This window comes from Camelus dromedarius, chromosome X (genome assembly GCF_036321535.1).
Source record: "Camelus dromedarius isolate mCamDro1 chromosome X, mCamDro1.pat, whole genome shotgun sequence".
NCBI classification, from domain to species: domain Eukaryota; kingdom Metazoa; phylum Chordata; class Mammalia; order Artiodactyla; family Camelidae; genus Camelus; species Camelus dromedarius.
In genome coordinates, this window is record NC_087472.1 from 46,812,474 (window position 1) to 46,884,562 (window position 72,089).

Consider the following 72,089-nt stretch of genomic DNA (forward strand, 5'->3'; position numbering starts at 1 on the left):
TATTCAGGAATAAATTTAGTCAACACAGTTAAAAACTTATACTCTGAGAACTACAAAACAATATAAAAATAAGTTAAAGCCTAAATAAACCAAAATAAACCCAAAGGTTATGGATAGGAGAAAATATTTTTAAAATGGCAATCTCCCTAAATTGATCTACAGATTCAATGTAATCCCTATTAAAACCCCAGCTGACTTCATTGCAAAAATTTGACAAGCTGATCTTAAAATTCATATGAAAATGCATGAAACCTAGAATACACAAAATAATCCCTTTTGTATCCCTTATCAAGTTGACACATAAAGTTAACCATCACATTAAGTAAATATAAATAAAAATTTGGAGATGACAACAGGGCTGGAATAATTGAAAGGGAGGTAGTAGAAATTCCAAGTCAATAATTTTCTCATTTTTAACAAGAAAAAATATTTTCTACTTTTATTTTTCAAATTTAAAATTCAAGGATTTTTAATTAAGCATTGTATTTAAAGTTATCAAAGTAATCACAAATAAAAAGTTGAACATATTTCAAATTGTGAGAAAGTTAAAACCAAAAAGATGATGGAAAACTCACAATTTTTAGCAAACAATTGAAATAAAAGGAGTACAGGCCAAGCTTGTAGTTTATCAGCATTCAGGTAATTTTAAAACACTTACCTATTAAAATATGTATATTATTGTGTGAAGCAGGAAGATCCAGCTACCAATTCCAAGTGAGGATTCCTACTGCATGGAGAACAGCAAAAATCAAAACAATACCACCTACCAGAAGCAGGGCCCTACAGACCTTGGCCCACTGCATCTCATACAGGTTCGGAATCACCAAGGAGAACTCAACACACAAGGCACTGGTTGGAACAATGTTTTCCTCACAGAAAAGGGAAGAGATGCAATGAGATCAGCATCTATAGTGTGTACTGGTTTCCCATGGACAGAGGGTCCTTCCTGATAGTCATCACTAGATGATGGACTGTATATATCCTCCTCCTACTGCAGACCCTGTTTCCGTCCCTCTGTGTGCAGATATACTGATGGGGCTGGCCAAGTGTCATGTGATGAACAAACATAATCAATACCAGGAAGTCAACTTCATACCCAGAACAGGAAAAAAATTTTCTCCTAAGAAGGAAGAATCTGGAACCAAGTGATAGCTTGGTACTTGGCTTCCATATAGCAGAATGTTCCAGGCTGAGGACACTGTTGAGCAATGCCAGAGAGGGGTAGCAGGTCACACACATACCCAATGGCTACTTTCCCACCAGTCCAACACTTGATGTTCAGCTGGATGCCAGGGGAAAGAATAACAGAGCATGTCACATCCAGTGGGACTAACATGAAGATGTGTGTCCCATATCGCCCATGAATTATTTGAATGGGAGTAACTGACTCATAGGGCCTCCCTGACCAACTGAGATGGCACTTGAACAGGTCCACTGATATGACCTGTTCAAGGAGGATGATCAGGCTTCCGTGACGTATGGTTCTCAGCCAGGAGCTCCAGTTACCAGGGTTTAGCAACCTAAAAATGTTAAAGAACGAATCTAAAGGGGACAGTGGGTTCACAGACAACAACTATCCCATTTGAGCATGGATTTTCTTCAATAAATCAATCTGGATCTTCCCTGAATTGTTGACATACACACAGTAAGAAATATTGGCTATAACACAGATGTCACTGTGTTCTGCAAACAGATGATCAAAGGCAGTTTGGTTATCCATTAACACCTTGGCTAGCGAGTTCAGTGACTCCTGTTGCTCCTGAATGGCCTGGGCAGTAGCATTAGCTATTTCTGTCATAATCAACGAGAGGTTGTGTATCATCTTTTGTAAGGCCTGTAAACTATGACAGTATTAAAGTGTGCATAGCTAAGTGGCATAAACTGTCAGTTTGCCCCCTGAAGTGTGTCATGTGCCACCCTGCAATGAGGCAGCAGAGTGGGGCCCCTCTAATCCTTTGTGTGGTTGGCCACACAGACAATGGGTCCCAGAATCTTGAGGCATCAAGAAACTTCTCCCCAGGGGAAGGCATTCCAGTTTCCAGTAATAGTCCAATCATTTAGTAGGCAACCTCCTGACCAAATGGCTAGACCATTTGACATGGCCTGAGAATCAATAAAGATGCAGCAAAGCATGCTGGGTGGGTTGGCCTATTGAGCATTATTATCAAGTTTTAGTTAAGAGAATGTCATCTGTGGGGTGGATGGCCATGGTGGCCCAGGGAACTCCAACAGCTTTCAGTGTCTCAGAATCATAGGTAAACCAGGCCATGTCTTCAGCTAGAGCCTATTCAAATCATGGCCTAAATTTGGCTAGGTGTAGGACCAGGGAATTCTCTACTGGGCATTCTCTCCTGGATGCTCTGTTCTCTCTGTTGGGGTAGCCACCTGCTCACATAGTTTACTGACACCTTGGGGTCCAAGTCTGACTCAAACTTGGACATACCATTTCCATTTGATTATCAAGCTCTGCTGGGCTTGTACAATTGTACTAGTGGTATTGAGAACTCAAGTAAGGATGGATATCTCAGGCTTCATAGTCACATAAGATACTTGGGCAGTGAGACATTCTGTGTACACTAGAGCTTAATAGTAAGTGAAAAGCTGCCCTTCGAAGAGTATATATTGTGCAGTAGCTCCAGGAAACTCGATTCTCCAGCATCCAAGAAGCCTGTGCACGTCAGTGGTGATATCCTGCTGGCACAGACTCAAATCAGTCTGTGTGGTGGTTGCAAACACATGCAATTCCTCAATGGGACCCAAAATTAAGATATCATTTATATAGTGTATGACCAAGACTTGTAGCAAGATTTGGGATGGTTGTAAATCAAGTCCCAAACTTTGATGACAGATGGCTGAGGAGTTGAAGTAGCCCTGGGGAGGGGAGTGGACAATGAAAGTGTATAGCAAGCAATTCCACGTGAAAGCAAACTGATTTTGACCTTCCTCCCACAGGAAAATTGATTTTTAAAAAAAAACACAGACCAAGTCTATAACATTATACTGATTTCAGGTATACACTGCTACCTTCCCCTTAATGGTGATGCTATCTGGCAGAACAGGGGCCAGGGGTAAAACCTTTGCATTCAGCTTGTGATAGTCTTCAGTCAGCCATGATGCCCTAGAGGCCTTTTTAATAAGCTAAACTGGGCAGTTTAATTGTGATAAAGTGGTACAAAGCACACTTGCTTGCATCACGTCATGGATTAAAAGGATAACGTCTTTTTCTCTCCAGCCAGGGATATAGTAGACTGTTTGTTGGGTCACACCTCAGGGGTAGAATAATTCTGGTAGGGAGGACGGGCATGGAGGTAGGAGAGTACCAAGCTCCCAATGATGTCTCAGATATTGCCCTTGGGAAGTGCATATCTCAAATGATAAAGCTGTTGCTCAATGCCACAAGAGGCTAGCATGTCAATACCTATAATGCAGTCAGTGGTAAGAACCATAATCACTGGTGCCCAAAATGGTCTAAAAGGCCCCATTCATAAACACATGCTATTTGTCTTCCATGGAATATTCCACCTTCCCCAAAACCACTCAAGGCCACCATTTGACCCCTACCCTTGCAGGGACCTGGAATAATAGTCACTTGAGCATCTGTGTCTAATAACCCTATGAATGCTGTGTCCCCTGATGTTCCCCTCCACTCTCACAGGTGCAGAGGACCTCCAGTTCCCAGTGGGGGCCAGAGACCTTGGACTCACCGCTAATCATTCTTCTTAAAAGGGGTAAGGTTGGGATACAGTTGGAATGGTTTAACTTCTTTATTTGAATCTCGCTTCTGATGGTAATCAAAACCACCATGTTCCTCACTATTCCAGCTGGGCTGTCACAACTCTAGCCACAGCATACTTTTCTTCCTGTTCCTTAATAGCTTCTACAAAGATTTTCAATTTTAATTTAAGGGGTCCCTCTTCCTCTTTATACCAAAGTCTTTGGTGGAAATTCCTTCTATATCAGTCTTTGTTTTACAAGTCACAACCATAATTGAACATAGTGTGATGGGCCAACACCCTTTGGTTTCTCTCCTTTTGGCCCTTTGGAGTAGGAATGGCTACCTGTTTTCAGGTTTTTGCCCATCAGTTCTCTTATCTACAGCTATGGAGATTACCATCTTGCCAAGCACCCACCCCGCCACTACAAACAAATAGGATGTTGTGGTGCAGTTTCTCTACCACCTTACCTACATCACCCCAGAACACAGTAGAAAAGACAGAGAACTCTTCCATTGTGGGAGACCCTGCCTCATGAAGACCTCTAGGGCTGTACAAGGCAGGGTAGCTTTGTCTATGTTTTGGTGAAGTCAGAGTTGTAGAGCCAAGTGTCAATAGCCTTGGTCTCTCAAGAGTCATAATGGACTTCTGGAAAATTTTCAGGGGTCCTGCCACTGGGAAAATCTCCTGACATGGGGTACACTGCTCTCACACTCCAAGCCACCCAAAACAATATCGGCATCAGTTTATCTCAGTCCTGTTCCTCTTAGGTGTCCAATTCAATGTGAGTGAAAATACACTGCAGTAGGGGATCAGTAGGCAACTTCCCCAAATTATACCATTCTACTCGTGTCTGCAAGACCCTCTTACCAAACAGGCACATCAACCAGGCAGTATGGGACTCTCTTGGATTCAGCCCATATCTATCCTTGAGTCCTTACCTCTCAAAGAAGGAGCACTCATCCAGTAGCAACACCATTTGAGGTTCAGCATTGTGTGAAAACAGATCTCACCTGCAGGCAGCCTCACTGGTTAGAGCTCTTTCCTAGGGGCTTTTGAACCCTCGCCAGCTTTGGTCTGCATATCTTGAGATGCTAACAGTTTGGGTGATTGGTCTATAAGCAGCAAAATGGCCCATAGCCAGGGGATGGTTTTTCTGCTCTTTTGGGGTCCTGCTTCCTATATCTCCACCTTGATCTGTTGACCCAATTCATCCTGTTTACAAAGATTTATTAGATTTTATTTGTTTACATGTGGCCAGAAGGAGGCCAAAATTTCCATCACCCAGTCATGCCCAAAGAGCTGACACCATTCTGGCACAACAGAATGAATTAGCCCTTGAATTTCCATCAGGTCATAGTTAGACTTATTGGTGACCTTGCTCACTATGCCCAACTATGAAGTAGGAAAATCTAGCTACCAATCCCTAGTGAGGAGTCTGACTATGCATGGAGGACAGAGAGATCATAATGATGTCAACCACCAGAACCACTGGAGTCCATAGTCCTTGACCCTCTGCATCTTCTGTGGGTTCCAAGTCACTAAGGAGGATTCACAAAGTGCACAGGTTGGAACAATGTTTTACTCACAGAAAAAAGATGCAGCAGGATCAGCATGTGTAGTATATACTGCTCTTTCATGGTCAGCAGGTAATCCCATGGCCTCATGGTCATCACAGAACAATGGACTGCACACACTTCGCTCAGTGCTGCAGGTGAAGAGCCATTCCTGGGGTGGGGCAGAGGTGGAGAAATAGCTCTATCAAATTGTATGAATTGCTGCCAAATCTGTATTCAAATAAAAACCCATACTCATGAGTTCAAAGTTCATTTGTTAATAAAGAAATAATGCAAATAATGAAATGTCAATAACATATTAAACCATGGAGACAGAAGGAAGGAATTAGGAAAGGAGCAGAATTGTAAAAAGAATAGAGCATGGAAAATAGCTGAAGTAATAAATCTAACAGCAATTTATTTAAGCCAATTAGTTAATTAAGTGAATAGCTATATATCTGTTTTGGCTCAAGCACAACAGAAGTTCAATGATGTGATTAACATCTCAACAGATACTAAAAAAGCAATCAATAAAATTAAAGAAATCAAATTTTATCCCTGGAAAGCCCAAAACAATCAACTGAAGCACAATTATAATTGTAAGTTCAATAAATTAGCAAGTTACAAAATAAATACACAGAAATAAAATTGTCAATTAATTCAAACAAAAATCATTAAAAATGGAATGCAAAAATATTCCATTTTAATAGAAAAAACAAACTTTACTAACTGAAACTAAATTTAAAAAGATATATGAGAACTAAATAAAGAATATTACAAAACTCTACTAAGGGTGATAAAATTAAATTTGCCTAAATGGCGATACATATCATTTTGAAGAATAAGAAGGCTCAATATTATAAAGTTCACCATCATTCTTAAATTAAAAATTCAATTAATCAAAAGCCCCTTTTTTTTAATTTGAAAAAAGATTCCAAAATATATACTCTGTCAGAAAGACTACATACACAAACAGAGACACAAATAGCCTGGTAAATCTGAAGAAAGGTCAAACTATATTAATTTAAAACATGCTTTTACTATAAGAGTAAATGGATTGAGTAATGGAACAGAATATTGAGAAAACTGACATGAGAAAATTCAATGGTTTGGTAGCGACTGGATAGTCCCATGGAAAAATAAAATAAAATTATACTCTTACTCCATTCCTAACACCAAAAAAGCCAGAAATATACAATATTGAACTATCAAAAATAAAGTAGAGAAATACTAGCTTTTACAATACTATCAGGGCCTATTTCTAAGTATGACATGAAAGTCAGAACACATTAAGAACAATATTGGATTTGAATAAAATAAAGTTCTACTCCTGGGTAGGTGAGAAGATTTTACATTATAAATCTATTCTTACATTCCAAGCTCTTTAAGTTTCTGGATATCTTCCTCCAGAGGATTACCAGGGTAGTTCTGGAATTTCAATTTATTTATCATAGGCCATCTTTTCCTTTATGTTTAAGTCAACCAAGAGAATAGATAGTTTAAGCAATTTCTAACTCTTCAAACTATAACACTGAATCCAGAATCTCTGCTTTTTGGGCCCATATCAGTAAATTGAGCCTAATACTCAAAGGACTCATAATTAAAATCTCTAATGGATCCTTACAAATTAATAAGAAAAAATATGGAAAATCCTATAGAAAAAATGTGCAAGAGACTTGAACATGCAATTTAAAACAAACAAAAAAAAGACACTTAAATGTACAATAAAACAAATTAAAATCTGTTCAAGACCATTAATGGCCAGAAAAATGAAAATTAAACCCCAATGTTATCTAACTGTAAAACTACCTGAATTGTTAAAAGTAACAGGACCAATGCATATGATTAGTAATAGCGAGGATGTGGGATACTTAGAAATTTCTTATGGTGGTAGAGGTGCACATGTTTACAGCCAAATTGGAAATTTTTTAGTATTATTTCCTGAAGTTATTTTAAGCATATTCTATGACCTAGTAGCTTTAGTCATAACTATATTCCATGGAAATACGTGCATATATGCACCAAAAGCCATGTATAAGAATGTTCATGTCAATAAACTAAAACCATTCAAAGTGTTTATACAATAGCCCAACTATATTTATAAGTCTACCACTGCTGTATGCAACATGGATTAATTTCACAAATATAATGCTAAGTGAAATAGGTCAGACAGAAAAGCTATATGGTTTTATATAATTATAAAAACAGGCAAAACTAATTTATGACTTTAGAAATCATTTTATGATTATATTTGGGGAGGAAGAATAGGAGATTATTCAAAAGGTATAATAAGAGAGTTTCTGGGATATTGGTAATAAGGTATATTTTTATTTTGCAGGTAGCTACACTGGTGTGTTAATTTATGAACATTCATTTAGCTGTACTCTGGTGATTCATAAATTCTTCAATATCATTGTTATTTTTCAATAAGAATGTTACAAAAAGGTAATGGCATGTCATTTTTTTTTATTCTGGAATTTCTGGCACAAAATTAGAAAAGATGAAGGTAGTCATGCTGTTGGAATTTTTCCTCTTCTATGCAATTGAAAGTCAAGTTTAAATTCCTCAATTATTTCTTAGGTTCAATTACAATTATTTAAAGAGCTCTGCAAATTACTACACACATTTGCTATGCCATTTAAGACCTGTAAATCCAGCATAATCTACAATTGTTCACAGAGCAGTCTGACATAGGAAGCAATAGGTAAAGGTACAGATGTGGTTTTTACTTCCAAATTTGAAGGTTCAAAATTTGCTTCTATGCTTAATAATTTACTCACCTTTATGTGCTTAATATGATACGCTCTTCCTTTCCCCTTCAGATCAGTATCATTCTAGTGCACAAAGATCTGGGGACATCACTACTGTGCATATCTCCTCAAAAAATCCTCTCTCTGTCTCTGCAGAAATAGCACTGAACTACAACACATCAATCAGATTTAGTTCTGAGTCAACAAATCCAACTATAGAGATGCAATTTGTTATAGTCTACTTGCAAAGCCAAGCTGGGATTCACCAGTTTTCACTGCTTTTCCCTGCACCCCTCCATCTATTACTTAAAGAACTAAACCTCTTAAGATTAGCACTTTAAATCTTAACCCTAATTTTACAGAAGAATTTTTATGTGCTAGTAGAAAACCAAACCTCTAGACTTCTGGACCACTGTTCCTAGAATTCAGGACCAATATTTTGAGAAATAATGTATGATAAATATTGATTGTCTTCCAGTTCTTACCATTCCTCTGTTGTATTGTAGCCATCAGAATGCCTAGATTTAGCTGCTTTTATGGGCCCTGAAAGTTTAAGCCAATCAAGATCATCTGTATATTTAGATCAAATTTCACAGTGATGAATTTAGAGATGATCCTAATTGATCAAATCAAAGATCAGGTCTCTGTGGGTGAGGGCTATCTCTGGGTGTCAAGGAGAAAATATACAATCCCTGTTATTGGAATGAGGAAAGTTGGTCTGATGACAAGGGTGACAAATGAAAGAAGGCAGAATGAAAATAAATACAGAGAAATGGAACCAAAGACCTGATCAAATTTTTATAACCTCCATACCCCTGGACTTTACTGTTATTTGAGCTAATAGATAACCTTTATTTTTAATATTTCCTTGAGTTTCCTGTTACCTAAAATGACATGCATACTGATACAGACTGCAAAATAACAAAACATAATCAGAATAAAACAAAATTAAGTAATTATTTTTAATTTTTATCATAGCAGTCAATAACTACTGATTTGTTTATGTTTCCTTACAATGTATGGGTCTACAGACTTCTTTTTGTAATGGCAGAGAAAATAAATAATTTAGGTTTTGTAGCCATAAATGGTTTTTGTCACATATTCTTTGTTTCCTTTTCCTTTAAAAAAAGTTTCAACCATTTAAAAATATAAAAAAACATTCTTAGCCCAAAGGTTGACATCAAATTGGACACTATGTTCCTGAGTGCATTAGGTAAATATTCTGAGACTTGGTTTCTTGATTTATTCAATAGAGATAACAGTTATCCCTCAGCCTTATTAAGAGAGTTGAATATGTAAAGCACCAAGAACTGTGTGGCACTGATTATATTCTTATAAGTATTAGCTGTTAGTATCATTATATTTTTTACATAGTAGAGCTTAAAATTGTATTCATTCATTCTCTCGTTCAACAAGTAGTGACATGAGCCATCAAAGTGTTACTATTTTTTTTTTTTAGTACAGTAAACTCTCTGTTAATCCATTTTTTTTTTCCTTAAGGAAAGTGAAAGATTATGCTTCCTAGTATCAAATTGAAAGATTTTACTGTTTAGGGCAGAGACTGAAACTAAAGAGATATTCAAAGTAGCAAAAACAGACATATACACTATTGCCAAGAACCTTATAAAACCAACCATAATAATAACAATAATGATAATGAAATTTGATATATCTGTTGGTAATGTTAACTTACCAAATGACATATTAAATCTCAAAATAATATAAATGGCATACAATGTGAAAAAAACAATAACACCTTTGCAAATGTTTAGTATATACATGAGGGATAGTTCTAAGTTTTTACTAACAACCCATGCCATTAAGCAATAGACTTTTTAGTTATTTAATGATTCCTTTTTGAGAGTGTAAAAGGTGCTTTTGTAACAGAGCAGGACCCTATGGGGCCTTCCGGGGACAAACACCTTCCCCCATGTCCTCTGCTTGCCTCTTGTTTGTAGAAAAGCTGTAGTCTTCCACACCCCTTAAGTCACAAAGGCCTGGCTCAAGATTTAGTGATTGAAAGGGTGTGAATTTGTAGTGACAAAAATAGCAATTGGGCCAGGAGAACTGGTAACAATTTATACAGCAAATCAGCCATATGGCAGTCATAGAAATCTCTAGTTCTTTCCTGAAATACAGAGATGACAGTATCTGATGTATATTTCCTAAGTCATTTTTCAGATGCTAAAACTTCCACCAAATGGAAGAAGTTAACTACACAATGACCATAAGCATGTAGCCCTTAGACCAGCTGGAGCCTGAGGATTGATGATATTAACCCCTGTGACACCACCCTGTAACCTCACCATCAACCAACCAGAGATTGTGCATAAGTTGATCATGCACCCTGTGACTCCCCTCCCTCATCTTGCCTTTAAAAATACTTCCCTGAAGCTTATCAGGGAGTTTTTTTTTTCATTTGTGTGTGTCTGTGTGTGTGTGTGTGTGTGTGTGTGTATGTGTGTGTGTGTTAGCTACCCACATTCCTTCTTTGGCACCTGCAATAAACACTGCACTTTCCTTCACCACAACCCAATGTTACGAGTTTGACTTTACTGTGCACAGGTGAGAGGAATCAGGTTTGGTTTGGTGACACTTTGGATTCAGTGCTATGTTTGTAGTGCTATGGCAAGGAAGAATGCTACTACATGATTAAGAGAGATTGTACCTGAATGCCAATGTACAGACTGCTTTATTCTTAGAACTGAATTTGGCCAACAAAAAGATGAGCAAGGAAATGAAATTATTCCTAGAGCCTCCAAAATGGAAAGCAGTCTTGCCGACACTATGATTTTAACTCAGTGAGAGTCATGTAGGACTTCCAATCTATAGAACAATCTGATAGAATACCAAACATTTAATAAGAAAACCCAAATGCTGCACCAAAACATAAACAAATACTTTTCAGTGCCAAATCCAACCAAGATTGACAAAGAATCTACTCACCTCTCTCCAAAGCAGGATATTCAACTCTTCAGTTTTCATAAAATTTTAGAGTAGAGACTATAGATATTTAAAATATCTTCAATAAGAAATCTCACCATAAATTGTGGGTCCATGTTTTAATTTTGAGTCCAGGACAAATTGATATAGTTACAAAACACTTGATGCTATCATTCTTGGTGACCTCTCATGGGATTATTTTTATGATTAAAAGCATGGAGTTAAAAAAAGGAAGGACTGGCTGTAGAACAGACTTACATTTCAAACTATCTAACACTATAACAGATATGATTAACTTGAAAAAAAGAGTATAAACAACAAAATTCCTTACCTTGAAAGACCTTAGAAGCCAAATGTTGACGTTACTAAGGCTATCACCTGCAATTTCCAAAAGACCGGGTAGAACAGTGACTCCTTTCTTTGTACCCCTGCCCCTTTGGAATATCCACTCTGAACTTTTGAGTGAAAATAAACTTTTCTTATGCTTGTCTTGTGTACTTGACATGTTGGATTTATATGCTAATTTTTAGCTTATCCTAACTATATAAAGTGTCATTGACTCCTTTATGAACCAATTGAATGCTTTAAACTATCTCTCAAGGAAAATACACATACAGGGAAAACTCTTTATGACACTTTGCTCAGATTTTGTGTTTTTTACGAATGGAAGTTTTGCGGCAACTCTGTGTTGAGCAAGTCTATCAATACCATTTTCCAACAGCATTAGCTCACTCCATGTCTCTGGTCACATTTTGGTAATTCTTAGATTAATTCAAATTTTTTTATTACTGTTGCTATGGTGATCTGTAATCAGTAATCTTTGATGTTATTATTGTAATTGTTTGGGGGCATCATGAACTGTGCCTATACAAGGCTGCAAATTTAATGAATAAATGTGTGTGTTCTGTTCCACAAACCGGTTATTTCCCCTATCATTCTTCCTCTCTTTGAACATGTCTCATTCCCTGAGACATAGGAATATTGAAGTTAGGTCAATTACTTGAAATCAATCCATTAATGTTCAACAATGGCCTCTAAGTGTTCAAGTGGAAAAAAAAAAGAGTTGCACATTTCTCACTTTAAATCAAAAGCTGGAAATGATTAAGCTTAGTGAAGAAGACATATTAAAAGCCCAGGTAGTCCAAAAGCTAGGCCTCCTGTTCCAAATAGTCAGCAAAGTTGTGAATGCAAAGAAAAGTTCTTGAAGAGAATTAAAAGTGTTCCTCCAGTGAACACACAAATGATGAGAGGTAAACAGCTTTACTGCTGAAATGGAGAAAGTTTGAGTGGTCTGGGTTAAAAAATCAAACCAGTCCCAAGATTTCCTCAAGACAAAGCCTGATCCAGAGCAAAGCCTTTACTCTCTTCAATTCTATGAAGCCTGAGAGAAGTGAGAAAGCTACAGAAGAAAAGTTTAAAGTGAGCAGAGGTGGGTTCATGAAGTTTAAGGAAGGAAGCTGTCTCTATAACATAAAAGTGCAAGGTGAAGCAGCAAGTGCTGACGTAGAAGCTGCAGCAAGTTCTCCAGAAGATCAAGATGAGATCATTAAAGGAGGTGGCTACACTAAACAACAGATTTTTCAGTGTAGACAAAAAAGGCTTATATTAGAAGATACCACCTAGGACTTTCATAGCTAGAGAGGATAAGTCAGTATTTGGTTTCAAAGGACAGGCTGACTCTCTTGTTAGGGGCTAATGCAACTGGTGACTAAGTTGAAGCCAGTGCTCATTTACCATTCTGAAAATCCTAGGGCCCTTAAGAATTGTGCTAAGTCTGCTGCTCTGTGCTCTATAAATGGAACAACAAAGCCTAGATGACAGCACATCTGTGTACAACATGGTATACTGAATATTTTAGGTTCACTGTTGAGAGCTTTGCTCAGAAAAAAAGTTTCCTTTCAAAATATTACTCCTCATTGACAATGCACCTGTTCACCCAAGAGCTCTGATGGAGATGGACAGCTAGATTAATGTTGCTTTCATACCTGCTAACACAACATCCATTCTGCAAACTATGGATCAAGGAGTAATTTCAACTTTCACATCTTATTATTTAGTACTATTATTTAAGAAATAAATTTTATAAGGATATAGCTATCATAGATTGTAATTTTTCTGTAAATTGAAAACCTCTAGAACGATTCGCCATTCAGATGTCATCGAGAACATTATGATTCATGGGAAGTCAAACTATGAACATTAATAGGAGTTTGGAAGAAGTTGATTCCAACCCTACTGGTTGACTTTGAGGACTTCAAGACTTCAATGAAGGAAAGTACTCGCACATATGGTGGAAGTAGGAAGAGTAAGAGAATTAGAAGTGGAGCCTGAAAATGTGACTGAATTGCTACAATCTCCTGGTTTTTTTTTTTGAGATGGTATCTACTCCTGGTGAAGATGCTGTGAAGATTGTTGAAATGACAACAAATGATTTAGAATATGACATAAACTTAGTTGATAAAGCAGTGGCAGGGTTTGAGAGGGTGGATTCCAATTTTGAAAGATCTACTGTGAATGAAATGCTGTCAAACAGCATTGCATACCACAGAGAGATCATTTGTGAAAGAGTCAATCAGTACAGCAAACTCTACTGTAGTCTTTTACTAAGAAATTTCCACAGCCACCCCAACCTTCAGCAGCCACCACCCTGATCACTCAGCAGCCATCAATACTGAGACAAAACCCTCCACCAGCAAAAAGATTATGACTTTCTGAAAGCTCAGATGATGGTTAGTATTTTTTAGCAGTAAAGTATTATTTAATTAATGTACATACTTTGGTTTTTTTAGACATAATGCTATTGCACACTTAATAGACTACAGTATAGTGTAAACATAACTTTCACATGTACCAGGAAATCAAAACATTTGTGTGACTTACTTTTTTTTTGATATTTGCTTTATTGTGGTGGTCTGAAACTGAACATACAATATCTCCCAAGTATGCTTATATATATATGCATGCACATAATACTTTTCACCCAGTTTCAGAAAAGATGTGAATGTTTATTTTCAATGTTCTTGTTGTATATAATGTTGAAAATGATACAGTACTTACTGTTCTTCCTCTTTGTCCTGTCCAATCCGTTCTCCATGCAGCTACCTGTGTGAATTTTTTATTATGCAAATTCACATTAAAACCCTTTGATGGTTCTTTACTGTGCATAGGTGTTCAAATCAGGATAGCATGCAAAGCCCTTTATACTAAAAATCAGTAGTTTCTCAACTCTTTTGTACCTCAGACACCACTGTGAAGCATGGACACCCTCACACAAAAGTGCATATACACATAAAATTTGTGCACATTTTGGAATATTCATGACCCCTGAAACACATCATTCATCATGAGTCCCCATTCTAGGAAATACAAAATAATTAAATATTTTAAATGATTATATTATAGAAATTTTGTTCTAGAAGAAGAATGGAGGGTAAACTAAAGGAAGTGAATTTGGAAGAAGAGAATTCAAGTAGTATATAGTATAATATCGTAATGAGACTAAAATTTGAATGTGGAGTCCTGTATAGCACGGAAATACCATAATTTATTTAACCAGCCCCTATTGATGGATATTAGATTATTTTGTTTCAGTTTTTAAAAATCACATATAGATATTTTTTTAAAAGCCTGTTCCTACACACAACCTTTCCGGTGGTGGCATTTAAGAACATTAGTGATGAAATGTTGGAAATTAGATATTTGTTCCAAAGTTTAAGCAGTCAGAGGGCACTGTGCTTATGGGGCATAGAATAGAGGGAGGCTCTAAAAAATCATGTATATACTTTTGAAAGTGATAGATGATAGATAAAATTATATATTAAGTATATCATAATAATGTGTCTGATTCCGTTTATGAAGTTTGACTTCTGACAGCTTCTTAAACTTCACTTGGGATGGGCATTCCCTCCTTTGGTGTTGGCAGAAGGCTCAAATCACACAGTACCTGATCTAAACATGAGAACCCCCAACCTCAGCCCCAAACTCTGCCACCGTAGAAGCCTCGTGCCAGTTTTTGAACCCTGCTCTCAGGCCACTTCAGACCTTCTTGGAAACAGATCTGCTCTCGTCGTAAAGTGTTACTATACAATAAACAAACCCTTTTGTGTGTACGTGCGTGCCCACATGTATGTATACTATCAGCCTCAACGTCCAAACCAAATTGTAGATGAGGGTTCACTCTGCTCTTCAGAATGGCAAAACATATATGTACACAATTTTTTCTTTCTGTAGTTGTATACTGATTCTTATTTCTTATCTTGTGTTTATGCTTTTAAGCATTAGCTATAGCTGATGGAATGAAGAGCATGGTTATTTCTAATGTGTATAATGATTCAATAAACAATTTTGTTATATACTTTTTTGTGTAGGTGCAAGTATATCTATAAAATAAACTCAGAGAGGTAGCATTATTTAAAAATGATTAGGGATACCTTTGTTGTCTTCATATGCTAATAAAAACCTATCTTGGTATAAAATTATTGGAATAGAATCTGTTTTTATCCCTGGAGAACTCTATAGATAGTATTCCACTATATGCATTCCACTATATGGCATGAATGATGCTGAATTGTCCTTATCTGAATACTCATAGGTTTGTTGTTGGTGGTGGTCTTTAAATCACAATAAATTCACCAGGAAAGAGCTTGGTGTCTATCATTGTATATTGATTATTCCTGCAACTTGATATACTCTTTTGAATAGTATTCATTTTCTCCATCATCTCAGAAAAAATTGTTTCAACCTGGATTCCTTAGGAAACAGAGTCTCAGACAAAGCTAATGCCCTAACACATTATTGGTGGAAGAATTGTAAAATCCTATCGAGGTGAGGGGGTGGGGAAGTGCAAAAAAAGAAGGAAAAGGAAAAAAAGTGATTTATTATTAAGCTGGCTATAGCTTTACAAGACCACACAGATGTTTACTCAGACACACAGGACATAGCAGGTCAAGTTTAATCAGACTCCAGAAGAGGAAGAACGAACCAAACTCAATAGGGTTGATCATATTAGCCCTGGGCGCCAAAGTTCTTACCATCCTCACTACGGGAGGCATTATTATGTTTGTGCTAAAACCGAACCACCACCCCAAGAGAAGCTGAGACAGCCAACGGTGTTAGGAAATGAATTATGGCCTTGGTGAGAGGCTCAGGAGGCAAGTGGGGCTGGATGAATCTGGGGAAGTACATGGATGGTGTCTGATCCACAGTGTTTTCTTTACCCTATAAATCTTTTAATACATTTTTGCTTTTCTATGCTTAAGAAATTAAATACATTAAAAATTTTCCATAACCATTGATGTCTATTTAGAAGCCTTTCTGCTATACCGCTGATTCAGATTTATAATACTTTTCTGTTCAACCACTAGGTATTCTAAATTTAAATAGTTACTTTATAGTATTTTTTGTCATCAAACTTGTTTCATAATTATTCAATTTAGCTTTTATTTCTTTTTTATCATCTTATTATCTCATTTTGATCTACTGTCTCATAGAGTTAATATATCATTTAATTTTCCTGTTAGTAGAAATAATTTTTTGATACTACATGTTCAATTTTTAGATGCATTCTTTTACACAAAACATGACTAAACATTCTTAGGCATGTTTCCCTTTCTCTTGCTCTCTCTCCCACTCACTCCCCTTCTCCTCTATTTTAATTTTTATTTATTTTTCCAGTACTATTTCTCACTTTTATTAAGAAATATGTAATACATGCACACCTCAGAAACACTGTGGCTCAGTTCCAGATGGCTGCAATAAAACAAATGTCACAATAAAGTGAGTCACACAAATTTTTTGGTTTCCCAGTGCATATAAAATTTATGTTTACACTATACTGTATCTATTAATAAATTGTGCAATTGCATTATGTCTAAAAAATACATATCTTACTTAAAAAACACTTATTTTGCTGAATAATGCAAACTACCATCTGAACCTTCAGTGAGTTGTAATCTTTTTGTAATAGTAACATCAAAGATCACTGATCACAGGTCAACATCATAACAAATATAATAATTATGAAAAATTTGAAACATTGCAAGAACTACCAAAATGTGACAGAGACATGAAGTGAGCAAATGCTGTTGGAAAAATGGCACCAATAGTCTTGCTCAACTCAGGGTTGCCACAAACTTTAATTTGCAAAAACTTAATATTTGTTAAACAACTAAAAAGAGATATGCCTAAATATACAAAAGGATCCATGAGGTGTATATGTGTATTTTATTTTATTTTATTTTATTTTATCTTATTTTATTTTAAGAGGCACATTGTGCTTTATTCAATGTTGAAGGAAGTAATAAGTTTCATGACTCTCCAAATTCTTTCTGAGTAACCACAAATGATTTGATGCTTTGTTACAAAAAGCAGACACTATTTTTTTTTTTTACCATTTACATGTATTTATTATTTTGAAATATAGTTGACTTGCAATATTATATTAGTTTCAGGTGTACAGCATAGTGATTCAATATTTTTATACACTACAAAATGATCACCACTCAGAGTCCAGTTACTGTCTGTCGCCATACAAAGTTATTATGATATTATTGACTATATTTCTTATGCTGTTCATTACATTCTTGTAACTTATTTATTTTATAAATGGAATTTCATATCTCTTAATCCTCTTTACCTACTTGACCCATATCCCTAACTCCTGTCTCTCTAACAACCCCAAGTTTGTTCTTTGTATCTCTGAGTCCATTTCTGCTTTATATTTGTTCTTTTATTTTGTTTTTTAGATTCCACATATAAGTAAAATTAAATGGTATTTGTCTTACTCTGTCTGACTTTTATTTCATATAGCACAATACCTTGTAGGTCCATCCATTGTTGTCACAAATGGCAAGAGTTTATTCTTTTATGGCTGAGTAATACTTCATTACATATATGTGTGTGTGTAAATAAAACTATTCTAAAATTGATATATAAAGCAAAGGAGCTAAAGCAGCTAACACAACCTTAAAAAAGAAAAATAAAGTGGAAGCAATCATACTACCTGGTTTCAAGACTTATTATACAGATACAGTAAATAAATTTGTGTGATATTGGCAGAGGAACAAACACATAGTTCAGTAAACAGAATGCAGAACCCAGAAAGGCACAAACATGCTTAACTGATTTTTGACAAAGGTAAAATAGCAATTTAACAGAGGAGAGATTGCATTTTCAACCAACTGTGCTGGAGCAACTGGACTTTCATAGGCAAAGTCATATATCAACCAAACTTCACATCTTATTAAAAAGTGTAACTCAATATGGACTATAGATTTAAATGTGAAAGGTAAAACTATAAAATAATTAGAAGAAAACAGAAGTAAGAATTTTTCCAGACCTAGGGCTTAGCAAAGAGTTCTTAGATATGACACTATGACACAACCCATGAAAATAAAAACATCAATAAATTAGACTTCATCAAATGTAAAAAATATCTTTGCATGGTAAATACTCTTTTAAGAGGTTGAAAATGCAAGCCAGGGTAAACTATTTCCAAATCTCAAATCTGATAAAGAACTCATATCTAGAATATGCAAAGAAGTCTTAAAACTAAAATGGAAAACAAAAACAAAACACACACAAACACACATACATACACAATACAATTAGAAAATAGGCAAAATACATGAAGAGATAATTTATTGAAGAAGCTTTATAGATAACAAATACATACATGAAAAGATGTTCAACATCACTAGCCATCAGGAAGGTGCAAATTTTGATCATGATGTTATATTACTATACACTTACTAGAATCGTTAAAATAAAATACGATACTAAATGCTGTTGAAGATGCAGAAAGACTGGATCTCAAACATTTTGTGAGAGGGAATGCAAAATGTTACAGTTATTTAGGAAATCAGTTTAGCAGTTCTTTAAAAAAAAAATTACTGAACCAAGTTTGTTTTGCCTGACACACAGCAAGTCAAAATGCCGAGACATCGAGGTTTGCAGGAAAAGGAGGATTTATTTGCAAGACAGTCAAGTGAGGAGACAGAAAAACAAATTTCACATCTCACATCCACCTCCCTGAAGGCACGGGGATTGAGGTATTTATGGTATAAAGAATAAAGGAGCAGGGTGGTCTGGGGCATGGTGAGCATGGAGAAAAGTGAATGGAAAAGGTGCAGTAATTGTTGTTCTGCACAGATGTAACTCGGCTACAAGCCTCTGTATATTCGAGGGTAGTTTTAGGCTCTCTGATGACAAAAGGCCACTGAGTGGACACTCATGCCTGCCCAGTTGAAGAATCAGTGGTCCTATCCAGTCTTAAACAGCTCAGCGTGAACTAGACAGAGTTGACTACAAGTTCCTGGAAAATAACTCAGGCAAAGATTTTATTGTTTATGCTACATGCTACTTGGAGGGCATGCAAGTCTTAAAATGGCCTTGATAGTGAAAGCCAGTGAAATTGATTTAACCCATGATTTTACACACACTATATGTCTCAGACTGCTCAGGCTGTCATAATAAGGTACTACAGATTGATGCTTAAACAACAGACATTAATTTTCTCACAGTTCTGGAGGCAGGAAATCCTAGAACAGGGTTCCAGCATGGAAAGGTTGTGTTGAGGTCTCTCTTCCTGGCTTGAAGATGACCTCCCTCTTGCTGTATTAGCACATGGGTGAGAGAGAGAGAAACCAGGACCCTGCCATCATGACCTCATCTAAACCTAATTACACCCCAAAGGCCTCATCTACAAATACCACTATTTTGGGGTCATGGCTTCAACATACAAATCTGGGGGGAATACAAACATTCAAGACAAAACACCATACTACCCAGCAATCACATTTCTGGAAAATTTTCCCAGAGAAATGACGACTCATGTTCACGAAAAACTTGAAGCATACCTCTAAGATTTTGCAGGTTTGGTTCTAGACTACTGTAATAAAGTGAATATTGTAATATGGAGAGTCACACAAATTTTTTGGTTTCCCCATGGATATAAAAATTATGTTTACACTGTACTGTAGTCTAGTAAGTGTGCAATAGCATTATGTCTAAAAAACAATATATATGCTTTAATTTAAAAAAATACTTTATTGCTAAAAAATACTAACCATCATCTGAGCCTTCAGCAAATCATAATCTTTTTGCTAGTGGAGGGTTTGAAATATTGTGAGAATTCCCAAAATATTGTGAGAGACATGAAGTGAACAAATGTTATTGTAAAACTGGTGCTGATGGACTTGCTTGATGCAGGGTTGCCAGAAACCTTCAATTTGTAAAAAATACAGTATCTGTGAAGGACTATAAAGCAAAGCACAATAAAATGAGGTATGCCTGTCTGTAGATAAAGTAAATGAAAGCTTCTTATTCTTCCAATAGCTGCTGAGGCCTGGGAAAACCTTTCTAAGATGCTAGCACATACACTGGTTATGGCTTTTTCAATAAGGAGTCACTTCAAATTTGGGCTACATTTGTCTGAAATGTTTACATACAAAATTTCATAAGAGTACTGGGATAGTCTAATAACTTTTTAAGCTATTTTACTTTTCAAATAAAACTTTAATAATCATATGTATATATTTATTTAGCCTTTGGAAACAAGATTCAGACCCATTATCTAACTTATTAATTATGAATATGTAACCAACACCTTAAAATTATTAAATTACAATTCCATTTGCAGCAACATGGATGGATCTGGAGATCGTCATTCTAAGTGAAGTAAGCCAGAAAGAGAAAGAAAATACCGTATGACATCACTCATATGTGGAATTAAACAAAAAAAAAAAAAAAAAGAAAAAGAAAAAGAAAAAAGAAGACACTAATGAACTTATCTACAAAATAGAAACAGACTCACAGACATAGTAGACAAACCTCTGGTTTACTGGGGGAAAGGAAGTGTGAAGGGATAAATTAGGAATTTGAGAATTGCTAATATTAACCACTATATATAAAATAGATTTTAAAAAACACCAAATTTCTTCTGTATAGCACAGGTAACTATATTCAATATCTTGTGGTAACCCAAAATGAAAAGAATATGAAAATGAATATATTTAAGTATATATAAGGCTAAAATATTATGCTGTACACAAGAAATTGACACTGATTATATTTCAATACATTAAAAAAATTACAATTACAGGTAGCCACATGGAAAAATTGTCAAGTTAATTTTTATGCAATACTATGCAAAATTGCCTTATGTTAAAGCCAAATCTTCCAGCTAAGAAAATATATATAAAGTGTTTAAATTACTTGCTTTTCACTTCTGATCATATCTTCACATACTGATTATTCATTTATATTTTAGCTTGTAGTGTTAGTTCAACAAAATTATTCTAAATATGAGTATATTGTTTGATTGTGAACTGTATGGATTAAACAAATTTTAGGAAACAAAATGTTCTCTAGAATCACAGATTTAACACTTTTTAAGAATGAAGTAGCCCTCCATTTCTCTTAGATCTATAATAAATACTGTGCAATTTACTATGTTGGAGTCTTTCAGATAGACAATAATTTGGAGCAGTTTCTGAAAAGTCCAGAAAAAAAGAAAATTTAAAGAATAGTTAGATTTCTAGTATAGTGAATATTTCTTTACACAGCTGGGACTTAGAGAAAATAAAATTAAGTAGGGTATAACTTTCAAACTTTATTTTGGTGGAATTAGCAAAAATAAAATTGCTTTGTATCCATTAGGTATAGAAATTAGACCTAAAATATTTTTTCTTAAAAACATGAAAGTCTTTTACATTACTAAATTAGATAAATACAAGTTTTAAAAATGTTGGTGGAAATGTATGCCCAGATTTCATTATGAGTACAGTTACAAAATTGAGATTTTATGTATAAATATTAGATTGTTATTCTCTGTAATTGCACAATCAGTAAAATTTCATTGAATTCAAGAGTCATTAGTAAAAGAAATTTGAAGCTGACATAACTGATGGTCAATAAAGAAGAGTTATTATTTGCATTGTTGTTATTAATATTTCTAATCAGGCATAATATTGTTAAATTATATTTCAAAAAACATAGCAAATATTTTATATTTAGTTATTGACCCAAAACTAAATATGCTTTGTTTTGGAGTTTTCCCCCTATTAAAATTAAACTTTCCTACTCAGTAAAACCCTGAGAACTTAATTCAGACTTTAAAAAAATTCTCTTCTATAGCCAAATACTCACATGTCACTTTAAACTATTTGCATATATTAGTTATAATTGTTCAAAGGAATAAATTTCAAATTTCACATTTTGTTGAATTCAGAAATGCACTTAAACCGAAATTAGGCCATTCTTTATCACAATTAGAAGAGCTACAGAGAGGGAGGGTATAGCTCAGGGGTAGTGTGTGTGCTTGGCATGAACGAGGTCCCAGGTTGAATCCCCAGTACCTCCATTAAAAATAAATAAATGAATAAACCTAATTACCTCCCCCTCCAAAAAAAAAAAAAAAACAAACAAAAAAATTATTTAAAAAAAAGAAAGAAGAGCTACAATTCTCCTTACTATCTTTTTTTTTTTTTTTGGTTAAAGTTTTATCTAGTTCCTATTAGATATTTTTATCATAAAGACCTTGATTTATTTTTGAGATTAACATAAAAATTCTAGAGATTAAAAGCTAAATATTGCCAGACATTTTTAGAGAAAGTGATTAAAAGAACAAATTTTATTTTGGAATTGCAAGCACATTCCATTGCAAAATTCTCTCTTCATTTTGAGCTGAGCAAAAGTTAAAGGTCTGAAAATAATTGGAGTGTGATGGCATTCTGTAGTCTGATAAATTGATTTAAACTGTGATATTTCTACCATCTCATTAAAGTGTATGAAGTAGTACTTCAGGATTTGCATTCTTGGTCTGACTTTGTCATCATTACCTTCTAATGTAATCATGGGGAAATCTTTCAGCTTTTCTGGTCTTTGTTCTTTATCTGCTTAAGTTTCTGAACTGAATTAAATTAATTCTAAAGTTTGTTCCTGATCAAAATGTCTACATGTTTGTAAAATATTTTGACCTTGTCTGTTTTAAGTCAACCAGTGTGCAGCCATTTTAGCTTTCTTAGCTTTGGGTGAAACCAGTCATCTCTGTCTCCTAAATGCAATGAACAAATTCTAAAGCTCTCTGTATGATCTGAAAGCCCTTCTCTCTAGGCTTGATGCTTAGGACTTAACACATGGTGATAGCTCTCTCCAAAGAAATGACTTTTCTGATCTTGTCAATAACCTTAATCTAATTAAGGATCCATTTCCTAAGTGGGATGGAGTAGGTTTTTTACCATACCCATCTTCTGGCGTATTATTTATCATACTAGTGCTAAAAGAGTACCAATGTAATATTTTATGAGGAAAATAATTCTTATTCCTCATTGCTAAAATATAATGGTTTTCACTCTAAATTCCACTCAATATTTACATTTTATATATTATAGTATATTTTACTCTAGTAGTTGTCAATTTTACATTCAGTGAAATTTAGTCAAATATGGTAATTATTGCATTTACCCCTATAATGCCATGGAATGTGGAGAAATGTATAATACAAAATGGGAAAATGTAATTTGGCAACTACATTTGCATTATACCAGCTATAACTGATTTAGTGCATGCCAGCCAAGACAGTGGTGAGCTAAGCAAAACAGAAAGATAAAATAATTTACTTTGGTATGCATCTGCAACTCGTGTCTAATTAGCATCTATGTTAGTCTAGTACAAAAGGAATATTTTGCTCATTGGGTATTGTGTATTTTCCTATTGCTGCTGTTACCATTTAGTATAAATTTTAGTGGTTTAAAAGAACATACATTTATTATCTTATAGTTCATGATAATAGAATCCTGAAGTGGTTTTCACTGGTTTGAAATCAACATATCGACAGGGTTGTATTTCTTTCAGAAGTTCTAGAGGAGAATTTATTTTCTTGGCTTTTTCTAGCTTTTAGAGATGACCTGTGATTCTTTGGCTCATGACCCTTCCTTCACCTTCAAAGCCAAGAGTGTAGCATTTTCAAATCTCTCTCTATCCTCTGCCTTCATCACCACATTGTCTTCTCTGATTCTAATGACTTGTGATTACATCCTCCCATTTCAGGATTCTCAACTTCATCACAACTGCAAATTCCTTTTTGACATGTAAATTACGTATTTATATCTTCCAGAGACTTGGATATGGACATATTGGGGGGAACATTATTCTGCCTGATAAAGCCATGTTGAAGTCACTGGAAATAGGCATAAGAAGTCCCACAAAATGTGACTTTTGGATAGCATGAGAAATTACTGGGAGAGAGAAAACAGGGGAAGGCACAGAAAAGAATTTGAAAAAAAAAAAACCCACCTAACATGAATATCAGTTTTATATTTTAAACTGAGACATTTCTGGATATCTAATTAGTATGCCAAAATAAATATGATCACTGGTTTTAATTTGGATTTTTTAATTTTAATTTTTTCAAGGATTGTTCTAACAACTAGGAAGAGAACTTACTAGGCAGACACATTGTATATTTTTAGTTTCCTTCCTTCCTTCCTTTCTTTTCTTTCAGCATATTATACATAATATCATTGTTACTGCTTATGATGAAAATCATACCGATTTCTTACATCTTAATACCTGCTTGTTTGGTTTTAAGTAATCACTGAAATAAGTAAGGTCAGAAGCATGTGAGACAAAAATCCTAATCTAAAACAATAGGGATTGGTGGAAACTATTTAAATGTCTCTTATTGATTCTGAGATAGTTTTATAACACCTTGATGATTAAGTAATACATTTTTAGTAGGTACTCTGTTTTGTCTTACTGAAGTTACAGAACAATGGCATTGAATAGACTGACAAACTCAGATAAGCTCATTTACTTTTGGAAGATAGTAACATTTACTTTGTTTTATTAATTGAATGGAATATATATATATATACACACACACATATATATTCAGAAGTTTTTAATCTAAGTCCACAACATATGAAGTATGAGAATTCTGAATGTTTTCATAGACACCAAGGACTTGTGTGAATGCTAGTGATTAGCAGAAATGTGGAGACATCATCACTCTTCGCTGATATGCAGACCTTGGATTTCATGTCTTATTATTTCTTTTCTTTGCTACTTTCGCCAAGTCTCAAACAAACATCTTAAAACCAAATACATCTTTTCCATATATACTGAAAGAAAGTACAAATTTTTATTAACATAAAATTTTCAATATTGAAGGCATAGCCCTACATTCATTGCTAGGATTCATTCAATAGGACCCATAAAGAAAAGATTTTGACAATGTTAGATAGAAAATCTTTGCTAATATTGGAAGAAAACTTTCATAAATTTTAAATATTAAAATCTATGTGTAATGATTAAGCTCTCTTTCTCAAGGTAATTGAAAAATGTCAAGCATCTTATTTCTAGTTGGTGTGCTTACAGTATCCCAACATAACAAACTCAAGCACAGGTGTTTATATAATTGTGATATATTCTGAACATTTTCTGTATTTAATTGCCCTCAAATCCATGCTTCCATCTGTTTAGTAGTTTGGAGCAAATCATTTGGCTATGCAACAGGAAAACATGGAATGAAACTAGCTGGTTTCAAATCAACTATAAATTTTATTGGCCTAGGGCTCTTTCTGGGTTTACATTCCTATTGTTTGCCTGTTTATAATAATTTATATATAGGTTAACAAAGTTCAGTGGGTTCTATCAAAATAACGTATTCAAAAGGATTCTGAACACATTAATAGAATGTGAAGCCTTAACTAGCAACCTTAAATGTTCCTACATTACAGTAAAACAATTCATGGAAAATGGTAAAAGTTATCTATCATTGTATATATTTGTTTTATGCAGGCTCATCCTGAAAAATTCTGTTTGTCTATTCAGCTCTGCTTATTGTATTCCTAATCAATCATCCAATGTTCAGTCTAAGAGAATTAAATATTGCAATCACTGGAAATTGAATACGAGATAGAGTACAAATATTAAACTAGAAGATTAGTTTTAAGATGTTTTGTAAACAAATTTGTATTGTTACTCATTGTGATATTATTTCTCAGTGGAACTCTTTGAGTTTCCTGGACCCCCATTAGAAATTCAGACAATATCCTAAACAACACAGCAATTTGGCCCTTCCATCCTTTTTTCTCCCTTTCTATCAGGAGGTGTTTATAAATTAAAATAATAAAGGATATGGAGATAATGGATGAGGATTTATTAGGATCCTGACTTTCTTTTTGAACAATTCTATCCATTCATTTGTAGGAAGGAAACTAGAGAACATTTTATGTTAATCTTTTCCCTTCAGAAGAAAAACACATTTTCTGTCCCTTCTATAATCCTATGTGTTCTTTTCCTCTTTGGCTGAATCTGAATCTCCTTAAAATGAAGAATTGACTCATTAAAGTAAGGAGCAATTGCACTGAGAGAGGCAGAGATTTTGGAGAGAGTTCTATCAAGCAGAGAGGTTAATAGTGATACTGGGGAGGAGAAAGGAGAATGTTGGATGTTCACTTTGAGAGATAAAAGAATACCATCCAGACAACCAAAGAAGGAAATCTATGTTCGATATACATCAACTAGAGCTGGTTTACTGACTAGATTTGACACTGACTTCATTTTATAGGTTAATCCTTTTGTGATGCATTTAGAAAAGAAATTAGAAGAGTGTGATGCAAATATACAAATTTCCACAGTATTCAGTAACTATTAAAACTAAGGTCTCCATGAGAATTTGGTACCCTTTATATATGGCTGTATCTGTTGTAAGTGATATTTATAATACAGATAATTTTCTTGCTTTTATATATTTGAACTGATTCTCTAGAGATATTACACAAAATATAAATTGTACTTGGAAAAGTGAAAAGGTTAAGAAAAATCATCACAAAAATAGGGATTTTTATTTTCTAATTAAGATCCTAAGGCATTTTATTACATCACTGTTGTTTTAAAATTAAAATATGTCTTTTAACTTTCACAGTGTACTGTTTTTATGGGTTTGTCATATGCTTGCAATATTCAGCTTATTTATATGATATCTGATATTTCAGAAGGGCCATTCTATGGTATATATTATTTTTCTACATTTTAAAAAAATTTTGTCTTTTTCTTACCTTTAATTAGCAAGGATAATTCAAAATTAGTTATTACCAAATAACCAGGTTACTTATAAGTAGTTACATTTTTTGTAACAATCTTGACTATTCTGTTTCCATTTTTGTTAAAGATAATGCTCCATACAAATGCAGTTAAGAATTCCATTATAGTGTAACTTTTACTCAAAAATCTTTTTCTTATTTTCTGCTATATCCCCAAGAACCTACCTCAGTTCCTTCAACATCACAGGCAGTCAAAATACAGCTGTTGAGTGAACATGTTACCAAAGAGTTGCCTTTAGTTGAAAATAAAGGATTAAAAAAAAATCTTTCATTGCACAACTGGATATCAAAATGCAAAAGAATGAAGTTGGACCCTTATCTCACACCATATACAAAAATTAATTAAATTTGGGTTAGATACTAAATGTAAGCGCTAAAACTAGAAAGTTCTTACAGCAAGACACAGGGGTACATTTTTGACCTTGAATTAGTCAGTGGTTTCTTAGACATGACACCAAAAGACCAAGCAAATAAATAAATAAATAAGACTACATCAAACTTAAAAACTTTTTTTCCCAGTGAACCCTGTAAAAAAAAAAAGTAAAGACAATCCACACAATGGAAGAAAGTATTTGCAAATTATATATCTGACAAGGGAGTTTTTTCTGTAATTGATAAAAAAAAAAAAAAAACACAAAGCACCAACAGAAGAATAAACAATCCAACTTTTAAGATGTTCAAAGGATTTGAAATGACATTTCTCTGAAAAAGATACACAAATGGTCACAAAGTATGTGAAGAGATGCTGAATATCACTAGCTATTAGGGATATGCAGACCAGAATTACAATGAGATTCCACTTTCTATCTACTAGTTGGCTCTAATACAAAAGACAATAAGAAGTGTTGCCTAGGAAGTGGAGAAACTGGAAGTCTCATTTATTGCTGGTAGAATTGTAAAATGATGCAGTAACTCTGGAAAATAGTTTGATAGTTCCTCAAAATGTTAAACGTAGATTTACCATATGACAAAACAACTCCATATATATTTATCCAAGATAAATGAAAATATATGTCCACACAAAAATTGTACATGAACATTTATTGCATTATTTATTCTAGGCAAAATGGAGGAAAATCCACATTTTTATCAAAAAATGAATGGACTGACAAAATGTGGCATATCTAGACAATGAAATATTATTCAACAATAAAAATAAATGAAGTACTGATACATACTACAGCATGGATGGACCTTGAAAATATTTTAAATAAAACGAGCTCCTCACAAGAGAACAATATTGTATGATTCCATTTACGTAGATATGCAGAATAGACAAATCTATAGAGACAGAAAGTAGATTAATGGTTGGTTGCCAGGATCTTAACAGAAGGAGTACTGGACAATAAATGGTATGGCATTTCCTTTAGGGGTAGTTGCACAATTATGTGAATTTACCAAAAAACCTTGAGCTGTATAATTTTTAAGGGTGAATTTTGTGGTATAAAAATTATATCTCAATAAAACTGTTATTAAAAATCTTTTATTTGCTTCAAATATTTTAAAACAAGAAAAACTTGTTAAAACTTCTTTATCACTAATACCTTGTAAGCTTCTTAAAGATGAGACACATATTTTACTCATTTTTGCTCTCTTTTTTTAACTCTCACTAAGAGTAGCAATGATTTTTTATATAATAAGTGTTCAGTCAATATTTGATGAGTGAGTGAAAACATGTCTTAAGCACATCTTTCTGCAAAGCGATACTTAAAGTTTCTGCATTTATGCAAGGGATTCACAACAAAAATTAGAGATGATGCAGAGATTCTAGTTGCTTAAATACTGTGACGGTTAATTTTATGTGTCAATTTGGCTAGGCCACAGCAGCCAGATATTTGGTCCAATAACAGTCTGTATGCCACTGCAAAAGTATTTTTTGAATGAGATTAGCACCTAAGTCAGTAGACTTTGAGTGAAGCAGTTTACCTTCCATAATATGTGTAGGCCTCATCCAATCAGTTGAAGGCCTTGAGAAAAAAAGACTAGGTCTTGAGGAAGAGGGAATTCTGCCTCCAGACTGCCTTTGTACTTGAGCTGCAGTATCAGCTCTTCCCTGGGTTTCCAGTATGTTGGCCCACCCTGGATATGTTGGACTTGCCAGGCTTCACAATTGTGTGAGACAGTTCCTTAAAATCAATCAGTCAATCAATCAGTCAATCAGTTTGTACGTGTACACACACAGGTACACACAAACACATCCTGTTGGTTCTGTATCTCTGGAGAGCTTGAACTAATACAAACACTGAAGAACATCTTTTTTCATTATAAGAATTTAATAAAAATAGACTCTAATTTTCTTAGCAATAAAGGAATAACCCTTTGTTCCAGAGGGCCTTTTAAATTTGATTTATTTGGCAAGTTATAATTTGTTTCAATTTCCTCTAAATTTGAAGTGCCTCTTTTAGACTTTTTAATCACTTTATACATCTATTTAAGAACCTTTTACTTACTATCTCAAGTTAGATGATCTCTGTTTGACTTTCTAGGCTTTTTTTAAAAATATATAAATTAACTCATCATACCTAGGTACATTTATTTTTCACCACTCCTCAATCGGTTCCATTTACTGTAGTAAATCTTAGTGCCTCCTAGTCTTTTACTATTGTTATATTCATTCTTATTTCCACAAGGCTTATATACCTCCTTTTGCTTAATGTCCATCTACCATTTTCTTCATCTAGCCACAATTAATTTATCAAAACCTATCTTGAGTTATAAATCTTTGTGGATTATTATATGCCACACTTATCTCATTGATTTCTAACTTTCCATTTAATTTATAGTCAGCCTTTGAAATTAACTCCTAAGAGCTATATTAGTTTGCTAGTGTTGTTGCAACAAAGTGTCGCAAACTGGGTACCTTAAGTAATAGAACTGTATTGTTTCACATTTCTGGAGGCTAGAAGTCTAAGGTGTTAGCAGAGTCGGTTCCTCCTGATGGCTGTGAGAGAGAATCTGTTTCATGCCTCTAACTTCAATTCTGGTAGTTTGCTGGCAATCATTGTCATTCTTTGGCTTGTAGAAGCATCATTCATATCTCTGCCTTTATCTTCACATGTCATTCTCCCTGGGTATCATGTGTCCATGTTTCCATTTTGTTAAGGACAGTAGTCATATTGGAGTAGTGTCCCACCCTACTCCAGTATGATCTCATCATAAAAAATTGAATCTATAACAATCTTGTTCCCAAATAAGATCACACTCTGAGGCACTAGAGGCTAGGACTTCAATATATAAATTTTGGAGCATAATTCAATTTGTAACAAATGCTACTTAATTTTTTATGAGACAGAATGATAGCCATATATATGACCAAGAATGAAATCAAATTCCTTATTCTTTATAGGATGTAAAAAGATTTTTCTCCATTAATTGGCAATAAAATCATGATTATCTCCTTTCATCTTTATTTCATAGTGTCAGAAAGAATGGAATTATCATCTCCTTGGCATGAGATTACTAGATGACATTTTTTATTCTATAATAAAAGAGTATAATAATTGGTCTAACATTTCCCAGAAATTATAATGGTTGAAACAATATAATCATTTATAAAAGGCAGTTTACCCTGTAATTCATTTCTCTTAATTTCAGAAATATATTCAAAGATTTGGAATTGAGTATATAATATATCATTTCAGTAGATTGCTGCGGTTTTCCACTGAACCCTCCAGGGATGATCTGAATAGGGGTAGAATTTTAGTTGTAGAGAACAGATAATAATGCCAATTAATTTTATTTGGTAGTAATAAATCAATTTTTACCCTGGAGGAAAGATAACCCCAAAATATTACATTTTATTTTTCTATAGGATGTAAATCGGTTTAGTTTCCATTAGCAAACCCATTTCAGCATTCCTAACTGCTTGTGTACACATGCCTGTGCTTCAATTTCTCCTTTGAACTTGGTTTTAAAATCTTACTGGTCTCTTCATCAATTATTGAGCTGAACAAAATATATATGTGTTCATTTTATGTTTTTATAGTGATTTCACCTTTTTGAAAGTAATACTTTAGCATTAACATAACCATCAAATTAATATTCAAAATTGCAAAATATTTTAATTAAATACTTGTTTTTCTTTAATTTGATGATATTTGACTTTAGAGGAGACAGGTTTAATTCCAGAATAATAAAAGATGGTCTTTTTTTTTTCAATTTAAGTAAACAAATCTATACCTGCACTTATTATTTATAAATGTTAATTGAAATATTTGAAACAAGCACAAATTCCACTGATTAATTGTATATCTATGTAGCATTACTAATTTTTTTTTAAATGCATTTGGTAGATGTCTAAAATCATAAAAAGGAGGATGTAATTCTGGAAAGACATAAATAACAATGGTTTCTCTAATGCAGAGGAAATGGCCCCTCAGTTTTAACAGTCCCTCTTTTTTTTTCCCTTTCCCCCTTTGGTATAATGCCTTACTGAATTAATGAACCTATTTGCCTTATAATTTATATTATATTTATAAAATAAATGGATAAGATCTGTTTAATTTTCTATATGATCCTAGCATTACACCATGAGCAAGTAAGTACTGTTGACCTAAAACAAATAGATTGACCATCATTTTTTTCAACAAAAATGTGTTTATTCAGAATCAGCAGAAAATTGCACTTCAGGGTCCACAGCCATGGTGAGCCACATGCAAGTTCCTATATGATAAGAGAAGGAGAATTTTTTTATAGAGGAGGGAAGGAAGTTAGGAAGGCTATATAGTAAACAAAATATCCATGGCCTTTCACTGGCTGAGTTGTTGCAAGGAAAGGAGTCTTTCTTCTTCCTGTTGGGCTGTGCTGTTATTGCAGGTTATGAGAGCTCCCCGTTGTTCTCGTCTCCCAACTCCATGGAATTGAGGTTTCTATTTATCAATTTTTTACAGTACTTCCATACAATGTTGATAAAGATGTATAAATACATTCTTTCAGCTCATTCTGAGACAGGAGGGAAGAGGGCAGGATACAGCCATTCAAGGAATAACACAGCAATTAATACCAAAATAGTGGAAGATTCAGCTCCTAGTAGGCCTTGAGGCTCAATATGGTGGGAGATTTGACTTCTAGAAGACCTTGAGCTTTATTATATGCTCATTGTAATATTAACATGGCAAAAGACACTCCCACACTCCCACAGGCGCCATGACAGTTTCAAGGCTGACCATAAAAGGTCAAAGAGTGGGCAATGGCCCAGTTCCTGGAAATCTTAGCCCCTTTACCAGGGTAGTTGGAATGGTCTTCCCACTTGTTAGCATATGAAGCTACCGAGACCATAAAAATTGGCAACACCGCACCTCATGGCTGCCTCTCTCGCTTCCTCATCTTCAGAGATGGCCCACACTCTGTCTCTGGAGCATGTGTCTACTTTTACTTTAACCTGGGCACCCAACCCCCACACCTCATGGCCTTTCTCTCACCTTCTGGAAGAGCCTACCCTGTGTAGTATGTCTCTCTCTGAATAAATCTACCTTTACTCAGCTGTGGCTTGCTCTTGAATTCTTTTTTGCATGAAGCTAAAGACCCACACTTGGCGGGGCATGTCCCAGTGGCTCAACTGAGACCTAGGACACGGCCCTCCTCATGCCCCACATTTATTTTTCCTGTATCAATTCTATATGTCCTAGGATTTTGGGGCATTTGTAACTTTAAGCAAATGTCTTCACCTCTTCCTCTTTCTTTTCTTATTGGCAAAGTAGGCCTCCACAATCTTGATTGTTCATTTTTAAATATACAGAATACAAAAAGAAGCCTTCCAGAAACCATGGAGTAGAGGAAACTTTTCAATTTTCTAAGATTATTAGTTCAAACTAGGTTTAATCCCACTCATTTTCTTAGAATTTTTCTTCAGAAATTTTGATAAACCCAGATTCAAACAGTTACCATCCTCTGAGTTGAAGAAGTGCATTAAGCCTTTTCTTTATCCTCTCAAAAATTATATTGGATATAAATATGCTTAGAGTTGGGGGGAGGCCCTACTGTATATATGAGCATCATTATCTGTGTGGCTACTTGCCAATAAAATATTTTTTAACATACCAAAGTGCACCTATAAATTGTGATCACTATTATCTCTGGCCAAAGACAAGCATCTGTATGTCAAGAATAAAAATGAATCCTATTCTGTCAGAAGCTAAGAGAAGAAAACTCCTTTCTCTGACTCTGTGTGGAAGGAGCAACAGTATGAGAGAAGGTGGTGAACATTCTATATCTCAGGGCATACCTCTTCTTTCTGAGCCAGCCTGCAGACAGAAAGAAACCATTTTTCACTCTGTCATGCCTATTTTAAAGAGGCAGCTCCCATTCAGGGAAGGTCTTTGGTTGTCCAGTTGTGTCTGTAACTGGCAGGGTAATAATTCAGTGGTAATATACTAACAAACCTACTTGCCTACATATGGGTGACATCTGAACAAACTCACTTGCCCACAGAGCTAAGGGTGGTCTCTAAGTTTAATTCTACCAGCGATGAGATGGTATTTTGATTTCTATCTCTCTGATTTTTACTTATATTTCTTAATACTTGACAAACACAGTGGGAAAAGGAATGATCTTTATTAACCCTAAAACTATAACACTTACACAGAAAACAATATGGTAATGATTTTAAATGTATCTGTTCTTTTAAAGTTTTTAAAATAATGTTTCAGACTCATGGCCTTTGGGAGATTTTGGTCCTGTAAGAAAAATCAGATAAGATCTTTATACTAATAGGGTAGGGTTGCCCAGTTAAATTTGAATTTCAGGTAAACTTTTTTTTTTTAGTATAGACATTACCTGGAATATATTTGTACTAAAATATTTTTTATCTAAAATTCAAATTTAACTGGACAGCCAATATTTTTATTTCTAAATATGGCAAACTTACCCTATTAGTACCTATATATTGAGGTTAAATTTTCAAATTTACCTAAATGTGTTTCTGGTTCTGATTTGGTGAGATTTTAATCTGCTATCTGATATGTTCCTGCTTTTCTGATAATATAACTCTCAAATGATTTTTATTTTAAAGCATCAGAAGATCTGCTAATATTAGGAGATATGGTTCATTTGAAGAGGAGAAAACACTGCTGCAATAGATTGGGGTAATATTGCTTTTGCTACTCTTATAAATGTAAACACATATATTCAAACTAAAAGTTTAGAGAAAAATATATTTTTTATAATTCAACTGCAAATTATTCTCTATCACTGCTCAGATGATTCTAGGACCCAATTAAAATATGTGTAAGGTGGGGGGTTCCCACACCACCAAGCAATTCTTAGAACACCAGCTGGGTTTCCTATAATTCAGCTAATTTTCCTGGTGCTATCTACTCAGAGATAGCATTGAATCCTTCAGGTTAAGGGCTCAGTCCTATAAGACTGCCCCCACCTCCAATTCAGAAGCCAATCACAAGTTCAGGTTATACCTGTGCTTTGATTGACTGAGTAATAATTGGAGATTCCAAGACCCTCTCCTTGGGTTCAAGTAATTTGCTAGAATGGCTCAGAAAACTCAAAAACTCATTTACTCATTAGATTGCTGCTTTATTATAAAAAGAATATAAAACATTTATAGCCAGATGGAAGAGATGCATAGGGTAAGGTATGGGGAAAGGGCATGTAGCTTCCATGCCCTCTCAGAGCATGCCACTCTCCCCACATCTCCATGTGTTCCCCAACCTGGAAGCTCTGCTAACTGTGTCCTTTTGTTTTTTTTATGTATGCTGTATTACATAGACCTGATTGATTAAATCATTGGCCATTGGTGATTGACTCAACCTCCAACCCCTCTCTCCTCCCTAGAGGTCAGGGGGATGGAACTGAAATTTTCAACTCTCTAATCCCCATGGTTGGTTGTCCTGGCAACGAGCTTCCATCCTTAGGTGCAGTCCAAAAGTCATCTCAATAAGATAACAAGAGATATGTCCTTTGCTCTTATCATGGGACATTTCAAGAGTTTTAGGAACCCTGTGCCAGAAACAGGGACAAAGGTCAAATATATATTTCTTATTATAAATCACAATATTACAACTCCCAACAACACAAATTCCAAGCACACAATTGTTCGTACAATAAAATCAGTTTGAGGTATCTTACTGTCAAGATATTATAGCATGTTTGTCTTTTCTAGCCACAATTATCATTGGAATCATCTACTATAGCTCTGTTTCTCTCAGTCTAACCATTTCCAAACACTTTGCTACATTTATATATACATGTCCAGAAGACCATAAGAAAGACCATTTCTGCCTTAGTTTCCAATTAAACCCTTGCCTTAGTTGTGCTGATTCACTAGGCTCTAGTTTTAATATTTGGCTTCTAGACATTCCTGTATAAATCACTTATTCAATAACCTGTCACTACTTGATCTCCAATCTTGGCCAACTGGTTACTTGATTCATGCCTAGTTTTTATTTCTGATATTTAAATGTAGCTCACATAATCTCAGCAGAGAAATAGTTAAATGTTAAAACTCCTAGCGGCTACAAGAAGGAGATATTTGTTTTTTAATACTGTGCTAAATAGGAAATACCATGGTGGCCATGTTTTTACCCACTGGGCAATCCTTTTTCAGCTTTGTTCTTACTCTATAATTATCATTTTTATTATTTTAGCCAAAAGGAGTGAGGTTTTTAAGAGCTTTCCTCTGCTGTAGCACAGGCAGAAGGCAGAACAGACATTAGAAGCGGGAGACTGCTTAGAAAGAGGCAGAAAATTGCATATCTTAATAGAATTTTTTTTAAAAAGGTAAAGAATGGAATTTTTGTAAAGAACTTTGAATGATTCAACTTTTATACATGCAGTTGATAAAGATTCAGTGTTAAATGAACTTTAAATAAATGTGTAAAGAAATAGTTTTTTTTTTTTAATAGTAATATGGGACACAAAACATGGAAGGGATTGTGCTGAATAAAATTGGCTGAGCTAAATAATATTGGAAAAGTGTGATATGATAGGATAGGTAGAGTTCTCTTAACCAAATTGGCTAAGTGTTTCATTATTTTTTTTAAGAAAGAAAAAATGGGAAGTTAGAAACACATCTCCAACACTAATAGTTTGTTGTAAAAAGCATCCTTAAGAAAACTGTATAATAAATTATTTAAGTATTTTTATTCTACATTGTGAATTTTCTTTCTCCATTATTTATTTATTTATTTATATTTTTTTCACTGTCTTAATACATCTGTATGGGGGAAACCCTTGCCTGGTAAATTGCAGACGAGATTTTGATACCCAGAGTGGCTAGAATGAATTTTCTTAGTGACTTAGATGATGATGTTTCTGGAAATATGGAGAAGTGAACTGTTCTGAAGGGTACTGAGAAGGTATATTTAAAAGGAATTGGTGATTGGTTAGTTGAAGGATCTGATGGAAAGTGATGACTCAAGATACTACTATATATAAAATAAACAACAATTTTCTACTGTGTAGCACAGGGAACTATATTCAATATCTTGTAGTAACCTATAATGAAAAAGAATATGAAAAGGAATATATATATTTTTATGACTGAACAATTATGCTGTACACCAGAAATTGACATATTATAAACTGACTGTATTTCAATGAAGAAAAAAATGACTTCCAGGTTTCTATTTTTAGCACATAGGTATAGAGTGGTATATATTTCCTTATATGGAGTGTTGGGGTGGAGCAAATAAAAATAATTCAGTTTTCAACATTTTGAATTAAATATGCATGTGGGGATTTTAGATAAGTCCAGGTGGCTCAATGTATACACATATTGAAAGCTCAGAAGAGAGATCTTTACTCCAGCCAGTGATTGCCAATATTTTTCCAGTCAATTTTTTAAAATCTTCTGAAAATGTCCCTCTAGCCATCGTTGTTTAAATTCAGGATTTTTTTTTACCCTACCCAGCACACCCTAACAAATGTTATTTGTATGTATTGTTAGAGCAATAGTTTCTGTCTTCATTAAGATACTGTGACATCTCTAGAGATGTAGGTGGAATGGGGAATTTGATTTACATTGACTATTTGATGTGAGATTATAACGCCTCTTCCAATCCTAGTATTCTTTCCATGACAGAGTAGAATTTTATTCCCTAAGAGAACCTGACCTTAATTTGCCAGGAATTTCCAGAGCACTGTCATTGTTCTTACATAATATATACTCCTAGAAACCCTGAGGTACATTTTATATTCTGTGAAATCCCATATTTTCCAATAAAATAAAGGCCCAACTTAAATTTAGGTTTTATTTCTATGTGACCATTCACGGATTTTTTTCTCACATTATTTAGTAGCCTTGGCAAAGTTTTCCCATGTTAGCTACAAAATGTGATTCTTCTGAAAATTCTTGAATCACATCTTTGACACCACTATACCACAAGCATTCATTATTGAGTTTCAAGTATAAAATTCCATTAACAAAAAATTGAATAGTTACGTGATAAATGAACAGAAGAATTTTTAATGTTATAACTTAAAAGGGTTGAAACTCTAATCTTGTGCTAGAAATTTCTGACATGACATTTTATTCAAACCTCACCACCATGCTGCAAAAGTACATGGTAAATCTCCCTTTTACAGATGGGAAAACTTTAATACAGGCTATGCTCTTGATGACTCCTACTTGGCAGATCTATCAACAATGCAGCTGTTCTTCGGGTTTTGAAAGCAGAAACTGACAGTGCTTCGACTATCCCTAACCTGACTTTCAATGGCCAGTCGCTGCATTGTTCTCAGAAAGCTCTCTCCTGCTACCAGAACCCATTTTGTCCATGGGCATGGCTAGCCAGAATTATTGGGAAATATTGTCTTTTGTTAAAACAAAAAATCCTTCTTTATGAGATAGAAGCATATAACGGATATCTTGGAAATAATTAATTTCCAACAGATCAGCATATTTTTTTCTTGTATGTTCTGACAGATGAGATAAGAAAGTATAAGATTCCAGAGGAAAAAGAGTGGTTAAAAAAAAGGAAATGGTAAAGACAATGAGTAGTTATGATCCCTAATGAATAATTTTATCATAATTTTTTTTTTTTTTTTTTTTATGGCTGAGGCTAAAAAAGAGAGATTTTTTTTAGGGCAGCATGTTGGTGGGGGCAGCTGGGGCGGTGGTGGCCATGATGGAAGTCCACTAGGCAGTTTGAGGAGCTGCTGTGCCTCAGAGCCAAGTCCCTCCTTGCAATCCATTTTGGGGCACCGTGGGTCCCACAGTGCACTCAGATGAACAGCGTGATGGCAGAATTAGCCAAAGATCACCCTCAGGCTTCATTTGTGAAGTTGGAAGCTGAGGCCATTCCTGAAGTATCTGAAAAATATGAAATTAGTTCTGTTCTCACCTTTCTGTTTTTGGAGAATTCTCAGAAAATTGACCAATTAGATGGTGCACATGCCCCAGAGTTGACCAAAAGAATTCAACGACGTGCATCCAGTGGCTCCTTCCCACCCAGTGGTAAGGAGCACTGGAAAGAAGATCGAGAGCTCATAGGACTCGATATATTTAAGCATCTAGAAGCATCTGAAGAACTAGATACGATTTGCCCCAAAGCTCCCAAATTAGAGGAAAGGCTCAAAGTACTGACAAATAAAGCTTCTGTGATGCTCTTTATGAAAGGACACAAATAGGAAGCTAAGTGTGGCTTCAGCAAACAAATTCTGGAAATACTAAATAGTACTGGAAGTTCAGCAAGGATTAAAAGCTTACTCCAATTGGCCAACATACCCTCAGCTGTATGTGAAAGGGGAGCTTGTTGGAGGATTGGATATTGTCAAGGGACTGAAAGAAAATGGTGAGTTGCTGTCTGTACTGAAAGGAGAAAATTAATTATTAGACTTGGTGCCCAACTACTGCTGGAAAGACTTCATTACTGGGGAGCAGTTCATGATGTAGTCCTCAGAAATGAACTAGGAGTAGAAAGTGCTCATTCCCAGTTATGCTTTGTATATTTCACAAGGTTGTGCTAAATAAACATATATGATGCTTTTTCCACCAAAACTAAAACACAATAAACATCTTCAATTAAAAAAAAAAGAAAAGGAAGATTTTTAAAAATCTGATAGAAAAAGTTTTAAAAAAGTAATGGTTTGGTAAGAATTTCCAAATGGCAATGTGTGTAGTGTTGACTTTTTTTTTTTTTTTTAATATCTGTGGAACTGAGCATCTTGCAGGCAAAATTAAATTTATACTTTGCTTCAACTTTTGAAGAGGTCAAAATGTTGCCTGATTCTAATTGTCAATCACAAAGGTTCCAAATGGATACACCGTGCTCCAAAGCAAGAAAAAAAGAAATGGTGTCTGAAAATGATATGAAAACAAAGCAGTCTTAGCTAAAAAATATATATATATTTTTAATCCACTGATGTTCAACACAGGTGCAAAGAAAACATCACTCTCACTCTTTTGTTTTAATCAGAATTTTATGCTTAAATTTACTATGCTAAATGACATGGAGGGAAATGGAGGGAAGCTGCCCTCAATTTTCTTTTTTCTTTTTTTTTTTTTTTTTTTAGTTTTTGAGCTGGATGAAAAGATTTTGTTTCTCTGGAGTGCTTCCATGCTGACTTTCACAGCAACTGCTGTGAGGAAACTCCAGTAGAAGAACAGAGATTTCACTTTTTCATGTCATCTCTTAATCTCTCTCAAAAGGATCCCAAGCAATTTCAATCCTCTGTAAAATTTTTTGTATATTCTCAAAAAAATGTTTATCTCTGGTAAATATCCAATTTGTGAGGCAGGTGGGGACAAAGAAGCGATTTACTACTAATTACTAGTAACTGTTTGAAAATAATAAAGCACTAGAAAATAGCTGCTACTTTATATGGCATTAAGTCAAAATTAATTAACACAGGAGTTGAAACTGTTCATTTTCATGACAAGTTTTTAATTGTTAATATCAGCATTCACAGTAGTGCTTGCTGGTATAGTGCCTTTTATGACATATGTGTGTTTGTTTATAAATAGCACTTACACAAATGGCTTACAATCAGTTTATACAAAAAGTTATTGAGAATGAAGAAGTTAGTATTCTATTAGCGATCATCTTTTTTCATTTAAAAAGACAATAATGGTACTACATTTTCATGTTGCATTTACATTTGTGATACAGATAATGTCCTAGAAATGTATTGCTTTATTCACTAAAAATCTCCCCTTTAAGAAACTGATTCATAGACTCCAAATTGAATTAGAAATCTAAATATATATATATATATATTTCTGATTACATTAAAAACTATACTGAATTTATAATGTTCAGTAGAAACAAAAGTTCATTTAGAAGCAGATGACCATCTTTCTTATTTATAGGACCTCTGCCTTCTGTTCTTGTGTCTACATTTTTAAATTATTTTAATTTTTTTACATATTGTATTGATGAAATAAAATTTATATTTTAAGGCCAGACAAGAAAAATTAAACATAAATAATCTCTTTGTGTTTGTCTGGGTCTCCTCCCACCCTCCCTAATGTGCAGTGTATGTCTGCCTTATCCATTAACCAAATCTGAAAGATGGGAGTGACTGCTGAACTGTTAAGATTTTTTTTTCCCTTTCTTCTGACACTAGCACTGTAACTTCTTAAAAGGAGAGCATTCTTTCCCAACTCTGTAGGGGGTCATGCTGACTTGCTGCTTGCTTTGTATGTGCTTACCTGGACTGTGTCTCCTTGGTGACCTTGATGTAAGATATCAGTATATCATTTTGATGTATGATCCTTTGCCTCAAAAATTTATAGGACTGTGCGTTCAACTTTTAACAGGTGGAATAGTTCTCAGAGCTGTCTGAGAATCTGTCTTCCAGGTTATAATCCTCAGTTTGGCTTGAACAAAATTCTCTTTTTTTCCTTCTTAACTTGATTGTTAATTGAATTTTTATTGACAGTATGATTATATTCATATAAAATATCCAGGATGGAAAATCCCAGAAATAGAAAGCAGACTAGCAAGCTCCAGGGAAGGGGAGAAATGCAGAGTGACTGGTCAATAGGTATGGAGTTTCCATTTGAGGTCATAAAGATGTTCTCAAATAGATAGTTGTGATGGTTGCACAATACTGTGAAGGTACTTAATATCATTGAATTGTACACAATAAAATGGTTTAAGTGTTAAATTGTATGTTTTGTACACTTTACCACAGCTTTAAAAAATGGTGGATCTCTCTTTGAAAACTTTGTTTTTCTCATACAACAGGGTGTGTTTCTGACTTATTCCTTATTTTTGGTCCCCTATCTTGTAACTGAATCTCTCCATGGAGAAACTGCCTAGTCCCCTAGTCCTTCTGCTCCTGGAGTGCTTGCTTTTTTTAAATATATATTTTTTTCATTTCTATTGAGATATAATTGACATATAACATTGTGTAAGTTTCATATATTACAAAATGATGATGTGATACATACTATCAGGCTACACAAAAAAAGACTAAAATTAAAAAGACAAAAAAGGCAAAATATTGGATAAAAAGTGGAGCAATTAGAATTTTCATACACTCTGGTGAAAGGCTAAACTGCTATAGCCATTTTGGACAACTGTTCTGTATTATCTACTAAAGCTGAACATAAATACATCCGAAGACCTAGCTGATTATATCTATATTTTTTTCACCAAAAAATATTTACAACAATATTTATAGTAGGTAGCATTATTTAAAATAGCTCCAAACCTGAAACTACCCAAATATCTATCAACAGTAGTTCAGATAAATAAATAATGCTATAGTCCCACAAAGGAATACATACAAAATAGTGAGAGTGAATGATCTACAACTATATATAGCTGCATAGATAAATCTGATAAATATAACATTAAGCAAAAGAAACCAGAAAACAAAAGAGCATGTAATTCAACTTATATAAAGTTAAAAAAAGAAGTAAAAAACCAAGCTGCAGTTTAGAATTTAAGATAGCAATTATTATCAGGATAGGGTAGGATAGTCATGGAAAAAGAGCATGAGCAGGGCTTCTGGGGCATTGGCAAGGTTTTGTTTCTTGATCAGAGTTCTATTTTCATGGTGTGTTTATTTGTAAAAGTACGTTGAGCTGTAAGGTTCTAATATGTACACTTCTCTCTATGTATATTGTTCCCCAAGTTAAATGAAAAGTTTTTTTAAAGAATGAAAAAGTGAGACTCCCAATTTTAGTTCTGAAGTGTAAAAGGACTGGAAGTCATAACTCCTATATTTAAACAAGAAAAAAGAAGAACAAACAAAAAATCAAGGACTTTTATCAGAATCATCAGAGAATGGGAGTCACAGAGCATTAGTCAAAAAACTGGTAGCAAACCCAGCCTTGTGAGAGTTCTATGTTAGGATAAATAAAGGCAAATCCATTGATCCAGTCTTTCAGGAAACCATTAGACAAGTCAAAACACATAATTTACTGAGAATAAGGCCCATGCTGTTCCCTACAGTACTAGAAACTTCTACCAAGAATGCAGGCTACTGTCTTCAAGGTCACCACCATACTCAATGGTGGGGAATGGTAAAAGGTAAGTTAAAATGCCACCAAGACTCAGCTATTTTTTCATTAATATGGATTTCCCTGTTTCTTATAAGCCTTTGATTACATTTAAGAGTACTGAAAAAGTTGATTCTTCTAGTTTCTGCTAGCTTACTTATTGCTTTTTTTTTTTTTGAGAGGTAGACCTTTGGAGTTCCCTACTCAGTCACTTTCACTAGTGTCAATTCACCTTAACAAATTTAAAAGATTAGAAACTATACAAAATATGTTCTTAGAATACAATGGAACTGATCTATAAATGAGTAGGAGAAAGATAGCTGAAAAATATCAAAATATTTGGAGATTAAACAATAAACTACATAACATACAAACAGCCTCAAGGAGAATTTTAAAAATTATTTTGTTAATTAAATGAAAATAAAAATATAACTTATTATAATTTGTACACTGCAACAAAGATAGTAAAGAGTAAAATTTGTGGCATTTAATACATATATTAGAAATGAATAAAGCTCTAAAATCAACATCATAATGACAATCATACTGACAAAAATGTCTAGAACATATAAGCAATTATAACAGTGTCACAGGATATGTTAATACATATCAGCAATAAACAATTTGAAGTTAAAAACACAATTAAATGTATATTGGAAACAAAAAATGAGTTATATATATATATTTAACAAAATATGCATACTACCTATATGCAGAAAACTAAAAACTCTGATGAAAGAAATCACCGAAACTCTAAATAAGTGGAGAGATATTTTATAATCATGGTTTGAAAGACTCATATTTTTAAGATGTCAATTGTTCCTAAATTGATCTATACATTCAATACCATGCCAAAAAAAAAAAATACTCAGCAAGATATTTTGTCCAAATACTGACTACTCCTCTACTTTAAGAAAGATGAGGAATACCAGGGATTTTCTTCATTAGTGAGAAGTGTCACCTTCTCCAGTGCTACTGTCAAGACACTAGTGCAACTCTTAGTGCAAATACCTGCTGTTCACCCCCATTTAAAAGTTTCTCTGCTATTGTTTCTCCCTCATTACTAAGCTTTCTGGGCCTACAAAGGTAACAGGGTCTTACTATAAAATAAAGTAAAACAAACAAAAATCCAACCCATAAAAGACAAAGAAACCATCTCTCCTGCTAGGCAATGATGTAATTTAGATAATGACTTTTTAGACACAGTGCACTTACATTCATCATTCATTCATTTAAAAAAGTAACCATGCTAGTGAAGATTTTAGGCCCATTGGTTAGGGATTCTGGTGTCAGGGCAGGAAGGGATTTCTTGGGGTACTTTGACTTGTATGATACTCATCTGTCTCTACCGTTTAGGTGCATGTTCCATCTGTGCACAGGAGCAATTCTTTATGAGTGATAAAATTCTTGAATTTTTATATTTAGATAGACTTACTATACAGAAAATATGCAGGATACCCAATTTTTTTTCTAACTTGCCAGTTCAAAGGAAAAATAAATTATTTGTTCAGTAGAAGAAGTCATTTAGCTTTCTTAACTTTGTTTTGTGGATAATGTCAAATGTTAGTTGTTTTGGTTGCTTTAAAATTTAATTTTAAAAAAGAGCTTACTCTAGGAACATATGACTGAAGACATCAGGGTCATGGCTGTGTTTTAAAAATAAATAAAAATGAAACAATAAGTTTGAAGTATCAGGGTTTCCTTGTTATTGTGGAAAAGAAATCATTCCCAGGTGACTAAAATAGTTTCCTCTCCAGGGGAGCTTTTAAATAGCTCTGAATGCAAAAAGGATTTCTGTTTTCGTCTAGCTCTCAACCCAGACTGGCTGGGTAAATGTAATAGAGGAGACCTTAAATACCAAATAAAACAGATTACACCTTATCTTCAAGAAGGATGCTAAACTCACAAGATTGTCACATCTGCCCTTCCTGTTGAAGCCAGATCTGTAAAACTATTTAACGTTACATAATGAGGAAACATAATCTAACATCAAACACCTATTGAGTCAGACACAGAGTCTCCCTTTGCTCCAAGAAAAATCAGCTACATGCCACTGCTGTGTTTTGTGATAAGTAAAGCTGAAAATCTAAAACCATGAAGATAAATAATGATTAAGCTACCAGAATACCTCATGTGTAATTTGTAGGTCAGCTTCTTCAAAGAAATACCTGTCCTAGTAATTATAAAGTTAATGAAGAACTTTCTATTTTGAGAAACATATTGCTTTACCAGATTATTCTAACTCAACCCACATAGTGAATCCGCCTAGTGAATTTAACCTCAAGCAATCAATTTTCTTACTTTCTCTCAAAATCTGGGGTTGTTATATGATAAAAGGGACAAGCCATATATAATGCATTGATTGCCCAGGCAGTGCAACCAAATATACATATTACTCATGATCCCAGTAAGGGATCATTTTCACTGTCAAATCATCATGCTTTGTTCTAGGGTCTTAAAGAAGTAGTGGCATATTCAGGCCAAACTTCGTAAAAATGAGTGGTTCATCCTGGGAGAAGATTCATGGAGGTGGGAGGAGAGGGAAAGCAGCAATGCAGGTGAATTGCTTGCAGGCCTGGCTACAGACTTAAAATCTATCATTAGTCAACTACCTTACCTTACCATTTGCTACTCATGAGTACTAAATTAATGAGCTTTTTGGAGTGAAAAGAGACAATGAAGTCTTTCAGTCTACTATGACTTGACTATGTGGATTCACTTGGGGATGGCATCATTTCAGGATAGCAAGCAAGGTAGGCAAATGCGCAGAACACTTTAGATCTCTCAAATTTCATGGCATTAGCTATTATGTAGCTTAGGGATTAAAAAAAAAGTCTTTCTTCTTTTCTCCCTTTCTCTCCTTTTCCTGCTCTTATCCTTCTTATTTTGAGACTTAAATACAGTATAAGGCCACAAAAAATCCACTAATATATACATGTGGAAAAATGTCTTACAATGTTTTCTTTTTTTTTAATGGGTAAATTTATGCTATATTTATTGATTGCCCATCTTCTGGTAGTTCCAATACTGTATACAAATCATATATTTATTTTTTTCTTTTTTTTCCAGTTTTATTATGTAGAATTATCACAGTTCAACTGCACAAACACATTATATTGCATGTAAATACATATATATAATACACTGCACATTATTTTAGTTTTCATATATGTACTGATTATTGTTTCTAAGAACAGATTAGATCTTTAGCTTTTTAAACTGACATAGTTATCAAAGGAATAAAGCCAACTACAAAATAAGAATCAACAGAATGTGGTAATCCAATCATAAAGGACAGTCAAATGTGCTTATACATATTCAAGAAATCAAAATAATCATTAGTTCATTTGTGTCCTTATTATTATTGTTATTATTTTTTAGATTCTTCATATAAATGTTTTCAAGATTTAAAAAGGAACTTGATAAGGCTACTTTCATCCAACTTGCTTTTTCATCCCCAGTGACTTTTAACAATGTTTCATGTTCCATAAGTTTTTTCCACATTCATCTCATAGTCACCATGTTTTCTATACCTATTTTCTTCTTTGAAGCTTCTTTATAGTTACAATTGCCTCTCCTATTCATCAGTAAATCTTCTGCAATTTGTACAGCAGTGCTCTGAGCATGGGAGGCCCTCTGCTGAGAGTTTAGCGAAGTTACACTATAACATTGCTGCTTCAGCAACCATTTTGTGTGGCCAACTGGCCAGAAGAGGTCTTGAACTGACATTAGCCCCTCCTGCAAGTACATGCCCTAGATAGCAGCCCTCAGATTCACAAGTAAAAGTAAGTTCCTGATATGGCTTTTCTAGCAGCTCTTGTGAGTAAAGTCTCCCCCAACTACCAGGGCCTTCCCCTTACGTGGCCCTTATCTAAGGCCTTTTTGGGGTTTACCAAACTTCATTCTGTTTGGTTTGAATGTGTTAGCGCAGGCAGATACCTAGATATGAGCAGAGAAAGGGGGACACAGGACAAATGGCAGGAATTGAGCAAAAAAGGAAGGGCCTGGGCCAAATGCAGGAAACCATACATCATGTAAACAATGGGGGTCCTTGGGCAGACTGAGGAAAGCAGGAACCTCCAGACTGATAAGAAACCACACATGTTGATAAACAGTAAGGTCCTACTGTATAGCACAAGGAACTATATTCAATACATTGTAATAGCCCATAATGAAAAAGAATGTGAAAATAAATAAATATATATATATATGTATAACTGAATCACTATGTTGTACACCAGAAATTAACACAACATTGTAAACTGACTGTATTTTAATACAAATAAATAAATATGGTGTTCCTATGATGTGCCAAGCATGGTTATAGGTGCTGGTGATTGGCTTTTAGGAGCTTACATTTTGTGTGAGAGGGCAAAGATTAAAAAATATAAACAAGCAAATAAATGAAAAAAAAATCAGATAGTAATAAATCATGTGTAAACAAACTCTAGTAAGAGATCTAGTAAAGAATAACTGGTTCCCTAAGGATTTGTGAAGGACCATCTGAAGAGGTGATTTTATCTGAAGTCTGAAGGAGAAAAGGATCCAACAGTGTGATGAACAGGCGGAATTCTATTCCAGACAGAGGGAACAGCAATGCAAAGGAGATAAATTGGGAAATTAGCTTAGCAGATGCAAAGAAAAAAAAAGGAGGTCCGCATTGCTGAAACAAAGGGTGTAAGGGGGAAAAAGTGCTTCAAGATAAAGTTGATGAGGTCACATCATGGGACCAGGTACATAATTTGCTTTATATTCCATAATCAAGGGGAAACAACAAAGGGTTTACTTGGCAACTGCATTACACAACTCTTGGTGGGGACACAGTTCACATAATATTCCTTGTGAATGCTTCCCCCTGGAGTATATAAGGTGGCAGGTGAAGAGGCCCAGAATAGGCCACTGTGACGTAAAATTTACTTCGAACAGCAAGCATTTCAGTTTCTGAAATCTCTTACCTACCTAAAAGTAGAGGCTTCCAGAAGGACTCAAAAACTCAATTGTCATAAATATCTTCACTGGAAGCAACCAGAAAAGATTGACTTCACATCACAGGAGATGAGAAACCTCCACACCACACCTAAATAGACGTTGTCACACAACTGTCGTATCTCCCATCTATTCTCCTGAGGGCCCATTTGTCATCTCTAGCAGTCATTTGTTTTCCCAGAAGTCCCCTTCTCCTCCTCCTTTTCTCTTTTGAATATGGTATATAGACCCCAAATTCTAAATGCTTCTTTAAGCCATATTTTTCTCTGAACTCCAAACTCCCATACATATGTGATTAAATCTGTCTTTTCTCTTGTTAATCTGTCTTTTTTCAGTTTAATTTGTAGGCTCCTAAGAACTGATATTAATAGGATGGAGGAAAGTTGTCCCTCCCCAGCACAGGCCTGATAAGCTTGGAGACAACATGATTAAAAAAATTATTTTATCTTTTTTTAATTTATTGAAGTATAGTCAGTTTACAATGTTGGGTCAATTTCTGGTGTACAGCATAATGTTTCAGTCATACATAAACATACATATATTTGTTTTCATATTCTTTTTCATTATAGGTTACTACAAGATATTGACTATAGTTCCCTATGCTATACAGAAGAAATTTGGTTTTTTTGTCTATTTTATATATAGTAGTTAATATTGCCAAATCTTGAACTCATAATTTATCCCTTACCACCCCTTTTCCCTAGTTACCATAGGTTTGTTTACTATGTCTGTGAGTCTCTTTCTGTTTTGTAGATGAGCTCATTAGTGTCTCCTTTCTTCTTCTTCTTCTCCTTCTTCTCCTTCTTCTTCTTCTTCTCCTTCTTCTTCTTCTCCTCCTCTTTCTCCTCCTCCTCTTCCTCTACCTCCTCCTCCTCCTCCTCTTCCTCCTCCTTCTTCTTCATCTTCTCCTTCTTTTTAAATTTCACATATGAGTACTATCATATGGTATTTTTCTTTCTTTTTCTGGCTTACTTCACTTAAAATGACAGTCTCCACATCCATCAATGTTCCTGCAAATGGCACTATTTTATTTTTTTATGGCTAAATTGTATTCCATTGTATATATATCACAATTTTTTTATCCAGTCATCTGTCAATGGACATTTAGGTTCTTTCCATGTCTTAGCTATTGTAAATAGTTTTGCTGTGAACATTGGGGTGAATGTGGAGATAACACAGTTTGGTTTATTATTTTTGTTTTTCTTTAAATTTCTCTCTCACTGTTCTGTGGAGAAAAGATTTTAGGAGAAGAAGCAAAGAGACCTTATAATAGGTATATGACAGAGGTAATAATGGCTTTGGCCAAAGTGATACTGGATGTAAAAGGAACTAAGTGAAATTTTAGTATATATTTGGATATAGATTTAACAGAATTTATTGATCAATTTGATATGAGGAGTAAGAGAAAGAAAGGAAGCACAGATGATTCCTTGCTTTTAGGCTTGAGCAATAGGCTGAAAGCTAGCTGCATTTGTTGAGATGGGGAAGACAGGAGGGGAAATGGATGGAAATAAAAGGACTGCTGCTATGACTATTCAAATTGTCCCTGCACACCCCTAGGGGAGAAACATTTGCAACTTAAGCAATTGACAACATTTTGATATTTGTTAGGACAACCTTCTACAGATAGAATAAAAGTGTCCGATTTTAATAATATTTGTACATTATAATTTTCTAACAATGGGAAGCAATGTGTCTTGAAGAACAGGATTTCTTTTTTTTTTGTTCACATGAAGGTGCGGTATAAAAGGGTGAAAATCAATAGTTTTGTCCTAGCAATATTAAATATAATCTATCTAGTAGATAGTTAAGTGGAAATGCCAAATAGGAAGATGGATATTAGACTCTATAGTTCTGGGAATAGACAAGGGCTAGACTTACAAATTTGGAAATCATTAGCATATATAAAGCATTTAAAGCCCAAGACATGGATAAGATTACAAAGGAAGAAAATAAGAATAAAGGTGACAATTCATCATTTTTTTATATTTCTAAACTTTCTTTAATTATAGAATAATAAAATCTCAGATTTAGGAAGAAACCTAGAGGACATCTCTATCCCACTCTAAGATGCATGAATCATCATTTACAGCATCCCAGAGATGTAGTCATATTATCTTTGTATATTTCCAGGTGTGTGGAGCTTGCAACTGTGCATGGCCGTCCATTCCATTATAGAACTATTGAATTTTTTTTTTTTTTTTTTTTTTTTTTTTTTGCAGTCCTCCCTCACTTACAGATTCTGCATGGGCAGTGGCAGATATGGCCTGGAACGTTGGATGAAACCAAGCAAAGACTTTTGATCAGATTCCTGGAATTGAAGTCCCCAATCTCTGCCCAGCAGCTTGAATTAATGTCTCTATAAACTCACTATCAGCAAAAAGTTTAGACTATGGAAAGACACTGGCATATTGTGTCTTCTTATCGAATTCTAAATGTACATAATGATAGTAACACATTTTTTTTTCTTATTAAGACATTATTTCACAAAACCCTTCTTTTATTCATCCAGTATATTTCAGAGCTGTGCTTTATAATGAATCATTATACTCAGTCAGGTATAAATCACTTTGTGGAGATATGGCAATGTTCATTTTATTGTATAATTGCCTTTTGGTACCAAGAGAATATGCCTGCAGGAGAAATATCTAGGGAATTTTCTCCCCAGGTGTTCAGGTTGAAGAAGGAATAAATGTTATATAATGAGAAATACTGAAGGGAGAGCTTTTGGAGCCTGGATCAGTGACTACAGCTGTCCTGAAACTAAATGCATGGCTAAGCCATGACTCATGCAGGATCACTGCATATGGCTGCTCGGATGGTCCCTGAGCAAGAACTGTGCCATTCCCACAGACAATGATATGACAGATGACCTTGGAACTTTGCAACACAGTGGCCTTGGCCCCATGAAGTAATTAATATTCCTAAGGCCAAAAAATTGTAAAAGATAAAGAAGGGGATAATAATAATAATAGTCACTAAATTTTATTGCTCTGAGTGCCAAGACCTAAGTACTTCACTATGACTTTTTAAAAAAATTTAATCCCCACAGCTAACTTATAAGGTATATAGTACTTTCTTAGTTTCACAGATAAGGAAATAGACATGTACAAGATGACACACCCCCAGGGAAAAGTTGCTCACATTCAGTGGGAGAAAAAAAGCTTTCATCAGTCATCACAGCACATCACAGCACACTATATTTCCATTCAAGGAAGAAACTTCTTTTTTAAAAATATATTTTTATTGAAGTATAGTCAGTTTATAATGTTGCATCAACTTCTGGTGTACAGCACAATGCTTCAGTCATATAGGACCATACATATATTCATTTTCATATTCTTTTTAAGTGTAAGTTACCAAAGATACTGAATATAGTTCCCTGTGCTATACAGTATAAACTTGTTGTTTATCTATTTTATATATAGCAGTTAGTAACAAGAAAGAAATTTCTCAGTCATCTTGGACCCTTGTGTCTCTGTTTAGTAAATTCTCAGATCTTACCAGTTAGAACTCCCAAATACCTATTAGTCAGTCTTTTGTCCTCCCTTCACTGTCACTGTCATAGTTCTGGCTTTTTTTTTTTTAATATATAGCTTGAATTTTTTTCAAAAACATTTTAATTGGTCTTCCTGAATTCAGTTTATCCACTTCCAATTTATTATCACATTTCTGTCAGAGTGATTGTTCTAAAACAAATATTTGAATCCTAGCTAACTATTGATTGGGCATGGTGTAGGTTAGCTGTTCTCAAAGTATGGTCCAGGACTGCTAGGGGTCCTCAAGATGCATTCAAGGCATCTGTGAGATCCAAACTATTTTCTTGTACCATTGTCATGCTCATTCATTGGCTAAGAGCAGCCTAGGAGATGGATAGCCTCAGCACAATGTAGGTAGTGAATCCAGAGGGACAGCAGCAGGGCATGTTAGTCAACTATGCTCCCTAGAGCTGGCCATCTGAGCAACGGGTTTCTATGACCAACACAATTTGAGAGGGGAGTGTGTGTGTGCCAAAGAACAGTGGGGTGACTTTAGTGCAGTGGTGATGGTGGTGGTAAGTGAGGAGTAGCCTCATCTCTCATAGTAATAAGTCAATAAATCAGGAATGTAAATTGGTGTAGCCACTATGGAAGGCAGTATGGATGTTCCTTAAAAAACTAAAAAACTGAAAATAGACAGCATATGATCCAGCAATCCCACCCCTGGACATATATCTGGAGAAAACTATAATTCAAAAAGACACACACACTCCAATATTCATAGAAGCACTATATACAGTAGCCAAGACATGGAAACAACCTAAATGTCCATTGACAGATGAATGGATAAAGAAGATGTGATATATTTATACAGTGGAATATTATTCAGCCATAAAAAAGAATGAAATAATGCCATTTGCAGCAACATGGATGGACCTAGAGATTATCATATTAAGTAAGTCACACTGAAAAAGACAAATATCATATCATTTTTATGTGGAATCTAAAAAAAAAAATGATACAAATTCTATTTAGAAACCAAAACCAGACTCACAGACATAGAAAAAAGCTATGATTACCAAAGGGGAAGGGGTGAGTGGGATAACTTAGGAATTTGGGATTAACAGACACACACTACTATATATGAAAGAGATAAACAACAAGGACCTACTGTATAGCACAGGGAACTATATTCAATTTCATGTAATTAGCTATAATGAAAAAGAGTCTGAAAATATATGTATATATGTCTGTATATGTATAACTGAATCACTTTGCTGTACACCTGAAAGTAACATTGTAAATCAACTACACTTCAATAAAAAAATGTTTTAAAAGAAGTCAATATTTTATATGCAGTGCTAATAAATCAAGGAATAGCAGTATAAGCTACCTATTATGAAATTTAGCATTGATTACCACATGAAATAGCTAAAAGAGCTAAATGAGTTCTTCCCTTTAAAAAAAATCATTTATATAATGAAGGTAAGAGCTTAGATAGTCTCTTAGCATCCTTCAAGTTCTGAAGCTTTATGAGTCTACATGAATATCTAAATCATGGAAAATTAAACACCTCAGTGAGGTATGGAATTTCATTTCCCTTTTCTCAAGACCTTTAAGGGATTCAGGACATACTACCCCAAAATATGGAATGTTGGCTTATGAATATTTTAAGCTGAAGAAGTTTGAAAAAATGGCAGAATAGAAAGATATCTCTGATTGTCCCTTCTCCCCCATCCTTCTCTCCTGAAACAGGTCATAGAACCCTCAGGTGATAGATGACCTCCCTATACCCATTGGAAAGAAGCATCCTTATCTTTGAAGACAAAGAAATGGCAAGAAGAATCCTAATAAAAGGCCCTTGTGAAGTTTCCCTGTTTACTACAATTACTTCATACTCCTTAACCTATTATATTCCTCCACGACTTCATGGTCCACTCTTCATCAACTCTAGCATAAAAATCTTAGATCTGTTTCTTCAGGTCTTTACTTTTTTTTTTTTTTCCCTTAATAAATGATCCAGTGTCATGTAAAACTTAAATTAAATAAATTTGTATGCTTTTCTTCAGGTAATCTGTCTTTGTTGGTTTAATTTTCAGAGCCATCCATGGATCCTTAAAGGGTCAAGGAACACTTTTTTTCCCCTACAACCTGCACAGTGGTTTATTTAATTTATAAGCATTTATTGATACTTTATTATGTGAAGTAAATTTTACTGAGAGTACAATATAAATGTGGCAAAACACATGGAATTTGCCAAGAGGAAGCTTAATGTAGAGAAAGAATGAGAGCTACAAGGGATACAAGTATATAGACAGATGGAGCACTCATGTTTATATTTTAACCAAACCAGAAGCATCATTTGGCTCTCATTAGCTATAAAAACACTACAAAAAGATGGTACACACACACAGCACACACAAGAGGATTATCAATGTGATGTTAACAGGGCTGACTTTCTTTGAAGGTTTGATCGATTAGGCAGCAGTGTATCAGGAAAGATTAGAGACGAAGTGGTCCCCTTGAGTAAAGGCATTTATATTAAAAATTTTAAAAAAAGAACTTGTGGCAATGGAATAACAAGTCTCCTATAGCTGGAAGAGAAGGGTTATGTACAGAAGTGACAAGAAATTCTGTGGAATGGGTAGAGTTGGGAGGCAGAGAAAGAGCAGTTAATCGAAGGAGAGCTTTGGATACCAGAATGAGATGAGATTTCAACTTACTATCAAAAGGAAATCTCTTAAATTTGATCACATCAGAGAAACCAATTAGATTTTTACCACAATATAGGGACCAGTCTATGTGGAAATGAAATAGAAATGGAGAGCAAGAATAGAAATCAGTAAATTTCAGAGGTGTTTTTCTCTGGGGTCAAGAGAAAAATGCTAATGACTATACTGGGGGATTTTGGAAGAAAAGCCAGAATGGGAGGAAGCATGAAGAGATATGGTTCAGCATGCTAATTTTAATATGCTAATTTCCAGGTGTCAACAAAGCCACTAGTCTCCTTTACATGCAAAGCACAGCTAGGTGAAGACAGACATTTAAGAAAATATCTACACACTCCATTTTAAAGGGTACAATACATTCTTATTGAACTTAACAGAACCAAACTTAAAATATTTTTGTATTTAATCTTCAACTGTCTACAAACTGCTTAATAAACTGCAAATATGGAAAGTGTTGTTTAGGTACCATACTTGCCTTTCAATATAGAGATTTGTAGTTGTACAAATACTATTACACATTTTCAGGTCCCTATTGAAAGGAGAAAAGATGTCCATTTAGAATTAAATCTGCTCGCATACTATTTACTTTGGCTTTGGGGCTGTTTCTGAGGAAAGATGAAGTGCTTTTATTGCTATGTAGATATATAGCTATAGATAGCAATATACAGATATATATACATATACACAAACACACAATTTTTAAAAACAGTATTGTATGTCTCTTCCCTGAACTTCTGCTAGTGAAATATATTTACACTTATATTAAATGTTGACCCTAGGGGAATGTGGAAATTTATGTTAAGAAAAGATCACAGTATAACATAATCACATAGTTGTAGTCACCATTTTAGAAAATAATCAGTAGTCCATTATATGAGTCGAATGAACACAAACAATCCTAGTGCAGATATTTTGACTTACTCTTTTGCTGGATCAAAAGTTGTAGCTTTGAATTCAGTGTTTTCTTTTAATTTATTCAGATAAAATAAAATGAAGTCTTCATCTCAAATGCTCTTTCAGAATGGTTCCTTTTGAATGTTACTTGAAAGCTCACCATTATCTGAAAAAATGATAATCTACTTTTTATGACATCCACTGCGGTATTAGTATTTATAGAAATAGTTGTTTGCTGATACCTTGTTCTTACTCTGAAAAACACCATTCCCAGGTTCACCTATTTTATTCATTAATAAGACTATGTGCAGTAATAACCTACATCAAGTTCACTCAACTGAAACAAACTCAAAAAAACAGTTTGTTCCCTCCGTTGTTTCAGTACACTTGAATTTCTGTTATTATTGGTATTATTCAAAGTCTGTGATTCTCCCTACTATGAACTAAAAGAATAAAAGGCATTAAATCTATACTTCCTAAAAGAAAAAACGCTACCCTGTGGTATGTGTGTTTTCTTCATAATGTATTCATTTATATGCAGATGGCCCAAGACAATAAAAAATGTCTTCCCCTAGATGGGTCATATATATGATAATGATGGAGTGATTAAGACATTTCAATTTGTGCCTCATTGGGTCAAGATGTTGGTTTAAAATCTATTATCTTTTTCCTTGGTACTTCATTTACATTAAGATTAGTTGTTGCAAAGGATTTTATGTGACTTACAGTTTAATGGAATAAAGAAGAAACTGGATATCAGTTTAGTAGTTACAGATACAACTCTAACAATTGATAAGAATGTAATCATAAATCCTATACTGCCCCTTAGATATATACAAGTTAACTAAATTGCAAAGATGAGGGTCACTAGAAAGTCTGACTCTATATTTTAATTATGAGAATCAGCCATTGGGATTAGCCTTTAGTGCAATGTTGGAAAAGCAGCAGTGGTCCGAAAGTTAAAGCACACACTGTTCTGATATACTTCATTTTTCAACATGCAGTAATTTTTGGAAGTGAAAATCTAGTTTCTTAGTTTGTGCAATTTTTTTGCATTACTTTTTTCTAAAAGCAACAACTAACCTTGTTAAATGGTGAATACTTTCATCTATATCAGTTGAAAACTGTCACCATGTATAAAAATAAATCAATACATTATTTCATTCAGTCAAGTTAGGAATCTGTCATGTCAACAAATAATTGCTACAGGGTGAGGTCTCCATCTCTAAAAATAATAAATTGTGAATGTGATGGAGTTCAGGACATACTACCCTTGGTATGGTACCTTGGCATATTAAATATCTTAAGCTGAAGGAGTTTGAGAAAATGGTAGAAGCAGAAAGGTCACTCTGATATCTCTCTCTTAACCTTCTTTCCTGAAAAAGGTCATAAAACTCCCCCATGAAAGGAACCCTCCCTGTATGAGAAGGAAGAAAGACATTCCCATAACCAGACATGGGAATTTGAGGCTGAGAAATTTGTACAAACTTTGTTAAACTAACCCTTCCTAGTTACTTCTGCACCATTTACTACCAGTTGACTAAAAAAGAAAAAAAAGAAAAAAAAGCGCAACCTAAAAGTTGAGAATTATGTTTTATTTGGTGGACTTGCTAAGGACTTAAGCCCAGGAGGCAGACTCTCAGATAACTCTAAGGGATAGGAGTCAAATGGCTTCTCTGATGCTAAAGCAGCTCTAATAATATACTATGATTGATAAGCTTATTTTCTTCAAATTCCTTTTAGCTGACTAATCTGTTTTCCCTCTGCTACTACTATTGTTTGATTTACCTGACGGATTACGTGCTTAGCAACCCCAGCCCAGGGATTTACGCCTCACCCTAAATAATCTGCACTGAAAACCAGAAGCTATGCTCCAGGAAGAAGGTCACAGAATGATAACCTTAAGAAAATGATCAGGTCTTCCAGAAGTCCCAGGGGCGCCAAATGGATTAGATCAAGGTAGGAAAGGTTGAGGGCAGATGACCCTTTGGTGGACCAGATGAAGTTCTCGTGACCCCTCACTCACGAACAATGTTTTGTAAAAGAACAATGTTGATTGATATCACTGCTGCAGCCCATCCCGTTTACCAATATGAGCACCAAGCCCAAGATGGATTCACAGTTACTAAGGCATTAGCCTGCTGTGACTCCCTATGCCCAGCAAAACAATAAAGCTGCTCTTTCCTTTGCTCCCAAACTCTACCTCCGAGTTTGAATTTGCTTTTTGGGGTGCAGAGGTCGATTTTTCAGTAACAGGAACTGCTCTGAAAACGTAGGGAGGTGCCAGGATATATAGGAATTTTTGCAATAAAAAACAGGTAGTCAAAATGTCAAAAAATTACTTTTAATTAAAGAAAAAATTAAACATCTCAAGTTAATGAGTTTAGCACTACTCTCTGTATGCGACGATACAGAGTCAGGGCTCACTGAAATCATTCCTTTGATACATGCCTTAACTCTCTAGGACCAGTATTCTGTTTTTCTCCATCCTGAATCCCCTCAGGGTGCAGAGTCAGGGAGTGTGGTTCCAGTGGCTGATGGCTTGATGGTTGCAACATCCTTTGTTTATTGATATGGCAGGCCACATTTTTCAACCACATATCCCTAGCCCAAACCCCTGTGTCTTGTCAGTTTTTTACAAATGTATTGTTTCTTTATCTAAAAGATGTTAAAGCTTCCTGCTCTGGTCACTTCTTTGAGTCTTCATCTCTTGTGGAGGCTCCCATGTACATGTGAAAATGTAATAAAATTTGTATCCTTTTCTCTGTTAATCTGTCTTTGTCAGGGTAATTTTCAGACCCAGCCAGGGTCCCTAAGAAAGTCAAGGAAAACCTTTTCCTCCTTTACATATATCTATTAAGAGGAGGAAATTCACTTTTCAAGGTGGGGGAAATATAACAATATTAGAAGAAAAACTTATGACCTGACCAGTTATTATCTTAAAGAGAAATATCTAAAACCTAGATGAGGAAAATTCAAAGTAATTTGTAGTTTGGAGACATGAAAACATTTTAGACATTTACAAAATGTTACATATATAAAAGCATACCATATTTAGCAATCGAGGGTTAATTAAAACACTGTAACAAGTGATTCAAACATAATTTCAACAAATAAGCAAAAAGGGAAATCTACTGATTTGTATCCAATAGCTGTATTCAAACTACATGATAGAAATGGAGATCAGGACTCTGTTTCTCTGCACTTTCTCTCTCCTCTTAGGAATAGGCCTGCCAAGGGCACTGGATTTATAATCCTACAGTTCCAGAAACAGAGAGGAAAGAGATTTTCTCCACCAGCTTCTGTCTGTAAAATAAATGGGAGTTTGACAGACTCACCTTGATAGCTACTTCCTGAACTATCACTATAGACAAGAAATTATAGTCACATAAACCAATGAAAAATCCCATTCAAATTGAAAACCTAGGTTGGAGGAGGAAAGAGAAAAGTTACCGAAGAAAGAGGCAAAGCATACATGGCTACTAGGAGGATTGTTGTAAGCTGGGCAACTACCTTTATTTCTGATTAAGTTACATATTATGAATATGTTAATACTTTAAACTTAATACATAAGTCTAGTGCAATGTTAACAGGTTTTCTGCAGTGTATGTGGTAGGAGGGAATTTTTTAAATGATTCTATAGAGCATTTGGAAGAATAACTGCACTGTAACATTTTGTGTCATAAGATCAAATCATTATTTTATAGATTCTAGGACATATAAGTGACTAACATATGACAAATGCAGTAGCTAAGCTTATCAGTAGAAGACAGATTATTTTATACATTATGATGGCATACATGATTTTCCTTGCAGAAATAAATAAAAATGAAACCCCCATCTTATAGAGGAAATAAAAATAAACTTCAGATGGAGTAAAGTTTCTAATTTAATTTTTTTAAGTTTTTGTGAGAAAATCTACAAGACTACATGTGCAATTCAAGTGTTGTGAAGACTGTCAACCAAGATAAGAATCTAGGAGCTATAAAATTAAAGGGATATATGCTTTAATACATATATATTTTAAGACACTATAGTCTTTTCTTCTGAGGTAGTCTTACTCCCCAGGCATCTCTTAATTTTGATCTGCGAGCCCTTATTCACCTGAGGCTACTGGCTTCTTAGAGTGTGTGAATTTTTCAAAGCCAGGACATACTTGGAGAGGGGAAGTGGGCAAGTTCTAATATGAAAAGGTCAGGCTCCATAAAACTATAGTTAATCTCCTCACCAATCAACTCTTCAGGCCTGGATTTCAACTCCAGATCCTCAGGATAAGAATGTAATCCACCATTCCTGGAGGATGGGAAAGGGAGGAGTGGAGGCTGATAGTATACACAGTTGTTCCTCATTATCCTTGGTTTCCCATTCCATGGTTTCAGTTACCTGTGACCAACCAGGATCTGAAAATCTTAAATGCAAACTTTCAGAAATAAGCAATTCATAAATTTTAAATTGTATGCCAACCCTTAGTAGTGCAATGAGATCTCACATCACCCCTTTTTGTCCAGTTCTGGTGCACAAATAATTCCTTTGTCCAGATATCCCACCTGTTAGCTATCCCAGTTATCAGATCAACTATAGAGGTATTATAGTGCTTGTGTTCAAGTAACTCTTATTTTACTTAATAATGGCTACAAAGCACCAAAGTAGTGATGCTGGCAATTCACATATGCCAAAGAGAAGCCATAAATTGCTTCCTTTAAGTGTAAAGGTGAAAGTTCTCAAATTATTAAGGAAAGAAAAACATTGTATGCTGAGATTGCTAAGATCTATGGTAAGAATGAATCTTCTATTTGTTAAATTTTGAAGAAGGAAAAAGAAATGTGTGCTAGTTTTGCTGCCCCACCTTAGCAAAAGTTATGGCCATAGTGTGTGACAAGTGTTTAGTTAAGAGAGAAAAGGCATTAAATGTGTATAATAAAATATTTTGAGAGAAAGAGAGACGACATTCACATAACTCTTATTACAGTATGTATATTTATATATACATGTCTTCTATTAGTTATAGTTGTTAATATATTGCTGTACCTAATTAAATAAGTTAAAATTTATCATAGATATGCCCTAAGAATAAATTTAACCAAGGAGGTGAAAGACCTATACTGTGAAAACTATAAAACATTGATGAAGGAAATTTAAGATGATACAAAGAAATCAAAAGGATATTCCATTCTCTTGGATTGGAAGAATTAATACTGTTAAAATGACCATACTACTAAAAGCAATCTACAGATTTCATGAAATCTCTATCAAAATACTTAGGGTATTTTTCACAAAACTAGAACAAATCATCCTAAAATTCATATGGAATCACAAAAGATTCCAAATTGGCAAAGCAATCTTGACCAAAAAAAAAAAAAAAGAAAGAAATCTGGAGGTATCACCTTCCCAGATTTCAAACTATACTACAAAACTAAGGTAGTCAAAGCAGCATAGTACTGGCAGAAAAACAGACACATAGATCAATGGAAGAGAAAAGAGAGCTCAGAAGTAAACCCACACACCTATGGTTGATTAATTTATGACAAAGGGAACAAGATTATACAATAGAGAAAATAAACCTCTTCACTAAGTGGTGCTGAGAAGACTGGACTGCTACATGTAAAACAATGAGATTAGAACATTTCCTCACACCATATAAAAAGTAAGCTCAAAATGGTTTAAAGACCTAAAAGTAATACCTGAAATCATAAAATTCCTAGAAAAGAATATAATCAGAACATTGTCTGACATCAACTGTAGCAACATTTTTTGAGTCTGTCTCCTAAGGCAAAAGAAATCAAAGCACAAATAAACAAATGAGGCCTAATTAAAATGAAAAGCTTTTGCACAATGAAGGAAGTTATCAACAAAACAATTGAAAAGACAACCTTCAGAATGGGAGAATATATTTACAAATGATATGACTGAAAAAAGGTTAATAACCAAAATATATAAACAGCTCATATAACTCAATATCAAAAAAAGAAATAACCCAATTAAAAAATGGACAGAAGAACTGAATAGACATTTTTCCAAAGAAGAGATACAGATGGCTAATAGGCACATAAAAAGATGCTCAACATTGCTAATTATTAGAGAAATGCAAATCAAACTAACAATGAAATATTACCTCACACCTGTCAGAATGGCTATCATCAAAAAGTCTGCAAATAACAAATGTTGGAGAGAATGTGGAGAAAGGGAAACCCTCGTATACTGTTGGTGGGAATATAAATTGGTGCAGCCCCTATGGAAAACAGTATGGTAGTTCCTCAAAAAACTAAAGATAGAACTTTCAGATGATCCAGCAATCCCACTCTTGTGTATATATCTGCATAAAACAAAAACACTAATAAAAAAGATACATGATCTGATGTTCATAGTAGCACTATTTACTACAATAGCCAAGATATGGAAACAAATCAAGTGCCCATCAAAGGATGAATGGATAAAGAAAATGTGGCATATATATACAATGGAATACTACTCAGCCATAAAAAATTAATGAAATTCTGCCTTTTGCAGCAAGTGGATGGACATAGAGAATATTATGCTTAGTGAAATAAGCCAGACAGGGAAAGACAAATACAGTATTATATCACTTATATGTAGAATCTAAAAAATAAAATAAATACATACATACATATATATATATATATATATATATATATATATATATATATATAGCAAAACAGAAACAAATTCACAAATACAAAAAAAAAAGTGGTTATTTAAAAGTGACAAAAAAACTTTTAAAGAACCAATAAAAAGCAAGGGAAATATATAAACAGACCCTTCACAGATGATCAAATTAAAATGATAAACAGCCGTATAAAAAGATGCTAAAATTTACTAATAGTCAAAGAACTACAAATTAAAATGACCATGAGATATCATATTACCCCCTTCTGATATAAAATAGTAATGGAATTTATCATTGGCAGGTGTAGAATTTTTTGCATTTCAATATCTTACTGAGAAAGTGTGATGAGTTAGTTAGGTGTCAGATTATAAGGCTATATATACAAAAATATTTATTGCAGCATTGTTTTTAAGAGTCAAAGCTGAAAATAAAGTGACTTATTATTTCAAGATAAAAGTGTGTAAAATAAAATTAAGAGAATATAAAAAGCTCAGGTAAATGGAAACACATTTTTCTGATTGTTTTATATGTTTTAATTAAATAAAATTCATTTAATCCTTAAATCAATCTGGATTTGTTGTGTTTATGTTATTAGTTGATATTTTTTCTCCATTGCTGATCTATGAAATCAACTTGATTGCATATACTAAATTTTTAGCTCTAACATCTGATAAAAGACACCTCTAGGCCTTTTACTAATCTGGACTTTTTAAACATAAAAATGTGGAAGCAATAATAAAGGATGTTTTGAACTTTAGTAATTAAAAACATAAGTTCTATAAGTCAGAAATGACTATGAACTAAAAGTGAAAGGAAGAAATTGAATAAACTGAGCATCAGTGTGTTTTAATATTATATAGCTCGATTGGCCGTGTTTATAATAAAGATATTTTCTGTTCACTTATTAATTTATTTGCTCAAAAAATACTTATTAAACAATCACTGTGTGCCAGTCATTTTTCTAATTGTTGAGAATGCAATAGTGAACAAAGCATTAAAGATTCCTGTTGAAAATATGATGATGGGACACAGAAAATAAACAAATATATGTGTACTATACACATCAGAATTTGATAAATATTATGAAAAAATAAAACATGGAAGGGCAGTAAGAAATGACATGAGGTGATTATAGTGGAAACAAGAAGAGATTGCAATTTTAGAAACAGTGGTCAGAAAAGGCCATACTGAACAGGTAACATTCTAAGCCAATTTCTGAAAGAAGAGAACTTTTTATATCCTATGTCATTTTCCTATTGGTATGATCCTAATTTACCAAAATTTTCAGTATATTAAAGGTATATTAAGAATATTAGCCATTATTCTGCACATATTTATAGTGACATATCACTATATACAGTAAAATACCAGTTGGTTATTCAAATATTTTATTGACTATTTCATTATATGAGAAGATGCTCAAAGTATAATACGTTGTTAAAAAAAATTATCCCAAATTTGAAAATAAGGAAATAAAAGTGAGTGGCACATCTTTTCAATAGTCCCACCCAAAGATTTGGAGAATAAACTTTGTTCACCTGTTTACTATCTTTTGCATATTTTAAGTTTATATTTTCATGGAAACCATGATTTTACATTTTGAAAATTAAGCATTAGCAATGTAAATAAAAATTCTAAGACAACATAATATTTTTTAAAAGTTACTTTCACTCCTCAATCACATAACAGATTCCTGAATGATCTTTTGAGGCTTTATATATTTCAACCTCACCTACACAGTGCTTTGTCCACTACAATTTTTCCAGAAGTTCATGCTGAGATAAATCACTAGCTCTACATTTGAGTCTTTCTTTTAGATATTTATGATTTATTACATTAAAAATAATTATACTTCTATTTGATTTTATGAACATCTCAGTATATGCACAGATGAATTCCATTAATTAGTGAGAAGCTACTACTTATATAAAACACATTCCTATATTTAGACTTAATTATCACAGCAATACCATAAAATGGATTGTATATATAATACAGCTTTATTGTTATAAATTTATAAATTGAGAAAGTGAAAGATGAAGAGATTAATGACTTGGCCAGTATCATGCACCCAGAAAGTCATAGGGCTTGATATTTGAATGCCCAGAAACAAGAATTACTTGCCCCTAAATTGAGAGTTATTTCCAATAATTCTAGAAAACATGATTGTATTATTTGTCCAAGTGAAAGAATTATATAACTAGCATAACTAGTTAATAATTTATCAAATTTCTATTGAAACCATTAAATAAAACTGCCAGAGTGTTTATCCAGAGAAGGTTTTTTTTTTCCCCCCGCTTTTGTCTGACAAAAATAAAGAGATTTTCCTTACTCTATTCCCTTCAGTCTTTCAATAAAGAAAGGACTTTTGCCTGGAAGACAACTAGCCTGAAAAGGCAGTCTTCTGAGGCCAAAAGTTTCGCTGAAGGCCCAGAAGGAATGAGGTTTCAGCTTTATTTTTTATTTAAAAAAATGCTATTACAAACGCAATGTTTCTAGCCTTCTGTACCTAAAAAGCTCCCTAAGTTGATATTGGATCTGAATTTGCCAATGGCTTGCATTCTTCAGCCAAGAATATCACACATTTGTAATGACATTATTATAATAAAGTCATTTAGAGTAGGTAATTAAATTATTATAAGTACTATTGTTTCACATTTAACTTCTTATGTAAAGATACAATTCAACTAAAAAACAGCCACCATTCTTTATACAGAAAAAAGCTTCACTCATTTCATATCCATGAAAAGGTCAGAAATCTCATAGAGAAAACTTCTGAAACTATAGATTTTATAAAAATTCATTGACATGGTCTTAATGAATGATTCTTAAAGCTTGTAGGTCAGCTTATAATATTTACAATCCCAGTAGAATGAATAACTCATTTTTCTAAAGGATAAAATACAGCTAAAATTTATTTTATCTGATTGGTAAAGCAGATCAAATTCTATTTTCTTTATTCCATATCCTCATAATATATGATTTAAAGGATCATAAATCAATACATTAACTGACAGAAGTAATGTCATTAATTATTATTGTATTGTTTCAAGTGTTTGACAAGTCTGACCATCACCTAATGATATCAAGCTCATTAACTCTGTCATACTTCTGATAGACAAGAAGGGCAACTCCAAGTCTAAACCCAGATAGATCAAGTTCATTAACCCTGTCATTCTGTTGATCTAGAAGGAGCAAAATTCAGAATTAAATGCAATTTCATGACTTAAAGGGATTGTTATGCCTCACATCAATCTTTCCGCTCAGCAAGTGAATTGGTCACTGTTCATAATGACCTTTTTAAACATGACAACTTGAAAGAGTTCAAACCTTATCAATCAACCTCATAGTTGGTTCCCAAGTGTCTAATCAACAGAAATATTGAGAAAACTGAAGTATCCTCTTCAAGTGTAAAGAGTATTCAGTCTGGCTTGTGAGTTAATGGCTTGCAATCAATTCCAACAGATAAGACTTAGGTTTAATTAACTGTTTCACAAAGAATAGAATGTTACATGTCTTTTCACACACAGTCTTTCACTTACTCACAGACTTTGCTCTAAAGCAAGCATGTGTTTGTTAATTACTATATATAAAATAGATAAAAAAACAAATTTCTTCTGTATAGCACAGGGAACCATATTCAATATCTTGTAGTAACCTATAATGAAAAAGAATATGAAAACGAATATATGTATGTACATGTAATACTGAAACATCATGCTATAGACCAGAAATTGACACATTGTAACTGACTATACTTCAATAAATAAATAAATAAAGCAAGTATGTGTTGAAGGAAAGAGAAGTTTTTAACCTAAATTCTATCCCTCAGTTTCAATATCTGTGCAATGAAGATACAGTAATTAACACATGTAAAATACTTAAAACTGTGCCTAGTGCAGAGTAAGCAGTCAATAAATGCTGGTATATTATTATACATTGCAATCCTGAATAACAAGGCAGTTATAGAGTATCCCAAAACTTGTATGACTAACCAGAAAAGAATATTCTGTAGTCATATTCAATTAATTTAGTGCCAAAATATTCAATACTGGCTACAGTTTAAATCAGTTGTGGGAAATATATAGTTTGTTTTCCACTATTTGTCACCTTCCCAACAACTCCCCAAATATCTGGATATTCATGGAATCTTTTCTATTCTCTTTCTAATCTCTTTCTATTCAGCAAAGACATGATCTCCAGCTCTTCTCTCAACCTAGTATGCCACCACTATCCATTTAGATGTGGCACAGAAAATGAATTCTATTTGCCACCTCTGGCTTACCTGATTGAATGATAAGTTTGGAAAATGAAACACAAAAGGGAAGGTAGATGGCTAGGTAGCAAATATTAATGATCCGTTAATAATGGATATTGCTAATTCATTAATAATAGATCCATTACAAGGCTTCCATACATACACTGATATAAATATTTTAAAGCTTATCAGGAGAAAAAAGCTTAAGATGGAACAAGAGGAGAAAAAAAAAGAGAAGATAAAAGAGAAAAAATAGCAAATAAATTACTGAGGGATGTCAAAGAGAAGCCATGAAAAATCTCCTGGAACAGAATATGTCACTCCCCTGTGATGTTCTAAAGATTGTTCTAATTGGACTGAGATGAAGTGTCTAGGAGTAAATATTTCAAAGGAATTCACATTTTATTACCTAGCAGAAATATTCGATTTTCTTATGATATTTTTGTCTTATCATTGGAACCAGTATATGTCTATTTTATGTTGGTTTATTTTTGTTTTATAATTCATGTCAGTAGTCTGAGTTCTGGTGCATCATTGCAGGCTGAAACATGAATCAAAAAAGATCTTCAACATAATTGGCATAATATATTCAGTGTAATGTGCAAGAATATTATATTCAATAACTTTTTATTATCTTAAAAGTTATATAATATAAAATATTTAAATTTAACCCTTACCAAGTTATGCATAATATTCTAATGTATTAATTCACCTATTAGCATATTTTTAGCTTTCTCTTATCCCCTACATGTTTCACATATATTCTTAAAGTTTTGTGAATGTGAGACTCAACAGTATAGAAAATATTAGTAGATGAAATATGTCAGGTTGGGGAAAACATCTATTTTATATTTTTGAATCAGAGACTTGTGATTTAGTTTAGTAGAGACTTTAACTTTTATTATGTGGCTTATGTTTTCAATGGAAATCCGATATTTTAAACAGAACCATGGTGCTTTTTTCTTCTTTTAAAAAAGATTGGTAATACTTTGTTTCAAATATAAACTACATAATGTTAGAATTGAAAAGCACCTCAGAAGTCATCTGGTTCGACTTCCTCATTTATAGAAAGTTATGGACATTTTCCAATATAATAAAGACAAGTCCCTGTGGAAAAGACAATGTGATGTGCTGTAAAGAGCATGGGCACTGAAGGTAAACAGACCTGGGTAATAATCTAAGCTCCGACACTTAAATGCTCAATGATTTGTCCAAGTTATTCATTTCTTTTAACAGACTATAAACTAGCAATAGTAATTTCCATCTCGAAGAGTGGTTGTGAGATTTATATAAGACATTGTATAAAAAGTACCTTATAAATAGTGATAGAAAGATAAACATTCCTTCCTGCTCTTTTGAAATTAAATTTTGGAAGGAAATAGAATCTAAGACACACCACTGATGACAATGAGAAAATTTTAATTGATTTTCATCATGGTTGTGAGGAGTAGGGTTGTTTCATATTTGTTCAGCATTAAAATGAAATGGCCATCCCTGTTTGTGTAAAGTTTTTATAAAATTCAGCAAATGTGTATTAAATATATACTGTAGACATAACATTCTGTGAGGCAAATGTGGAAAGGAAGAAATGAATAATAACATTCAAGAAACCTATAAACTTTGTAAGCTTTTGATTGTAAAAATCTTGACTGTCAAGCTCATTTAATTTATGCAATATATATTTTTAATTTAGTTCAATATGCAATAAAATTAAGAGCTTATGTTTTTAACTCCTGTGTCATTTATGTATATAAATAGAATGTTTGTGAACTGTGTGTGTATGTATTATATATTTGAATATGTATTTATATTCATATCATACAAGTTCTTCTTTGCATGTGTATCCAAACCTATTTAAACGTATACATTTTCAACATTATTTTATTAAGTTTCCTAAGTCATTTTTCACAGTGATTATAGGGATAACTAGTTCAACATGCTTTGCAATGATAAAGTTTAGATTTTCAGTCTCTGGGCACAGGATTGTCTGACCATGGCCTTCTTTTCACAATAGTTCAGACAACTTTTTCAAAAGTATTTGCATATTAGAAAATCTGTGAGAATATTAAGTCTTTGGAACATTTTTGATTCTCTGTTCAATAATTTCTATGACTAATTTTATATCACATGTATTATATGAAAATTTTAACTAGAATTAAGACCTTTGTCAAATCACTTAAGCATCAATTACTTACTACATAAAGTTAGAGCTTCAGAATAGATTGGCAAAAGCACAAGCAATCAAAGAAAAAATAGCTAAAAAAGACTTTATCAAAATAAAAACATTTTTTACTGCGAACAACACCATCAAGAAAGTGAAAAGACAACTCACAGAGTGGGAGAAAATATTTATAAAATATATATGATATATAAATATATCTTATAAGGGTCTAGTATACAGAATACATACCAAGCTCTTGTAACTCAACAACAAAAAGACAAATAACCCAGTTAGAAATGAGCAAAGATTTTGAAGAGATATTTATCCAAAGAAGATTAAAAATGACCAATAAGCCCCCAATGCCCCAAATGCTCAACATTATTAGGGAAATGCAAATCAAAACCACAATGCAATACCACTTCACAACCACAAGGACTGATATAATCAACAAGATAGAAAAATATTAAGTATTGTCAAGGATGTGGAGAAATTGGAATGCTCATACCTTGATGAGAATATCAAATTTTGGAGCTACTTTGGAAAACAGTTTGGTAGATTCTTAAAAAGTTAAACCTAGACTTATCATATGGCCCAGCAATTCTACTCTTAGGTTTGTAGCCAAAAGAGCTAAAATATATTCCCACACAAAAACTTATAAATGAATGTTTATAATAGAATTATTTATAATATTAAAAAAGTGAAAACAACCCAAATGTCCATTAATGAATGAATCAACTATTAATGGAAATAGAGTTTCTTCCTGAGGTGATAAAAATATCCTGTAATTAGTGGTGATGGCTGTACAACTTCATAAATATACTAAAATCCATCTAATTATACAAAAAGCATGATTTATGTGGTATGATAATTATATCTAAATTAATAAAAAAATAGTTTAGTGGTTTTCAAAATCTGTTTTAGCAGCAGAAGCCTCCCCATTTTTAATAACATCTTACCTGAGCATCAAATATATGCATAAACAAACAAAAGTCGAGCTTCTTCTTTTGAAGTGGAAGTTGGAGGATTCAAAGCAGTCTCATTTGGCTTTTCTCTTATCCTCTAGGGCAGTCTTTTAAACAATTACATAAAATCCTGGAGTCCACAGAGTTTGAAAATTATTAAGCTGAATGTCTGAAGTTTTTTTCACCTCTCAAAATCCGTTGATGTAAAAATAATCTAATTGGACAATTTCAAATTAGTTGACTGATCACTTCAAACCCAAAGTTTAATTCAATTGGTCAGCAACTAGCTAATGTAGTAAAAATTCCCAATCACTTTGTACATGAAAAAAATAATATTAGAAAAAGCACAGTGTTGTCTAACATCGTTATTTATTTGAACAATTCAGTCTGTACTGACCTTCTTCCTGCTTTGTGAAACGTTCAGCAAGAATACTTGTTTTACTTTTTAAAAAACATGTCTTTAAATTCTATCCAAATCTTAGAAAAATATATGTGGAAAACTAGGTTAAAATATTTGCGAATTACATTATGTGATAATGGACTTGCAACTAGAGTATATTAAAAACAATTTATATAAGAAGATAATACAATTAAAAAAAAAGAAATTTGCAAAAGATTTGAAGAAATTTTTCATGATCGATGTTATACAAATAGCCAACAAGCACTTTATAATATTGCACACCCAACAGAATGGCTAAAATATAAAAAGTCTGATAATGCCAAGTGCTGGTGAAGATGTGGAACAACTGAAACCTTCATATGCTGCTAGCAGGAGTATAAAAGGGTACAGCCACTTTGGAAAATGGCTCTGTGGTTTCTTTAAAGTGAACTTAAGTCTACTCTTCAACCCAGAATGCCCACTCAAAGAGAAAAGAAGACAAAGTCTACAAAAAACCTTATAAACAAATGCTGATAAAATCTTTATTAATAATATCCAGAAACTGAAAAGAACCCAAATGCCCATTAACAGGTGAATATATAATCAAACTATGGTAATTATACAATGAAATACTGCTCAGTAATAAAAAAAAGAATGGATACTAATTAATATAACTACAAGGCATATTAAAGAAATTTGACCAGATACAAAGGATACAGAGTGACAATCTTTCTCCTGTATCAAACTCTAACTCCTGTGCACCTTCCTATTAATTAGACCTCAACTTTGGCCTATAAAGGCTGCAGACGCTTAGCACAAATGTTTTCATCCACTTCCATCCCTGAGAGACTTTAATAAACTCTTAAAGTTTTCTTGTAGCTCAAGGCTGCCAAAAGAATTCACTCTTCTTATTCTAGCCAGCACCTGATAATAGGCCCCTGACCTCCCTTTCTTAAAACGTTTATCACACTGTGAATCCTTCCTCGGTCTCTTTGAGATATATATGTGACTCCTACAATTCAGGAGTATCTTTTATAGGACTGGAAAGCCATTCCTTTGAAGTGTAATCACCAGGGAGGATTAAAGCCTCAGTCTCCCAATTTTTGCCAGAGGGTAAAAGCCTAACCTTGATAAATGCCAATTAGCAGACACACATGGCCTAATCACATTGACATTGATTAATTCTCATTCTGTTTTTTGTAATTTTTAATTTTCTTGATTTCCTGGAGCCCCTACCTTGTCACCACTCTACTCCCTCATTTTCCCTTTAAAACAGGAGTCATCTCTGCAAATCAACACTGAGCTCAATCTACATACTCTTCTCTCCTGTAATAGTTTCTGAGAAAACTCAGTCTTTATTGCCTTTAACTAATGTCTAGCTTTGTTTCTCTTTGGCAGTTGTAAATAATTCTATTTAATTGGTATTCTAAAAAAGGAAAAATTTGATGGACCAAAAAAAAAAAGTACAAATCAGTGGTTGCCAGAGACTAGAAGATGAGGAGGATTCAATGCAAGCAGGCATGAGCAATTGTTTGAAGTGATGGATATATTCTGTATCTTGATTGTTTGTAATAGTGGTTAAAGTGTATAATTTGTCAAAACTCATCCAACTATAAACTTATAGAGCATAAATTTTATTGTACATAAATTACATAAAGTTCAATAAAATTTTGTTATATATATTATAAACACACACAAAATAAGGCAATTCATGATTGTATGTGGTATTTACTTATGTACAACTGTGCTGCTGTGTCAATAACCCTGAGAGCATATGCTGACCTTATTAGAAAAACTAAGCAATAGTTCCCCCAAGTTTTGCTTGACCCTCCAATAATGTGGAAATTAAACCACTGTATCAGGAAAAAAATGAATTATTTCTAAGATGAAGGTGTCATAATGATACAGAATGTTCCTATGTTTATATTCTACCCTGATTTTGCAATATAAAATGATTTTGAAGCCTAATGGAAAGATACAGTAAGATAAACAAAGCTAAAAGTAAGTCAGGAGTAAAGTCAGCAGATAAAACAAGTGCCAGAAGAAAGTGTTCTAATGCTAGAAATTAAATACAATTCAACAACGAGCTTTCTAGCAATAGAAGGAAAAAGTGAATCAAAACCTACACAAGACTTCAAAAAAAAAAAAAAAAAAAAAAAAAAGGCCTGTTGCTTAGGAAAAGGACAACTATTCCTGAAACTAAAAACAGATAATTATTCTTTACGTTCTTTATCAAAAACACACTTCGAAATTTAGTTCAAAACATTTTATCAGCAAGTCCCATGATAAATTTGTTAGGGCTTTTTCTCATAACATTCCTCAATATAGACTAATGGCAAAATGCCAAATCCTTAAAAAAAAAATTCTATTGGGAATTATCTGGTTTACTCTGGGAAGTTGAGCATTTTGACAAGGATATGAAGCTAAATAAGGTCATCTTGTTACATGAATACCGCTGAAGACTCATGGGCAGAGTCACAAGTCTCCTCAATAAACACACAAATGATCCAGGCCCTGAATTATATCCCATAAGCAAAATAGTTGATGAGTATGATGTGGAGCTTTCTTCTATGGTCTCATCCCTATGTTTACTTTATTTTTTATCTTTATTTTTTACCTTTTTTAAATAGAAGTTTAGTCAGTTTACAATCTTGTGTTAATTTCTGGTGTACAGCATAGTGATTCAGTTATACATGTACATATATTCCTTTTCATATTCTTTATCATTATTGGCTATTACAAGGTATTGAATATAGTTCCCTGTGCTCCCTGTGTTTATTCTTCAAACAATTGTTCAACAGTACATGTTTAATGAGGCAATATTATAGGAACTGAAAAAAAAATGGTTGTAATTCTGATTTTATGACTGATAGCCTAATGAAAAGACAGAGAAAAAAAAAGTATGTATTAAAATACCTAGGACATAGTAAGCACTATATAAAGAGAAACTGTTACATTTTATGAAAAAAAAAGAAAAGTTAAAATTATAAAAACAGCCAATAAGATGAGATGTTGAGTGTAGAGATGAAGCAGATATTACGTTTTTAAATAATTGATAAAAGACTTGAACACAAAGAGGTAAAATTAAAGTTAAAAATACAAGCAATTTAAAATTAAAAATACTAAATAAAAATGCTACAAGTAA